Source organism: Protopterus annectens, chromosome 6.part0 (genome assembly GCF_019279795.1).
Source record: "Protopterus annectens isolate FY-2018-M chromosome 6.part0, PAN1.0, whole genome shotgun sequence".
In the NCBI taxonomy this organism is placed as follows: domain Eukaryota; kingdom Metazoa; phylum Chordata; order Ceratodontiformes; family Protopteridae; genus Protopterus; species Protopterus annectens.
In genome coordinates this window covers 1,171,037,319-1,171,109,407 of record NC_056737.1, presented here as the reverse complement: position 1 = coordinate 1,171,109,407, position 72,089 = coordinate 1,171,037,319, and positions in this window count along the sequence as shown.

The following is a 72,089-nucleotide window of genomic DNA, read 5'->3' as shown; positions in this document are numbered from 1 at the left end:
ATGAATGAGGAGTAATGCTTCAGTTACTATAAATGCATGTAATACTATAAATGAGGAGTAATGCTTCAGTTACTATAAATGCATGTAATACTATAAATGCTTCAGTTACTATAAAAGCATGTAATACTATGAATGAGTAGTAATGCTTCAGTTACTATGAAAGCATGTAATACTATGAATGAGGAGTAATGCTTCAGTTACTATAAGTGCATGTAATACATTGAATGAGGAGTAATGCTTCAGTTACTATAAACACATGTAATACTATAAATGAGGAGTAATGCTTCAGTTACTATAAACACATGTAATACCATAAATGAAGAGTAATGCTTCAGTTACTATAAAAGCATGTAATAGTATGAATGAGGAGTAATGCTTCAGTTACTATAAACGCATGTAATATTATGAATGAGGAGTAATGCTTCAGTTGCTATAAAAGCATGTAATACTATGAATGAGGAGTAATGCTTCAGTTAGTATAAACGCATGTAATACTATGAATGAGAATTAATGCTTCAGTTACTATAAACACATGTAATACTATGAATGAGGAGTAATGTTTCAGTTACTATAAATGCATGTAATACTATGAATTCGGAGTAATGCTTCAGTTACTATAAATGCATGTAATACTATAAATGAGGAGCAATGCTTCAGTTACTATAAACACATGTAATACTATGAATGAGGAGTAATGCTTCAGTTACTTTACAAACATGTAATACTATGAATGAGGAGCAATGCTTCAGTTACTATAAAAGCATGTAATACTATGAATGAGGAGTAATGCTTCATTTACTTTAAAAGCATGTAATACTATGAATGAGGAATAATGCTTCAGTTACTGTAAATGCATGTAATACTATAAATGAGGAGTAATGCTTCAGTTACTATAAACGCATGTAGTACTATGAATGAGGAGTAATGCTTCAGTTACTATAAATGCATGTAATACTTTGAATGAGGAGTAATGCTTCAGTCACTATAAACGCATGCAATACTATGAATGAGGAGTAATGCTTCAGTTACTATAAATGCATGTAATACTATAAATGAGGTGTAATGCTTCAGTTACTATAAATGCATGTAATACTATAAATGAAGAGTAATGCTTCAGTTACTGTAAAAGCATGAAAGCATGGAATACTATGAATGAGGAGTAATGCTTCAGTTACTATAAAAGTATGTCATACTATGAATGAGGAGTAATGCTTCAGTTGCTATAAAAGCATGTAATACTATGAATGTGGAGTAATGCTTCAGTTAGTATAAACACATAAAATACTATAAATGAGAAGTAATGCTTCAGTTACTATAAACGCATGCAATGCCATAAATGAGGAGTAATGCTTCAGTTACTATAAACGCATGTAATATTATGAATGAGGAGTAATGCTTCAGTTACTATAAACGCATGTAATGTTATAAATGAGGAGTAATACTTCAGTTACTATAAAAGCATGTAATACTATGAATAAGGGGTAATGCTTCAATGGTGTTCATGTCTCAGCAAGTGTCATTATTATAAATTAATATAAATGAAAACTGCTTCAGAGATAAAATAACAAGATGTTTTTTACTGGGAGCAAAGCCGCTTGCACTACTCATGTGGGGAAGACCCCTACACCCCCAAATTGTTTACTAATTTCATGCTTAGACAATAATGATGAAGAGGGAAATCTCAATGATCACTGAAAGTGGTTTTCCTTTATATGACTGATAGCAATCGTACTCACTGAGCTTGTCATCGGTGAATCGACTGTCTCCTTTTGAGTCATAGTAAATGGTACTTTCTGAGTCTGCTATCAGTTAATCGACTGTCTCCTGGTGATTCATAGTAATGGTACTCACTGAGCTTGCCATCGCTGAATCTACTGTCTCCTGGTGATTCATAGTAATGGTACTTACTGAGCTTGCCATCAGTGAATCGACTGTCTCCTGGTGATTCATAGTAAATGGTACTTTCTGAGCCTGCTATCAGTTAATCGACTGTCTCCTGGTGATTCATATTATGGTACTCACTGAGTTTGCCATCAGTAAATCAATGGTCTCCTGGTGATTCATAGTAATGGTACTCACTGAGCTTGTCATCTGTGAATCGACTGTCTCCTGGTGATTCATAGTAATGGTACTCACTGAGTTTGCCATCAGTGAATCGGCGGTCTCCTGGTGATTCATAGTAATGGTACTCACTGAGACTGCCATGTGGTAATGGACTGGCTTTCATTAAATGCTCCTGCTGAGTCCTGCTCTGCTATAGACATAAACTATAGTCAGCATTTTTGGTTTTATTTAATTACTCCAACTTTTCTGCATATGCAAAGTCAACTTCTAAAGCCATATGTAGCGAAAACATACAAATGGAAGCAGAAATGTAGAATGCGTGATTCTATCAGACCCCTCATGTAACTAACTTATCAAATAACACTGAAAGCAATAAAAGTACATCATCTCATTTGTTAGAAGAAGAAAATGTATTCCTTTACTGTGAAGTCTGAATGTTTAGCTAGTCATCTTTGGCTTGCCAGGGCTGCAAAAAGCAATGATGGTCTACACATTGTACCATTTATTTCTAATAAATTTACATCATGGAGAAAAAATGCATTATGCTTTAAGACTGTAATGTACCTTCGGTCGCCCTTATTGTTTTTTAGTTTGCAGACTCCATAACCATAAGTAATGTAATTACATTCATAGACTGAAACCAAAGAAAACTAGAACAGTAAATAAATCTGATAGAAACTAAATATCGCTTTCAGACTTCATGCAATGTTCCATTGCTGTGGAAAAAAATTTCAGTAACATATTCATGAAAATGACTGCAGTATAGATCTCATTTAGAATGTCACACTGTTTCATTCATATATGGGGCAATGGCTTAAATCTTAGAACATAACAGTGCCCAGCAATCACTTACTCAGTGAAGGTTTCAGCTCTATTTCGGAAAAATTTTTTTCTTCAGTTTTCTTGTGTGAAACACGTTAATTTAGTGGTGAATAAAATATTGTGTTATTTGGAGGTTGTAATATGAGTTGCTTTTCTTCTGCCATTATGACAGAACATAAGAAAATTCCATTTTTCTTTGCAGATTGATGCACAATGTCTCATAATCTGATGTATTGCTGAGCAAGGGAAGCACAACCACCAAATTCCATTTTTGCGTAACACCTGTTAACAAAGAGAGACTAACAATTCCGGACGTGGTTCATCAAGCACCATAACCAACCATTAGCACCAAAAGAGGCGAATGACATTGACTTTGTGATTTAACAACCAATAACCCACTGCACTCCTCTCTGTTTGTTTTGTAACCACTTGCTCAGATTTTTCCAGTCTCTACTTGCTCTATCATCTGTCATGCAAAAATAATAAGAAGCAACACACTTTATTTATTTAAGTTTGTTTATTAGAATAGAGCAATGATCGACAAATGATCAATTTCAGGACCAGTCTAGATTTTGGTATACAGTCCATAAAACAGTAGGATACACCAAGTAAAGCATCAGTTATTCTACAGCAATTAAAATATTGATTATAAAACTGATCTGATCATTCTTTTTTGCAACATAGTAATAGTAAAAGAAAGTTAACAAGGACAGATAAAAGAACACTCTGGCATTTAAGAGAAACATATTTGTCATCTTTATTAACAGAAAGTACATTTCATAAAATCACTGTGTGTGTGTGTGTGTGTGTCTTTCGGCTTTTCCCGGTTAGGGGTCGCCACAGCGGAACTCCGGTCCGCTAATGATTGGCAGTAGAGTTTTACATGCTGGCTTGCCGGGCCTAACGCACAACCTTCAACTCACTGTAAAGGGTTCTAATTACAACTTGAGAGGGCACAACTGATCCAAAACATCCTATCATTTCTATAACAAATTTGGGAAGGCTGTATTTGGAAATATTTTTAATCTACCAATGGTTACATTTCATAAATTGCTTTACTTTCCCAAGTGGATACAGATTACAATTTTCTAAGAAAGTTTACAATATTCATGAGTTTTCAAATATTTTTCTTTATACTTAGTGCAGTTGTGTTTGTTTTTTAATACCTTTATTGAATTATTATTATTATATTATATATTATTATTTCCTTAGTTGCACTCATTTGTTTGCCCAGTATTCCTGACATACTACTCTGTAGGGAATTTTTTTATGTTTACTATCTCATTACACTCTGAGAACACATGCTCCCAGGTACCTCTTTCTTCCCCATTCTAATTCCAACATTTGCCATCTTCTGACAGAAAATTCTTTGTGTCTGCTTGGGGTATAAAAGTATCCATCCAAGCAATTCCTGACAAAAATCCTAAATATTCTAGATTTTATCGCATATTTGGGCACCATACATATACCCTCCAATTGTTTCCTTGTGAATTGCTTATGTAATCTCTCTTCCCAATCTTTTGTGACCCCCCCCCCTCTAATTGATTCCTATAGCTACTGTGCAATATTTATATGCCCTACTAATTATCTGTTTTTTAACAGCAGCTTCTGTTCTAGATTCTACTAAAAACTCAACCAGTGCAGGGTTTTCATTTAGGATTCCTTATATCCCATTTCTTTGCCTGTACTCTGATATCATTACCTGATATGGAAGGCAATCCGTAGCCAGTAGTCCAACTGTTTTTCTGGCCTCTTCCTATTCTATTACTTTTCCCTCTCTAATTATTTGGTCCCAACATCTTAGTTCCTTTGCCAGCTTCCTCCAGTAAATCCCAGGCCCCTCTTTCCTATTCTGTGTAACCCTAATTGCAGTCATCCCTATCAGCAGAATCTCCTTTCTCCATTCCTGTGCTGGCTTAGTTCTTAGTAGACTTTCTGCTACCTTATGAATGTGATATTCTCTATGATTGTTGTTATCCTAATTAAGAATCTGCACCCAAAATCCCAGTCTTTGCTTATTACCCCCCCTGCTTAATCATCATCATCCCTTTCCATGTTCATCTGTAGCTTTCTGCTTGTGTTATGTATAAGAGCCTTAACTGTGTAGCTCTAAAATATCCATTCAAATCAGGTAATCCTAAACCTCTTTGTTCCATTGAAAGGCTCAGTTTATTCCACTTGACTCTTGCCCTCTTCAACTCCTAGATACAATCCTTCAACTCTTTATTAATTATTAAATTATTATCCATAACATTTCCTATGGTTGATAAAAACATGCCTGACCAGTGTATAAAACTAAAGGGACTAAAACATTTTTATTGATTGTATCCTACTATCCACATCCATAGGCAAGAGCTTCCAGTTTCTCAATTTTTATATTATCTTTTGTTTAGTATCTTCCCACATAACTTTAGCTGACATAACAGAATCCTTTTTAAGTCATACTCCTAAATACTTCATTTTATCATGTCCCCATAAGTATTGGTATTGCTGAACCAATTGTGTATGGGTACATAGTTTACAACTATAGCCTTTGTTTTATCTTCATTAATTTTATGCCCTGAAAAAAAAATCTGGACCTGTCTCAGAATGTTCCACAACAATGAGATGTCCTTTTCTAGTTCTGTGGTTCTGTCAGGGACTAAGTAATATCATATATAAGTAAATCCAACTTTTCTTAAATAGCATAGCAATTATATCCTTGAATCCTCTGTTCAGACACGATTTATCAGAGAGGAACCCTCCCATTTGATTTTTGCATCTGATCCCATATCTTTGTAATTAACATTATTACTGTATCAAGAAATGGTGGTGGTGGTGCTGCGGGAGCGTTGTCGCCTCACAGTAAGACGCTGTCCGGTTCGATTCTTAGCTAGAGCGTCTTCTGCGTGGAGACATGCGTGAATGGGTGTACCTTCATTGAAGGTTGTGTGTCAGGGCTGGTAACTCAGTACGTAAAAATCAACTACCAATCATTAGTGGTCCGGAGTTCCCCTGTGGTGACCCCTAACCGGGAAAAGCCGAAAGACACAAACTGTATCAAGAAATGCAAATGTTTCCATTGCCCCACTGACAAAATTCTGGCTTGCTCTGCCCAGTGGTGTTTGATTTGAGATAAGGTATAAAAGGTCCATAATGGTCTGAACATTCCATATCAAGATTAATCACATGTTAAAAGCATTAAATCACATGCTAATCTCAATAATACATTTCAATCTTATGTTTCAAAATGTCCGAATTAAATCTCTTGATTTAATAAAAGTAATGGAGTTCACGATATTAAACAAACTTGTAACATTTTAAATAACATTTTTGTAACTAAACAAATCACAGTTATAATAGGAAAATAGTTTGCAGTGTTTACATAGTTTAAATATGAATTCTGTTTATGGGATACCTGTCATTTATTTTTATTTTAAAATTTCCATTATGTGCACTGTGCTCCATAAGCTTTATTTCTGCAAGGCAAACACAAATCATGAAATACATTTTATGGTATATAATTTGTTTAAAGGAATAGAGAATTTGAATAAATATTCTACAGAAAGTACATATAAATTGCTCACTTATCAAAGTGAGTGCATATAAATAAATTGAACAATAGGGGTAGGGTAGATATTTTCTCAAGCAAATACAAATTGTTTCTCATTTATATTTATATTAATATTTATATTATGTATTTGTTTTTCTGAAAATATTGGAATGTTGCAATCAAGGCTACTGACTTGGCAACATAAGACAACAGAGCTTGCAAAATTCCATCTAACTACATTATCTTATGGATTCTCGAAAAATATCTAACCTTCAAGTATATGGGTCTAAAGGTCCATAGTGGTCTGAACATGTCATATCAAGATTAATCCAGACTAGTAGCCCAGCATAAGGCATCTGAGATGCTCCAGACACAACTAACATTGAGTAAGATGGCGAATAAGGTCGTAGCCTGCTATAGGTCCCCACTGTCCCAAGACTCTCACTCCACATTCCTAAGCACCCTGGAAACTATTAAGATTCAACCCAACACTCTCATACTAGGTGACTTCAACTACCCCTCCATCAACTAGGAAAACTACTCATGCACCACTGCACTGGCCCAACGCTTCCTGGAATTCATCACTTCCAGTGCCCTGGACCAGCTCATCCTTACCCCACTAGAGGAAGCAAAATCCCTGACCTGGTTATTACTACCATGGTCAATCATTGTTCTACACCAATAGTCATTTCCTCCCTGTTAAGATCCGACCACAAACTAATCACCATGGAAATCCACATCTCACCCACACACCCCCGCAAAGGTATCCACCATGAAAAGCTTCTCCAAATCTGACTTTGGACTCCTAAAAACAGAGGTGGGTAACTTCACAACACCCATGCCAATGGAAAATAGATGCATGACTGCCAAATCATACACTAATGCACTGTACAAACACAAACATAAATGCATGGAACTAGCCATACCCAACAGAACCAAGACACTCGCCTCCAAAAAAAAGGAAGCCAATCTGGTGGTCCCCTGCCATTAATAAACTCTACAACAGAAGGAAGAAACTGTTGTAGAAAAAGGTGAAGTCCCAAGACTGGAAAAATTCCCTTATTAACCTCAACAAAAAGTTGAAATCCCTCATCAAAACCTATAAAGCCAGCTATGAATGCAGAATTGTGGCAGACACTAAAAACAACCATAAAGCCTTCTATAGTTATATGAAGAATCTCCATGGCAATACCCAGATTTGTTCTGAGTTACTGCACAGTAGTACCTCCTATACTGAGCCAACAGATATTGCCAACATACTGGCCAACAGATTCAGTGCCAACTTTACCCCCCCCCCCCAAAGAACCAATCTCAGTACTGGAAGAATGCCAGGCACCCAGCATTACTGCAGCACAGGTTAAAACTGCATTGTCCAAGGCCAAGAATACAGCTTCCATGGGATTCGACAATATCCCTGACTGTGTTCTACATGAATGATAAAGTGAACTTACACCACATCTGAGTGCCCTGTTCACTCACAGCCTCACCTCAGGCTTTGTCCCTACCAAATGGCGCACTGCTACAGTCATTCCTCTCCATAAAGGAGGAGTGTCTACAGACCCTGGAAATTATTGCCCCATTAGCCCAATGAGTCTGATATGTAAGGCTATAGAGCACATCATCATGGACCTAATTAAGAAGGATATAGGGAATCTCCAAACTCTAGATCCCACGCAATTTGGTTTTGTGAAAAGTAGATCATGCCTGCTCAACCTGGTTGACTTCTTTGAGTCAGTCACCAGAGCTGTGGATGAAGGTAAGGCAGTTCATACAGCCTACCTCAATCTGGCGAAGGCCTTTGATACCATTCCTCACTCAGGAATTATTGTTAAACTCACCAAATTAGGCAGCAACCCCTATATCGTTAGGTGGGTTGCAAATTGACTCACAGATAGAACCCACAGTGTGAAAGTAATGGACTCCAAGTCAGACTGCTGACCAGTCATGAGTGGAGTCCCACAAGGATTGGTCCTGGTTCCTCTCCTGTTTGGCATCTAGTTCTCAGAAATTCAGGTCAACACGGAGGGACTCTGGCTGACAAAGTTCGCAGATGACTGCTAGCTGAGAGCCATTAACTCTCCAATTGGTGCAGACATCCTACAGAAAAGCCTCACTGAGACCAATGACTGGTGTCAAAACCATGGCCTTAAGCTTAATGCCAAAAAATGTGTTGTTATCCCCCTTTGGGGAAAAACTCAGTTCCCATTAATTACCACATCAATGGGAGTCCACTGAACACTGAAGGCGCTATAAGAGATCCGGGGACACAGGTTGACAGCAACCTCTTATTCAACTGCCACATTGCCACTGTGGTCAGAAAGTCCTTCTATGTGGCACATCTCATTACCAGGGGATTTGTATCCAGGAAGAAAGAGGTCATCATTTATCTCTACTCTTCCCACATTAGACCAATCATAGAGTATAATGCCCCATTTGGCATGTAACTCACTGGCCATCTGCAACAGCTGGAAAGGCCACAAAAGTACCTCACAAAGATGATCCTAGGCCTTAAACACACGTTCTACATGGACAGACTCAAAAAACTCCAACTATTCTCTGTCTCATATCGCCTACTTAAAGGTGATCTCTGCTTGACTTACAAAGCCATGTCTGACTCAGCTCTGATAGAAATGCTACATCTAAAGAAATGCCAATCTCTCCGCACCACACTCTCCAGAGACCTCAACTTCATTACCACAATCAACAGAACATGTTGGAGGGACAGGTTCATAACCCAGAGACTGCCCATGCCCTGTAATAGACTTCCCATACATGTCAAGCAGAGCACCTCACTGGCCCTATTCTTGATGAGGGCCAGTGGATCACTCCATTGGCTCTACTTGATAGAGGCACTGGCAACTAACGTCGGTCGGCACAATGCCAGGGCACTTCTATGGGCTAGACTTGTAAAGGCACCAGGGCCATTAGCCTAGTACACACCTATGGAGACTAACAGCTGTAAAATATGGAACTGCAAAGGTGTCAGAAATATTGTTTCTGAAATATAATATGTTTGATATGAATAAGTGAGCTCATGTATAAATGATAGGTATTCAGTACATTCTGTTTCATTAGATACAATGTATACATATGCAGTACATTCTGTTTCATTAGATACAATGTATACATATGCAATATATTCTGTTTCATTAGATGCAATGTATACATATGCAGTACATTCTGTTTCATTAGATACAGTGAATACATATGCATTACATAATGTTTCATTTGGTACAATGTATACATATGCAGTACATTCTGTTTCAGTAGATACAGTGTATACATATGCATTATATAATATTTCATTTGGTACAATGTATACATATGCAGTACATTCTGTTTCATTAGATACAGTGTATACATATGCAGTACATTCTGTTTCAGTAGATACAGCATATACATATGCATTACATAATGTTTCATTTGGTACAATATATACATATGCAGTACATTCTGTTTCATTAGACAGAGTGTATACATATGCAGTACATTCTGTTTCATTAGACAGAGTGTATACATATGCAGTACATTCTGTTTCATTAGATAGAGTGTATACATATGCAATACATTCTGTTTCATTAGATGCAATGTATACATATGCAGTACATTCTGTTTCAGTAGATACAGCGTATACATATGCATTACATAATGTTTCATTTGGTACGATATATACAAATGCAGTACATTCTGTTTCATTAGACAGAGTGTATACATATGCAGTACATTCTGTTTCATTAGACAGAGTGTATACATATGCAGTACATTCTGTTTCATTAGATAGAGTGTATACATATGCAATACATTCTGTTTCATTAGATGCAATGTATACATATGCAGTACATTCTGTTTCAGTAGATACAGCATATACATATGCATTACATAATGTTTCATTTGGTACAATATATACATATGCAGTACATTCTGTTTCATTAGATACAGTGTATACATATGCAGTACATAATGTTTCATTAGGTACAATGTATACATATGCAATACATTCTGTTTCATTAGATACAGTGTGTATATATATATATATATATATATATATATATATATATATATATATATATATGCAGTACATAATGTTTCATTAGGTACAATGTATACATATGCAGTACATTCTGTTTCATTAGATGCAATGTATACATATGCAGTACATTCTGTTTCATTAGATAGAGTGTATACATATGCAGTACATGTTTCATTAGATACAATGTATACATATGCAATACATTCTGTTTCATTAGATAGAGTGTATACATATGCAGTACATAATATTTCATTAGGTACAATGTATACATATGCAGTACATTCTGTTTCATTAGACAGAGTGTATACATATGCAGTACATTCTGTTTCATTAGACAGAGTGTATACATATGCAGTACATTCTGTTTCATTAGAGTGTATACATATGCAGTACATAATGTTTAATTAGTTACAATGTATAGATATGCAGTACATAATGTTTTATTAGATGCAATGTATACATATGCAGTACATTCTGTTTTATTAGATAGAGTGTATACATATGCAGTACATAATGTTTCATTAGATACAATGTATACATATGCAGTACATAATGTTTCATTAGATACAATGTATACATATGCAGAACATTCTATTTCCTTAGATACAATGCATTCAAGCTTCATTATAATAAGTCCATTTTCAACCACTTCTACCTTTTAGGCTTTGTTTTGTTTTAACTCAACAGGGCATACACACAGCACTTTGTTCATATACCAGGATCTTCCTAGAGTCATTTTTCCCATGTAGGTACTCTGTCTTGTTACTTTTGTGCAAACTCAGTGATGAAGAATTCATTTAGCATTTTGTATTTCTATCTGATCAGTAGCATTTTCAGTCTTCTCTCCATCTTCTTCTTTTAATAAAGTCATTTCCAATCGACTCCACGTGTTTTGCGGTGTTTCTCAGTGACAGACTTCCTCTCATCCTTCTCTCGTCTTCTTTGGGCCTACATTGAACTGTTAAATATATTTTATTCTGTCATTAACCTCAGAGACCTTTTTTTCTCATCTTGACCTCACTCTTTTGATTTATAGAGGTGCTCCTATTTTCAAGGATGGTCTCTTTCATAAGTACGTGTAAGCATGTTTTAGCTAAGGTGATCATCTTGTCCTTCAACACTTCCTTCTTCTGTTAACAAAGAAGTTCATTTCCTTACTTACTCCTTAATTCGTGCAGTGCAGTTCCAAAGTTATCCCACTGTTGTCACTTCTTCCTACCCTTCCTGATTATTTATCACTTTGATTCTCAAGAGACTGTAACATTTCCTCCTGTCCTCCCCGATTTCTGTTTTTGTGGTATATTATAGGATTATTCCAATGATGATAAAATACATACTCATATGATCACCACTGATCTGTGTCACTATCACATCAGCACTGTTAGAATTAACATGGTCATGCATGACTTGGAACCTCATTGCCTAGCTTAAGTCCAGCTTCTGTTAAACTGTGCACTATTACCCCCTTCCTCTTCCACTAGTTATGGACCACCACAAGCATAGTACTTCTGTTTGTCCATCCAGCAGTCCTCATTCTGAGCATTCCATCACAATGCTTTCCTACATCTGGTGGTCTGCATATTGTAGCTACCCATCTTAGATCCCTTGTTTCCCCTTCACCCTCAAGGTCAACATTTTGGAGCCTACCTTAATTTTTACAGTGTCTTTTATATTATCTTTATATACATTTTTAGCAGACAATGCCATCCTTCACCAACATTTGTGTTTTTATCTGTTCTATATATTCCAAATACAGGTATCTTCCTAGTTTTATTCATGTTATTCTTTTATTAACAGGGTAAGCAAACTGCTCATTAAAATTCCTTTTCAGATATAAGCCAGACCACTACAGAAAGGTAAATGTAGTATAATATAATATCATATAATATCATATATCATATCATATCATATGTCATTTCCAACATGTAAAAAAAAAAAAAACTTACCTACACGCTGCTAGCAGGGGAGCAAACCCCCAGTGCCTGCCACCCTGGTAATTTAAATATACCAACTGCAAGAATCTTCCCATTCCACACTATACAGAGATGCCCATTCTGCATGATCGAAATTTCAGAAGTCGATCATATGGTCTCGGCCATATGGGAATCGGCTTTCTGAAATTTCGATCATGTGTTGGGGACCCATATATATATATATATATATATATATATATATATATATATATATGTATGTATATATATATATATATATATATATATATATATATATATACACATATATACATATAATATATATATATATATATATATATATATATATATATATATATATATATATATATATGGGTCTATGTTTATTTATCAAATTTACACTATGTCGAATGCCATTTAACCGAGTATACTTTGTCGAACGCACACAGCATCGAAAAGACAAAGCAACGAATCTCAAAATATCGAAAGTGAACTTAGCGTATGTAGACACACATCCCAGTGTAACCATAACACAACAAACTCAATTCCAAACAACATAAACATGAAAACTCCATCCTCTGTGCTCAGGTAAATATAGACACCAGCCATTTCCGAAATTAATGCACTACTCTAATTTGCATCTTCAACAAGTGTGCGATTACTGTAATATGTGGCAGATTAGAGTATTCTTCCCTGTGACTAGAAATCATGTGAAATTGCTGTTCATGGTGAATTAAACTCCTCTTCTTTGGAGAAGGAGGACAAGCTGTAGACATTCTCAACCGTAACTCTTCAACACGATTCTGTTCCCTTACTATAACAGTAATGACAGTGTCAATATCTGACTCATGTCTACCAGTTAAGCATTTGAAACGACAATGCCAAGCCTCAGTAGCATTTTGGGTCCTTGGCAAACATAAATCATTAAGTACTGAAATATTCCAGAACTGCACAGGAAGCAACGGAGGAAATCGTATCTTATGAGTAGATCTAGATGAAAATGACCGTGGTTTACGCAGTAAGTACCACTCACTGAAGTATTTCAGTACTTCCATACCTTCAGCTGGAAATGTACTCTTCAGTTCCTGAAATGTTGTCAAGACGTCATTCTCTGGTAAAAATGCCAGAGCAGCCAATTGTTTAATACAAAGTTGGAACGACAGATCAGTATTATACAACGAAGCAAGGCCTAAACTTTGTACTTGCCTCCAAATGTTTTTACCAAAATGAAAGAAACATCCTTTACATGTGACATTACTAACATTCATCCTTATGCTCTTTATAGCAGTAACTTCGAAATCACAAAGCAAATAACGTACTTCATATGTTAACGCATGTTCCTGTATCAAAGAAAATACACAATGCCACATGTAGTTATAACCTTTGAAACTCTTTTTTGTCCTCAAACAGAAGACTAAAGGCATAGTCTTTCTATATACACCATACTTTATTAAGGCATGAATTGTGTATAATTGAAAGCACACTGTTCCCCTAACAAAGTATGCGCCGTCCATTAACCACATATCAGATTGTGTTAAATCCTTCAAATTACTTTTTGTAGTAAACACAACCACAGCATTTTCATTGCTTTTATCTTTCATCCTTTTGTAAATAAATGCACCATCTTTCAATGCATAAGCACTCACATCTACGTTTAATAACGTTAAACCAGCTTTCGTAAATTTCCCTTTACATTTCAAGCGAGCCCTCCTAACTTGTTGTAGAAGCACAGGTCTGATAGGCAGACTAGACGCGTATTCCAAAGAGGTTGACACAATTGCATCATCAACTATGATGCAAGGAGAGTCCTGAGATAACGTAGCTCTCTGTTTCAATTTCAGACATACTGAATACTTCTCAACCTGTACAGGATCCCCTGCATGAACATGTTCAACAGACTTTAGAAGCTCCTCTCCTGAAGTTACGCAAGCAGTTATAGCTCGACCCTTGCACTTATCAGTTACTTTTCGAGTGCAACACTGATAGTTCTTCACTTTAGTTGATCTTTCTAAATGATAGCTATACCCATATAGTATGAGTATCTTTTTACCTCTCTGAGATACTGTAGTCACATAGACTTGTCCAAATACTCCTAGGGGCAGTGATTCTACATCAGCCATTTTTAGTGTGGGTACAATGTACAACGTTTTTCAGTTACTCTACTCTGTATAGTCTTGTCAGCTCAATGATAGGACAAGTGCTTTGTCGATCATTTAAGATTCACTGGTTTGTCTTTTCGATGCTGTGTGCATTCGACAAAGCGTACTCATGTAAACGGCATTCGACATAGTGTAAATTCGATAAATAAACATAGACCCATATATATATATGTATATATATATATATATATATATATATATATATATATATATATATATATATATATATACTTTTTTCAATATTAAATCAGATATATAGATAGATATATTTATGTTAAGAGTGAGTTGTGAATTATGTTCCTCAAAAGAATCACAGGGGATTTGGAAGTGTGGAAAATTAAGACTGTGAACAAAACTGAAAAAAAAATAAATAATATAGTGACAGGTGACAGTATGGCAAATAAGATCGTGCCTGGTAGCAAATAAGGAGGTAGAAACTACACCCTGTTAAATCTGTTAGAATAGATGTAAAATGACACAATGTATACTAAAAATGAAATGTACAGATTGTGTGGAGGAATCAACCACTTTGTCATTTGTGTTTTAAATGGGAAAATACACAACAGTAGAATAATATTGTCATGAAGTTAAACATCAGTGAAATTCTGAAACGGTTAGTACCAACTTAAGTGCAGTCAGTGAATACTGTACAGGATAAATTAAGGCATTTAGAACTCAGCAGACTGTATAAATAGCACTACAGCTGACAGTTAAGTCAAATGGAGTTTTGGTTAGAAGAGCAATAGATAAATGGCAAAGCAGTTTCATTTAACTGGACCAAAGTACAAAATGCAATATAATGGCTGACTCTGCATACTAAACAGGACATGTTAACTTCGAACTGAATAACTGCATGCACACTACTGTCCAGTTCTGATTGTGGAGAATGGAATAGGCCATGGTACCAAATGTGGAGGTGAGCTGTAACCACTGCCTCCAAGGGATAAAGTGATAGCAAGATGTGCACACATACCTGTTTCAATAAGTAGCTTACAAAGCAGAACCTAACAGAGCATAAAGGGAATATGCATTGCTATCCTTTGTATGGGCTTCCAACCTCCGCACCCTGATTGGACTCCCTCTGCTGACTTACTGAGCTGAGTCTTTGGTCCAGCACTCTCATTTCCCTGTCTCAGCACTCTGTCTGTGAATAAATCCCATCCATGGTAATGTTGGCAGAATTCTCCAGTTCCCCACAGCTTTCCTCATGGCCTGGTGGTGCTGCCGCCACTCTGGAACAAGCAAGTGAATCCCAGTTAGCAGCTGTTCTGAAACCAAGACAAACATGAAATGCACTGATTAAAATCCTCTTCACTGGAAGGAGGCTCAAGAGTCTCGTTAACAGATGTGGGCTATGCAGCGTGCCACCCAACAGGATTAATAAATATTACCCTCTTGTCAGATAAACACCAGTGCACAGATATACTTATAATAAGTAAATATTAAACACAACAGCTTAAAGGTGAATAAATGTACTTTAAATAATAAAGAAAACAGTTCACATACAGATGAAAAGATATGAAGACTAGTACACCCAAGCAAGATAAATAAAAGGCAATTAAAATAGGATGTATACAGAAATAAATAAGCTCCAGTTATCTAAGCTAACTAGGCTAACTTATTACAAAAATACTGACCCAAAATAACCAGTACTTACAGGTGGTTCCACACAAACAAGCCAAGCATCAACAGCAGCTGCTCTTCTTTTAACATATTCAGTTATATAAAATATTCTTTCCCTGGCCCCAAATGTCAATGACATCCTCGTTCCTGGCCCCCAGTGTCAATGACAACCTTGTTCCTGGCCCCCAGTGTCAATGACATCCTCGTTCTTAGCCCCCAGTGTCAATGACATCCTCGTTCCTGGCCCCCAGTGTCAATGTCATCCTTGTTCCTGGCCCCAAATGTCAATGACATCCTCGTTCCTGGCCCCAAATGTCAATGACATCCTCATTCCAGGCCCCCAATGTCAATGAAATCCTCATTAATAGTCCCCAATGTCAATGACATCCTGGTTCTTAGCCCCCAGTGTCAATGATATCCTCATTCCTGGCCCCCAGTGTCAATGAAATTCTCATTCATGGCCCCCAATGTCAATGACAGTCTTGTTCCTGGCTCCCAGTGTCAAATGACATCCTCGTTCCTGGCCCCCAATGTCAGTAATATCCTTGTTCCTGACCCCCAATTTCAGTGACATCCTTGTTCCTGGCCCCCAATGTCAGTGACATTCTCGTTCTTGCCCCCCAATGTAAATGACAGTCTCATTCCTGGCCCCCAATGTCAATGACATCCTTGTTGCTGGCCCCATATGTCAGTGACATCCTTGTTCCTGGCCCCCAATGTCAATGACATCCTCGTTCCTAGCCCCCAATGTTAATGACATCCTTGTTCCTGGCCCCCAATGTCAATGACATCCTTGTTCCTGGCTCCCAGTGTCAATGACATCCTTGTTCTTGGCCCCCAATGTCAATGACATCCTTGTTCCTGGCCCCCAATGTCAATGACATCCTCATTCTTGGCCCCCAATGTCAGTGACATCCTAGTTCCTAGCCCCCAATGTTAATGCCATCCTCGTCCTGTTGCTGGGAGACCACAGCAAAAAACAAGTTATTTTATTCATCATAAACAACTACCATGTTTTGTGAAAACATATCAGTGTTTTCTTTAAATCCTGAATGCTCTCTGTGTCAGGTATAAGTCCTTTTAGCAATTACGCCCCACTAGTCTTTTGTCTTTATTTGTTTGTTGCATTAGCAAGAGGTTCCAGCACACCTGAAGATTCAGCATATTTCACAGACATCTTCACCTTTGATATACAGAAAAATAAAGTTCCAGTTTCCTAGCATAAGAAATATACTACAGATAAATATGAGCAGAGGAAAAAAAAAACAAACAAGAATGCATTCTGTTTCATTTAACCTGAAATGATCACACTTCTTTTTCTTTTGGTCTGACAGTACCTTGGCTGAATTCACAATCCCCCTTTAGAACCTCAGCTGAGTCTTCTTGAGACATTCCTCAGGAAATGAAGCTTGAGACAAGGGTGCAATCTGTTGTTCTGTTGGTACATTATCTCAGACCTTTTCTAGATAGCCAGTCTGCCCTACTATTGGCACTATCACATTGATGTTGGATTGTCATGTTATAGGACTGCAAGGCTAAAGTCCATCTAAGAAACATCCCATTCTGCCCATTTACTCTCTGTAGCCACTTCAAACGGTTATGGACTGCAACCACAGTGAGCTTTCAGACATACAGGTAGGGTTGTAGTTTATGCAGGCCCAAACATATTTTATGTTCTTGTGGTATACCACTCTTCCCTGGGCTGAAGTCTGAGGTTCTGGTACATAACATGGTGCAGATCTCCCTCAGATGAAACCTGGCAAAATGCAGCCCCCTCCCCATAGTTAGAAGTATTTACCTCTACAGTGAATTCTTGACTATAATCATGGTTAATCATGGGTCAGCATTGTCAAGTGAAGTGGACTTAGTATGCAGCCTTGTGGGACCCCTGTATTCAAGGTGATGCATTGTGAGTGGTTCTTGCCATCTCCAAAGGTTTGGGGCCTGTTGGTCACAAAGTCTAGGATCCAGTTGCAGAGTGTAGTTTCTATGCCTTGTTGACTTAGTTTAGATAACAGCTGCTGTGGTATTACAGTGTTGAAGGCTGAGCTGAAGTCTATGAACAGTATACATATGTAGCGATTTTTCTCTTCAAGATGGTTCAAGGTGTGATGTAGTGCCAGAGATATAGCAACCGCAGTGGAGTGATTTGGTCTGTTAAGGAAATTGTAAAGGATAAAAAAATGCAGGCAAACAAGATAATATATGCTGAAAAAGCCAGTAAATGTCTGAAGTTGAAAAAAGTCAGGAGCCAAATTGAATTAACGCGTTTTGTTCACTTTTAATCCACCATGAACTTCATCTGATGAAGTTCATGATGGATTAAAAGTGAACGAAACGCGTTAATTCAATTTGGCTCCTGACTTTTTTCAACTTCAGACATTTACTGGCTTTTTCAGTTACTTGGTTTCTTCTTGTGAGTCATTTAAGATAATATATGCTCTTTGACCATCCATTCAAGGCTTTTCATCACCACCAGTGTGAGTGCGATGGGTCAGCAGTCACTTAATGACCATCCTTTCAAATCATTTCATCACCACTGGTGTGAGTGCGATGGGTCAGTAGTCATTTAATTACCATCCTTTCAACACATTTCGTCACCACCGGTGTGAGTGTGATGGGTCAGTAGTCATTTAATGACCATCCTTTCAACGCATTTCATCACCACTGGTGTGAGTGCGATGGGTCAGTAGTCATTTAATTACCATCCTTTCAATGCATTTCATCACCACCGGTGTGAGTGTGATGGGTTGGTAGTCACTTAATGTGACTGGGGATGACTTCTTTGGCAGAGGCATGATGATGGCAGACTTGAAGCATCCTGGCACACTAGCCTGCCTGAGAGATGTGTTGAAGATGTCAGTGAAGACAGTTGCCAGTTGATCTGCACAGTCCTTGAGTAGATGGCCTGGAATCATGTCAGGACCTGCTGCCTTACCTGGGTGGACTTTTCTTAGGTTGTTTTGGACAGCCTCTAGACTGAGACATGGCAGAGTGGCATCCCTGTCTATGGGTAGTTTCTTTGGTGTGGTGTTTGACTCCTCAAATTTGCTGAAGAAGGTGTTAAGTTTGTTTAGAAAGTCCGTATTTTCTACACATTGTGTTGACGAGGTGTGTAATCAGTAATGCACTGGACGCCCTTCCACAGCTGAATATTGTCTCTTTGATCTGCAAAGTATTTTTGTATGACAGCTCGGATTGTGACATTTCTGGAATGGTCTCCGTTTTTAAACATCCATCTCATGCTCGCAGTTCAATAAATTTCCTTAAGTTTCACAATTCTACAGTCATAAAGAACTTGCATTAAGTCAAGGTCATAACATAATAGATGTCTGCTATCTGTCCCTACAATGTTTCTAACCACGCTTCTTTAACGATGTCTTTTGTTCATGGTGTATTTAACCCTTATCTCATATTGTAACATGAGGTGTGAAATCATTTCACAGAGTATAATTATATTACCTGTATTAGCTTGTATAGAAGAAATGTGTATAATAATTCTACTTGTAGAAATCCAATCTGACCACTCTGCTTTAGCACCCCACATTGCACTTATGAGCTTTGTAACAGGGTTTCGACAACCCTTCCAAGGATTGAGATAAGTGATCTTACTTGTGTAGTTTATAAGCTGTTTTGCCCAGTAGATATATGCAGCGTAACGGTACTACACGAATACCAGGCAACGTACCTACTGAGCCGAATCACCTCATAAGCACTGCATCCAAAACCATGATTTTTTAAATCATTTATTAAATACATAAATAAAGTCATCCATTACATACCTTTTTTTCAATCATTATGCAGACCATAAGCACAAAGATAAATGTAATATATTTAACCCTAAACCTGGGAGGCAAAAGTCAACCATTGATTCACTGGGCCACTTTGTTCTTTAATCACTTCTGTTGGTAATCTCCCAGTTCACTGTGCCCTACCTGTTCCTTGCTTAAGTTACTCCAAATTAATTTCCCCACCCTAAGTTACTCTATTTATCCATCGTGTCCTTTGATATGCACTGTATCATTGCCTTTCTTTTAAAGCATCTATCCTTCCCTGAAAAAAAAAAGTTTAAAAAAATCTGGAGTTTAGCTGGACCAAAAGAATCATGTGACATATTTATATTAAACCTGTTTTTTATGAATATGTTTCAATGAATTTTTATGTTTACACGTCCTGCTCTGTTTCTAAACCTTTCTAACTACCTAATGCAATCCTTCTGTAGAGTTCTCATTCTCCAGACTGGACACTCATCTTTATCCAGCTTAATATAGCCATAACTATAGCCATATACTATGTCCCTTATCACTGAAATACCTCACTAAAAGAATCACAGGCCTAAAGCAGATGCCCTACGCTGACCTCCTTAAAAAACTCCAGCTATACTCTGTTGCATATCATCTACTCAGAGGCGATCTCTGCTTAACATACAAGGCCATGTCAAACCCAGAGCTGATGGACATGCTACATTTAAAGAAATCCCAATCCCTCAGAGCCACACGCTTCAGGGATCTAAACCTTGTCATCACAATAAACAAAACATGCTGGAGGGATAGGTTCCTGACCCAGAGACTCCCCAGACTCTGGAATAGATTGGCCATACATGTCAAGCAGAGTGTATCTTTGGCCCTCTTCAAAAGGAACCTTGACAATTGGATGGGAGAATGGAAATTCACCCTGGGGATCACGTCAGTCTCCCTGCTAGACAGGGGTCCATGGAAGTAAGTAATGTGGGAAGAAACAGGCAGGGAATTGTTATGGCTATGCTTGTATAGGCCCTAGGGCTGATAGCCTAGTACCAACCTATGAACCTATGAACTGGGTTGAAATATGCAAGCTGCTTCCTTTTGTTTTATGCATTGCTATTTATAAGTCCATTCCCTGAATTTATAAGTAAATGTTCACCCCCCCTTATATGAGTCCCTTTAGTGAGTCCTTATAACTGCCACATTGAAGTTCATCCTGCCTTTCATTAGCACAGCTTCGTACACTAATAACTCAAATTACCCACCTAATTTAAGAGACCAGTTATCCAGGGTTCTCTTTAAGAAAATAATCCCAAGTAGATTCATTGTTTACTATCATTCGTATTGCTCACCCTCCAATACCATTCAGCTGACCCTGATTTTGTCTTGCCTCTTATAATTTTTTTTTCTTTTCTGATATGTCACAATGGAATGTAGTCAGTAAGTAATGCCAGACAAGAGTTTATTTCTTAATATTTAGAAAGTTCATGTTGATGCAATATCTGTGTTCTCTTAATGTCTGAATCTGAGTAATATTTAAAAACGTGTCCTTAATGTGGCCTTTATGTCCCCCCTCCATTATTTTTGGCATTGTTCCTGCTTTTTGAATAAAGAGGTTTAGAGTCATATCTTTACCCATTGTGGAAATGCATACCTATTTTAAGGCTTTGATTTATATCTTAAAAATAATGTACTTTTTTGCATATATATTCCATTTTTAATCTTTAGTTACCCTTCCAGGATTTTCTGAATTGGCCATCAGGGTCTATATCACATTATCGGACAATGAAACGAGCGAACGCTCTTTCATCGATCTGATAATGTCGAAAGGAGAAAAAAGCGACGTTATGGAACATCAATTTTTTTTCCCAGGGAAAAAAAATCAGTGGGCCGTCTTCAGGACTTTGCCATTTCCTCCACTATGGTGCAATCTCGGAGTTGGTATATTTAAGTAGGGGAGGTGTGGGGGCTGTGTTTAAACTTTTTTTTTTTTTTTTGCAGAGCAGTTCGCTTTTTTGTTATTTCTATATTATCGGTTCGATGAAAGAGCATTCGCTCTTTTCACCCCGCGATAATATGATATAGACACGGCCATCACACATGATTTTTAAATTATTTAGTACACAGAAATATAGACTACATGAATCCAAACCTGACAAGTATCGAAATTTTCACAAAATGTCCAGATTTTGGCCTCATACTTTTGGTCTGTACCTCATAAAAACTTGTGGTTTTCTGGCAAATCACTGAGTATTGAAGTCACTAAATAATGACACATTTTAGTTTCAGACTCCATATTCTTCAGAAAATTCATGCTAACACAAATCCTCTTATTCTAGCAACTTTCTAAGTTTATAAGAAGAATATTTAAAATCTGTCCCTCTTTTTGGGACTATGTCCCCAAATTATTTTAGCCTTTGTCCAGATTTCTTACACTAAGAGGTTGAAAGGTATGTACATAACCAGTGTACTGATGGCATCAGTAATAAAACCACATGTTTCAGCCCCAGTCAAGCAAAAATAAATTATTTGGGAGACAGATTTTTGCAACATGCTTTGATAAAATCTACAGATTTTTACTCTGTTTTTTCAAAGTTTTACATTATTTATGTCACAATCTTTTTTTAACTTTTGTTTTTGAGTGATATCCCTTTGTGGAAGCAGGAAAAGTTAAATGGAATATGGTGTTGCCATTTTTGCTAATTATCTGTTTGGATGTTTTTTTTTCGGGGGGGGTTTACAGCCCCTATATTAGTAATTATAGTATGGTACAAGCCATGCCTGTCTGCATTGTGACCTAAGGCTGGTTCACTTTCCTGCTTGGCTGACATCACAATGGGCTCCAGGTTAGAACACCAACGTCAGAGAATTTTACAAGTAGAAACTTTTAGTTATGTACTCACCATAACTTCAGATGTTTGGGATCCATCTCGCCTACATTCTGAATGATGGGTTCGGAGCCGATACCTCGGCTCCGACTCGGCACGCTTATGCTATAGAGCGAGGCCTCTTATTGGCTGAGCTTTCTTTATCCCAGGATGCACCACCACTAATCCCCCAGATCTTGTTTGTCCGCATTCATGCACACATGCACAGCTTGTTTATATAACATTGTTAGATGTTTCAAGATGAAACAACAGGATTCGACCTTCTGATATCCTCTGATCTCCAAGGAAGGGGAAGGAGGGTGGGTTATTAGAATGGCGAGATGGATCCCAAACATCTGAAGTTATGGTGAGTACATAACTAAAAGATGTTATGTGATCCGATCTCGCCTACATTCTGAATGATGGGACAGCGTCCCTAGCACCTAAATCCCAGATGGCTCATTGGAAAACACTCCTGAGCACTGTGGAACCAAATGAAGCTCGTCCTCTAGATGCCACATCTAATTTGTAGTGAGAAATGAAAGTATGCGGGGAAGACCATGTAGCCGCAGCACAAATGTCACCAATAGCAAGCTTAGAATGAAATGCTACCGAAGTAGCCATAGCCCTTGTAGAATGAGCCTTGACAGAGGTGGAAAGCTCCTCGTTAGAAAAAATATAAGCTTGAGTAATACAGTCCCTGATCCATTTGGCAATAGTGACCTTTGTGACTGCGTTGCCCAATTTGTTTTCTGCAAAGGACACAAACAACTGATCTGTATTCCTTGACTGTTTGGTCCTATCCAAATAAAAACGTAACTGCCTATGGACATCTAGTGTGTGGAAAATAAATTCCGCTTCATTGGAGTATTTTGGGAAAAACACTGGGAGCTCTAATGACTGTTGTAAGCATAAAGTAGAGCAGACTTTAGGAGCAAAAGAAGGATTCGGTCTGAGGGAAACTCTGTCTGGATGAGAAACCAAGTACGGAGGTTTTACTGACAAAGCTTGAAGTTCTGAAACCCTTCTGGCTGAAGTAATTGCCACTAGGAAAGCTGTCTTCCATGATAGAAACTTTAAATCACAGGTAGCTGCCGGTTCAAAGGGGGAAGAAGTTAAGGCACGTAATACTATATCCAGATCCCATGGAGGTGCAGGATGAGAAACTGGAGGTCTTAATAGAGCAGCACCTTTCAAGAAGGTCTTACACAACCTGTTGCTCATTAAAGGTGGGTATATGGATTCATGAAAGTTAGAAATTGCTGCCAATTGTACTTTGATGGTAGAAACAGAAGAGCCTTGGTTGAAAAGAGAGGTTAGGAACTTGAGTACTTCTGCTACGGGAGTTGAAATGGGGTCCAGGCACCAGAGTTGAGCCCATATAGCAAATCTTTTCCATTTGCTAGAATAAAGTTTCTTCATAGTCGACTTGTGGGCTGAAGACAATATGCGCACTACCTCTGGGTCTAGTGCATGTCTCCTGACTATGGTTGGAAGAGGAGGAGCCAGGCCGTCAATCTTAATGTGTGTAGGGACTGGTGTAGTAGTCCCGACTGATGAGTCAGTAGGTCTGGGATCTGGTCCAGGAACCATGGACCTTCCAGAGCATGTTTCCGAAGATAGGGAAACCAGACTTGATGAGGCCAGTAAGGAGCAATTAAGATCATCTTGCTCCCTAGGAGAGAAGCCTTCTGAATTACCTTGGGTAGTAGCGGAACTGGAGGGAAGGCATAAAGCAGGCCGGTGGGCCAAGGATGGACTAACGCGTCCATAGGGCTCTTCCCCGGAGCCGGGGATAGGGAGAAAAAATCCTTGCACTTCGCATTCAGAGGAGTCGCGAAGAGGTCACAACAAGGAACTTCCCATTCACTGAAAATCTGTCTTGTAATAGTTATGTTCAGAGACCACTCGTGAGGAGAGAGAATGGTCCTGCTCAACCTGTCGGCTACGACATTGGATTTGCCCGGTATGTGAGTTGCCACTAGGATGCGATTGGTTGAGATTGCCCATTCCCAGACCCTCATCGCTTCTCTGCAAAGAGGATAGGATCTGGTCCCTCCCTGCTTGTTCAGGTACCAGACAACTGACATGTTGTCCATGTGAACAGCAATTACGCCCTGAGGGAGGTAACAGTGAAGGGCTTGAAGGGACAGGAGTACTGCTCTCATCTCTAGGATGTTGATGTGGAGAGAGGTCTCTTCCGGATGCCATTTGCCCTGGACTGACCTGCCCAGGGAATGTCCCCCCCACCCCATCTGGGAGGCGTCCGTGGTCAACGTGGCTGCCAGAAGAGGAAGAGCAAAGGGTCGTCCCTGATCCAAATTGGAAGACACTAGCCACCAGCGAAGGTCTTATCTGCAAGATTCTGTGATCCATATTAGATGATTGAGAGGAGTTCCTGAAAGGACCATTGAGTTGAGAGAAGCCACTGGAGGATTCTCATGTGTAACCTTGCCAAGGGAACTAGCAGAACTGTGGCAGACATCGATCCCAATAGTTGCAAGACCATTCTGGCTGGGGCTTTGGACTTGGGGAGTAGGGCTCGAACCTGACTTTGTATGATCTGAATTCTGTCTGCAGGTAGATAGACCCACATCTGGTTTGAATCTATCTCTGCCCCTATGAATTTTATCCTTTGAGATGGCCGTAACACAGACTTTGGCCAATTGAAGGTGATTCCTAGGGAATTGCCCAGTGATGTTGTGGCCTAAGTAGATGCTTTGAGGTGGCAGTTAGAAGCCAGTCGTCTAGGTACGGAAACACCTGGAATCCTAGACTCCTCAAGTGAGCAGTCACTACTGCCAAGCATTTGGTGAACACCCTGGGGGCTGTGGTGAGACCAAAGGGCAGCACACGAAACTGAAAATGACTGCTTCCTAGGCTAAAGCGCAAGTGTCTCCTGGACGTTTGATGTATTTTGATATGGTAATACGTGTCCTTGAGGTCTATGGAGCACATCCAAACACCTTTCTCCAACAACGGGAGAATGGTTTGTAAAGTGACCATTCGGAACTTGGACTTCTTGACTGAACGGTTTAGGTTGCTTAGGTCCAAAATGGGCCTCAAGTCCCCGGTCTTTTTTGGCACTAAAAAGAATCTTGAGTAAGTCCCTAATCCGATCTGGTCTGCGGGGACCGGTTGGATGGCTCCTTTTGCAGCAGTTTTGAAATTTCTATGGCTGCGGTATCCCGCTGACTGGGTGGCGGGTCCAGGATTCTTTGGACTGAGGGGGGACAACAGAATGGGATGGAGTAACCTCCGCGATAATTCAAGCACCCATCGGTCCTGAGTGATCCTTTCACAGGCCTTTAGGTGCTTCGAACGACCCCGACTGGCTCGAGCAGCACAGCCGGGCAATCCCCCAGGGGCTCTGAAAAGTAGAGGAGCCACCAAAGGACTCGCCGTCTCCAGCATTGCGGCGGACTCTGCCGCCTCTGGGACGGCATCTTCCTGATGAATTTCCCTCCTCTGCCTCTGGAGGGGAACCTTCCTGCTGAGAGGAGTAAGACTTCTGCGATCTCGAACCACATCTTCCCTCCTCTTTAGCCTTGGAATAAGGCCGAAAGGGAGTGGAAAATCGTGCCCTACGGCAGTCAGAGTCTTACCCTCCTGTTCACAGCGGGTAAGTGTGTCTTTCACCTTGGGCCCAAACAGGAGGACCCATCAAATGGGGCATCGGCTAATGAAGACTTGAAGGCCTCCAAAATGACACAGGCGGCCAGGCTTGCCTCCGTAGTGCAATGCCTGTACCTGCCGCTCTACCGCCTCGGCCGCATACGAGATGAGCCTCATGGACGAAGTTCGAGATGGATGACATCGTAGCCAGCTGAGATCCAACCGTCTGGGCCAGCTCCTCAGGCAGGTTACCTAAGAGGGTATCGGATAGCTCCTTAATCAGATCCCTCTGGAATCTCAGAAGTGCATTAGGTAGTTCAGAGACCTCAAAGTAAAGGCCGCTGAACTAGGGTGCGCTGCCGCACGATCCATGCTCCTAGACTCCTTATTAGGAGGATGGACGGACGTAGAAGCCTCTGCTACATCCTACTGTGTAGCAGATGCCACCACCATAGCATACACAGCCACACCTTTCGTGAGGAACTCTCTATCTGGGGGTGCTGAAAGAAATTTGTTTGGACGAGCGGGCACCGGTTCCACAGAGTCCGGGTGTTCCCACGCCGACAGATCAAATCCAGGAGCCCGCGGAAGGGCGGAGACACCCAGGAAGCGGAGGGCTGAGCCCCGAAGGCCTTCAGGAACACTGACTCATCAGCAGAGGGAGGTTTGGACTGCCAGCCGCCTCGTTGTTTTAGGGCTTCAAGGATGTCTGCAAAGGAGACATCATCCGAGGACGACTTGGGGGACCCCTCTGCATCATCGAGATCGGTGTCAGATGTCAAAGACTCGTCAGGGGAGTCAACGTGCTTCCTCTTGCACGTTTTCTTCCTGGGAGGTTCATCCAAAGAGGCTTCAGAAGGACCTCCAGGAGGGGGAAAAACCCCATCGGGGGTAACCTGAGGCCCAGGGGCTCCGCTGTCTGCTGACAGGGGAACTGCCAACGACCCAGTCTCCAAGAGTAGGGAAGGAGCCAGGGAAACTGTGGAGGTGGCCAAAGAAGATTTGGCTAGAGCACTCCTTATAGCCCTGAAGGCGGGACCACCAGAATCCTGGGAAGGTCCCCCCTCCGTGGCCACGACAGTAGACGGTACTCCCGCCGCCAACGCACCAAGAGGAAGACTTGGGACTGAAGGCATCAATCCCGAAGCCTCTCCCCTAGGGCCGAAGGAAGAAGTCCGTGCACTGAACTCCGACCCAGGAGTCGGAGCAAGGGTCGGGTCTGACCCTAACACCTCCACTGGTTCCACCAACATCCACTCCAACGGTGCCGAAGCTGTAGGAGGAGGAGGAACTGTAAGGGAGTGGGCCATCGGCTCCGAAGCCAAATGGGCTGGAGCCGAAACCATCTTTTGGAACACCGGAGACTGGAAGAGTCGAAGGAGTACCCTGTCGATGTCCGAATCAGACATCCTGGAAGATCTCGAGGATACCAATCGGGCCCGAACCGATTTCTCCATCGGCTCCGAAGGGCCTGGGGACCGGCTCTGAAAGGATTCCACTATTATTGGCTCCGAGGAAGCCTTCACCAAAATTTCTCTCGGCTCCGATAAAGACTTCGCCCGAGGGGAAGTGTCTGAGCCGATGACCCTTATCGGCTCCAATATCAGTGGAGCCGATGAGGATGACCGCCTCTCGATGCTCCAGACCTCGGCTCAAACCAGAGGGGTCGAGGTGGAGGCATCGAGGCAGACCGTTCGACCTCGGCTGCGAAGTCCGTGGAGCCGATGGAGAAGTCTGCTTGCCTTTCTTCGCCGGCTCCGACTGACTGGTCGGAGCCGATGCTTTCCTCTTCTTAGAAGAAGGGGAGGAAGATAAAGCCTCCTCGAAAGAAGGCTTGATTAATCCTCTAAGGATTAATTTGTTTTTCCTCTCCTGGAGGACTCGAGAGGAAAATGCATGGCACACACTGCAGGATTCTTGGAGATGTTTGGCGCCAAGACAATAGACGCACGAGGAGTGGTCGTCCGTAATTGACATTTTAAACCCACACCTCATGCACTTCTTAAAACTGGATGGTTTATGTTCCTTAGACATAGTTGTAAAATCAGAAGCAACAGTAAAGTTTAAACAGCTTAGGACACAGATACAATAAGTATGTCAACAAATATATATATATATACTGATCCAAAAACAAATAAGACTGGACACTGCTCGAATATCAACTCCTTCTGTTTATTAAAAATAGACATACAAGTGATGAGCGCTTTCGGGCCTTTGCCCTTCATCAGATGAAGCATCTCCCAAAACCAAACATTTTAAAACAAATACAAACCAATAGAAAATCAGTAAAAATCAGTAAAAAACCCACCTGTTCTTAAGGGCGGGTCTCATAGGAATGACTTCATTAAGCCCAGGACTCCTGTGTGCCATTAACTCAATTATCCATTTAGATTCAGCTAGCTCTGTTAACTGTTTAATGTCTCCCTCTTTGTTCAACTTCACATTCACTATCACTTTAAACTTGAAGCTATGTGTAGGATGAGCTACCAAGTGTCTATATAATGCATTGCATGTGTCTCCATTTCTAATCGAAGAGAGGTGCTGCAAGACCCTAACTTTAAACATACAGTTGGTCTTGCCCACATAAAAACTTGTGCAGGATTGACACTCAGCCAAATAAACCACATCAGTGGTTCTACAAGTTGCTCTCCCTTTCAAATCAAACAATCTTCCAGTCACTGGATGTACAAAAACACCCCTACTATCTACATAAGCACACGCCTTGCATAGCCCACATGGAAAAGTGCCCTGTTTAGTGATGGCCAGATTATCCATACTGGTCTTTGTCTTATCCATACAAAGTAAATCTTATCTATATATATACTGAAAAGAAAAACTTTTCCCTTTTTTTTTTTTTTTTTTTTTTTTTTTTACAGTAAGAAAAAAAGGAAGAAAGCAAGGAGGGTCAAGACCCTCTAACTCAAACGGGTACTTGACCCACACACAACCACTAAAGTAGTTAGAACAGGGGAAGGCCTCTCTGACTGAAAGGAACTTTCTCTGACATGAATTTTAAAGTAAAAATCAATAAAATACTAAGAGACACACTCATACACAAAAAACAGCCGTTAAAACAGCTTTTGGGTTGAAAAAGAGAAATTTTCTGACAGGAAAGATACTATAAATATAGTACTTAGCCCAGCCAATGTTGAGACCACGTCCAAGCTCTGTAAGCGGCAAACGAGATCTGGGGGATTAGTGGTGGTGCATCCTGGGATAAAGAAAGCTCAGCCAATAAGAGGCCTCGCTCCGAACCCATCATTCAGAATGTAGGCGAGATCGGATCACATAACATCTTAGTTTCACAGCTGGAAGTTGGTTATTATCACAGCGCTTAATGCACAAAAACCACGGATTCAGAGATGGGAGACTCTCTTAAATTACAACATTTACTCACCTGCATATTGGTTGGTATCAGGTCTTCAAGGACAAGAGACATTCTGCATTTAAAACTCATTCATATCAGTGATTTGTTAAATACTTCAGCAGCATACAGGTAGGTTTGTTTAATGTAGTGCTGCAGGAGATGCCCAAAGTGGATGGACTCTTAGATGGAGTTATGAAAACTTCATTTATGGAGTAATCTGGTCCAGTGAGAAGAGAGGGAGCTGTGAGAAATGTTCAGCTAGAAAGTTATGTCTAAAGGTTTATTAAATTAGGATATGCATTGCTGGACAAGGATAGCTCTGGCAGGGTACAATTTCAAAAATGCTTCAGCCTGTTGGTTAAGTGTATTAGGACATCAAGCAAATAACTATGTAATATTAATTTTGTATTATATTCGATACTATGAGGCTCCATAGTTAAAAAGAAATGCTACACCCACATGACACACATATAGCCCCCCCCCCATCTAAGGCATAATAACATGTGTTAATATGTATTATTACTGGGTACTTGTCAGCATCAGATATTTTTTCTATCTTCCTCTCATGAGATTCTGGCCATTTCTGGTGTCTCAGAATGACTGCACTATTCATAATTCTCAACTGTCTAGATATGTGTCTATGTTTTTCCAGTAAATTGTTTAAGATAAATAATTAATCATCTGAGTTTCAGAGTTCGTATCCCTAAGGACTCAGTACATGCTAATACAAACTGTGTTATTCTAAAACCTTTTTACACTTTATTTTTTATTTTTATTTATTTATTGTAGTTGGTTTACCAGGATAGTCCATTGGGCCATAATGAACCCGTTTTCAATGGAGTCCTGGGGAGAAAAGCTGCAAAAAATACATTTTTTGTACTTATGAACATACATTCTTGGATACAAACAAAGTTTAACAATAGGTACAACAGTTAAAAATAAAGCAATATCAAGCAGTACAGCAAGCGTACATTTAAAATACATTGCAGGAAAATGAATTAACTATTTAACATGAGCTTATCCATTTATGCAGAGTAGTTAAGAGAACAGGTTACTAGAAGGAAGAGGAGGTACAATGACCAGATGAAGTGGGGGAAGAGGAGGGATATGGAGTCAATAATTTATATGGACTTATCTGGTTGATTTAAAGATGTGAGCAGAGCATGAAGGTATGAGAGTAGGTGAAGAGTAGGTTATGTAGGGTGGGAGCAGGAGCATTCCCAATGTGATGTCAGGTGTGTATGAAGGATTTTTGAAAGCAGTGTGATTAGAGGTGGTGCGGATGAGTGGGGGAAGGGAGTTCCAGAGGCGAGCTAGGTTGAAGGATAGAAGGTTTTTGTCTGGGGATGAGTAGGTTTATGTACTTTGATTAGGTTTTGATTGTTTGATCTTAGTACTCTATTGGGTAGGTGCATATTAAAAGCAGAAGATAGGGAAGGACAGAGGGAGGGATTAAGGATAAGTTTGTGGGCTAGAGTTAGTTGTATGTAAGTTAGTTGATTAGGAAGCTCTAGCCATTTTAGTTTCTGGAGGGAAACACAGTGGTGGGTAGAAGACTTGTGGCTAGTGGCGAATTTTGCAATTTTATTGTAGCAGGAGGAAAGTTGTTTTTTGAGAGAGGATTGAATGTTAGTTAGGAGTGGGGCGCCATAGAGAAGGGAGAGGATAAGGAAGGATGTAGCGAGAGTTGTTCTAGTGGCAGAGGTAAGGTATGCATTTTGTCTATAAAGCATACCAAGTTTTTGATGGGTCTTTTTGATGTTTTGTAGGTGAGAGGTAAATTTAAGTTGGTTGTCAATTTGTACCCCAAGTAGTTTGGTGTCTGACACCAATTCTAGGGGTGAGTTATTTTGGCTAATGATTGAAAATGTATTCATATTGAGAAAAGTAGCTTTAGAAGGAGTAAAAATCATAAGTTTGGTCTTGGAGGCATTAAGAGCAAGGTGTTTTTTTAACATCCATTGCTCTGTTGTAGAGAAAGCATCCTGAGTTAGTTTTTGAAGTGTTGTGATAGAGGTGGCTGAGCAAATGATTGTTGAATCATCTGCATATTGGATGATGTTTGAGAAAGGGAGTGATTTGTGAAAGTCATTTATAAATATGTTGAAGAGAACAGGACCGAGAATGGAGCCTTGTGGAACACCTGTGGGGGTACTAAGAAATGAGGAGGTAGTTTTTTCCATTTTACTGCTTGATTTTGGCTGGATAGGTAACTGGAGAACCAATTCAAAGAGAAAGAAGAGAGGTTAAGTTCAGAGAGCTTAGTAATGAGTAGGCTATGTGAGATGGTATCGAAGGCTTTGGAGAGGTCTAGTAGCAATGTAGAAACAATTAAGCCAGAATCACAAGCTCTATTTACTGTTTCTAGGAAGGAAAGGAGGGCAGTCATTGTGCTGTGGTTGGGTCTGAAGCCATGTTGTGTGGAAGTTATAAGGTGATTGTCTAGGAGATGAGGAAGAAGTTGGAGTTGAACACATTTTTCTAGGATTTTCGAAATGGGGGACAGGATGGCTATGGGACAAAAGTTAGTGACATTGTTGTTGTTGCCCCCTTTGTGGAGAGGAATAATATATGCCTGTTTCCAAATTTGGGGAACTGCGCATTCTTTCAGGGAACAGTTGATTAGGATGCTAATGGGATATGCAAGTGTTTCAGCAGCTATACTAAGAAAGTAGGAAGGTATGTTATCAGGGGCGTTTGTACCAGGTTTCAGTTTTAGGAGGAGTTTCTTTATAGTAGATGTTAGCACGGGAGAAAAAGAGAGGGGAGTGGAGTTGGGAGAGGGAGAGTTGGAGGGTGGAGGTATTTGGGGTAAAGGTTGGGTAGCAGAAGAGGTAGAGGGGTTAGAGGATGGGAAGCAGGGAGTGGAATTTTGGAAGGATAGAGTGTAAGTGGGGGGAGTGGAATTTGGGAAGGATAGTGTGTGAGTGGGGGGGGTGAGGGGATGCTTGAGGGTGTGGTGGAGTTGGAGAAAGAAGAGGTCAGTTTGGCAATAGAGTCAATAAAAAATGAGTTAAATTGGGTGGCCAGGTCTAGTTCAGAGGCTTTTGGGTCTGGGGTGGGAGTATCTGGAGTACTAGGGTGAAGGAGACTAGAGATCCCTTTCCAGAATTTTTGAGGGTTGTTTTTATTTTGGTTTTGGAGTGTAGAAAAATAGTTTCGTCTATCAGATGTGATGAGTTTCTTTACTTTATTTCAAAGCATTTTATATTCGTTAAGGAGCAGATTTGTCTTCATTTTTTGGTAGCGTGCCCAGACTTTATCTCTATGTCTCATAATGGCAAGAGTATGTTTGGATAGCCAGGGGGCTGACTTTGTTTTATTCTCTTAGTCCTTAGGGAGCTTGAGAGTCGAGTAATTTCAAGAATGTTGTATTAAAGTGTGACACTGCCATGTCTAGGGGTAATGTTTTTAGACAATTCCAATTAATTGTTTGTAAGGAATTTATGAAGATAGTTGGGTTGAATTTTTTGTGGTCTCGGATAGTTATATAGTTGTGGGTTTGTTGAAGGACAGTGGGTAGTCGGTTAGTGAAAATGGGTAGGTGATCACTAAGAGAGTCTGGAAGGGTGCCACTGTTGGAGAAGTAGTGAGGATGGGAGACAAGGATCCAATCCAGTATACTTCCACTGGAGAGGTATTTTGTGGGGCGAGTTACTGAATTGATTAGTTGAGAGAAGTTGTATAGGTTAATATTTATGGAGTTTATTGGAGATTGTATACAAGCCCAATTGATGTTTACATCTCCTAGAATTATGGTTTCATTACTAATGTTACTAGAGATCCAGGAGAGGATAAGTTCAAGAGTGGAGATATTATCCCCTGGGGGTATATAAAGGGATGCTATACAAATGTGTTTGTGATCATTGATTTGTAGTAGAATAAGGAGAAGTTCAGCATTGTTAAAGTGTGGAGTCGGTTTATTGTAGGGAGTGACTGCTAGGGAGGATGAATATATGAGGGCTACCCCACCTCCCTTTTTGAGAGGTCTGTCTTTCCTGATGATGGAGTAGTTTGGGGGAATAATCTCAGAGTCATTTATATGTGGTTTTAACCAGGTTTCAGAAATAGACAGGATATCAGGTTTATTGTGTATGAGCCATGCGTGGAGGTTTGGGACTTTATTTACTATACTTTGGGAGTTTAAGGAAGTAAATAATAGGGATTTATTTGTGGCTGTTATAGGGGATGGGCCAGGGTTTGGGTGGATATCGCCAGAAATGAGAGTATTAATACACTGTTGTAAGAAGCTGTTTGTGTGAGCAGATAGTAAAGTAAAGAGTTTGTCTTCTGTTGTGTATTGGAGGGATTTGCAAGTAGTTATAGAGATGGGGAGTGTATTGTAGGAGAGAGGTTTGTATTGGAAAAGAAAGAGAATATTAGAAGGGTACAGATAGGGGGAAATGATTGAGTATGATTGTGAGAGAGGTGTGTCCTGATAATTGGTTATATGAAAGTGTTGGGAGTGTAGGAAGAAAGTGGGTTGGGAGAGGTGGTTGCAGTAGAATGAGGATAAAAGGAAGAAGAGAGAAAGGGAGATGAGGCAGAGTTTTAGAAACATGATAGAAAGGAGATGATAAGATAATAGTTGTGAGTAGAGTCAGTGGGTGTATAGAGGATACATAAGTATTGAGGAGTAGGTAGATTTCCTTTGTAGTAGGAAGTATGTGGAGGAGTATAGTCAGTATGGGGGGTGTGGTGTGGTTGTGGGAGGAAGGAGTGGTATGGTCATGAAGGATGATGATTAGGGTTTGTATGAGGTCTGTTTGAGGGCTGATTTTGGCGGGAAAAAAGGAGGGTGTGTCTAGCTACTGATTGGAGTAGAGTAGCAGAGGGTGTGGTTTAAGGAGGAATATAGGTAGAGGTGCTGGGGGCGGGTGGAATTTGGGGGCAGGGTAGGGGAGCGGAGTGAGCCCGAAGGGCGAACGGAGCGGGTTCAGCCCAGTAGAGCAGTAGAGGAGCGGAAAACTATCAGTAGAGCAGTGTTCAAGAAGGGTAAGTAATAGAAGGGTAAGTGGAGAGGGCCTAGATGTGGTTGGGAAGTGGTCTAAAAGTATCAGGGGAAAGAGTGAGGGACTAAGATGTGAGAAGTGAGAGTCAGGAAGAGAGAGAGTCAAGAACAGAAAATCCTAATGACAAGGAGTAGGGATATCCCCTAATGGATAGAGGCTATCTATGCACCAGTGAACAAGTAGGGCTAAGCAGATAAGGGGAGAAGGGACCAACAGAGCTGGGAAGAAGAGTGAGGAATAGAGGGCCGGGAGTAGAGGTGGGGGGGGGGGTCAGGCTGCTGGCACTCCAGACAGGGAGAAAGTGACTTCAGCTAGTAGGAGTACAAAGGCTTTCAGGCTTAGTAGTAACACATACTTTCTTGAGTTCCTTTAGAGAGCCTCTCGAGAGCGTTATCCTCAAAGGCAGTTGTAGCAGCCCAGGGTATGTATTGCTAAGGCAGTAGGGAGTACAGCTTTGGTTGGGTCCAGTATCCACCCAGGCAAAAACACAGGGGGAGATTCAGGGCAAGAGAGCTGGAGGACAGGAAGGAAGGAAGGAAGAAGTCTGTTAGTGACGGAAAAAAATACACTAATCACTTACTACTGTTTAAAATGACTAAAACAGACAAGTACTACTCATATATACAGGTCACAACCTGACCATTTAACATGCACTTCACAGTTTGACTTTGTGTAGTAGGCAGCACATATATATATATATTGTCACCAAAGGAAACAACCAGAACATCTAAACACGCACCTTAAATACAAGCATTGTTCAGTAGGCAGTAACTATAACAGTAGAATGATAAACAAAACAAAAAGCAGGAGGAGTCAGGTAGGTTGGAAGTATAGGTTGATAATTTATGAACTATGTGCCTCCCAACTGCTTTTAAACGCACGTGTGATACTACTATTAGGATAGCGACAGTATTTAAATAAACACATGCGAGTGCTAATGTGCTAGGTGGACTAGCGACGCTGTAACAAACATACGCAAGGTAGACTGGTCTAGCGTTGCTACTAAAAGAAGAGCGACAGAATTAACTAAATCATAGCTTTCATGTAGAATTAGCTAAAACATAGCTTTTCATTTAGGTAGGATAGCGATAGAATGTAAGTAAACCACTTGCGAGATGCTAGTATGCTAGCTAGACTAGCGACGCTGTTCATGTAGAATTAACTAAAACATAGCTTCCATTTAGGTAGGATAGCGATAGAATGTAACTAAACCACTTGCGAGATGCTAGTATGCTAGCTAGACTAGCGACGCTATTACAAACACACGCAAACTAAAACATACTAAAACATAGCTTCCATTTAGGTAGGATAGCGATAGAATGTAACTAAACCACTTGCGAGATGCTAGTATGCTATGCTAGCTAGACTAGCGACGCTGTTACAAACATACGCAAAGGTAGACTCCACTCTATACTAGTTGCGAGGGCTGGAGTATCAGCAGGGCAAGCGCCGCAATTACAACCTCACAGTAGTGAACTTCCCAGCTATCCAGTACAGTGAGCGTTACAACAATGAGTCTACAAGTGGCTAGAGTTTCTCTTGGTTTAGCATATAGTACTAACAGTACAGATTAGCGACAACCATTCACAGATGTAGCAAACGAGTTAAACAACAGAAACGCAAATGATAAATACTAGCTTCACAGTAATAACAGAAACGCAAATGATAAATACTAGCTTCACAGTGAATAACAGAGAAAGGTACAACAGTGGTGATGAAAACCTTATACAACAGAATTACAATGGTACCAGATATGCATATTCCAACTTACCGAAGAACACACTCGCAGCCAGGGATGCACAGCAGCCAGGAATGGGCAATTTAAAAATGGCGCCCAGGAATAGGGAGGGAATTTATAATATCAGATAGGGGAGGGGCGTGAAGAGAAACTGGCGGGAGCAGGAAGGACGGGAGATGCGACATCGATAGTGGGGGGGTGATGTAGTAGGGGGGGGAAGAGAGATAGACAGAGCAGATCAAATGGAGAGGATATAGAAGAACAACATGCGACAACAGTTAGGGGGGAGGTGAGAAGTGAGGGATAGACAAGGCAGGATGAATGGAGAGGATATAAAAGAAGAGCAGAGATAAGTGGGCAGAAAGTGAAAGATGGATAGGAGAGAGAGAAAAGGGAAGAGAAGGAAAACAGAGTGAAACTAGACAAGTTAAGGATGTTATGGATGTAGGGAGCAGGGGAAGTATCAGGTAGTTGAGCCCAGTAGAGCAGTAGAGGAGCGACAAAGTATCAGTAGAGCAGTGTTCAAGAAGGGTAAGTAATAGAAGGGTAAGTGGAGAGGGCCTGGATGTGGTTGGGAAGTGGTCTAAAAGTATCAGGGGAAAGAGTGAGGGACTAAGATGTGAGAAGTGAGAGTCAGAAAGAGAGAGAGTCAAGAACAGAAAATCCTAATGACAAGGAGTAGGGATATCCCCTAATGGATAGAGGCTATCTATGCACCAGTGAACAAGTAGGGCTAAGCAGATAAGGGGAGAAGGGACCAACAGAGCTGGGAAGAAGAGTGAGGAATAGGGGGGGGGAGTAGGGGTGGGGGGGTCAGGCTGCTGGCACTCCAGACAGGGAGAAAGTGACTTCAGCTAGTAGGAGTACAAAGGCTTTCAGGCTTAGTAGTAACACATACTTTCTTGAGTTCCTTTAGAGAGCCTCTCGAGCGTTATCCTCAAAGGCAGTTGTAGCAGCCCAGGGTATGTATTGCTAAGGCAGTAGGGAGTACAGCTTTGGTTGGGTCCAGTATCCACCCAGGCAAAACACAGGGGAGATTCAGGGCAAGAGAGTTTCTTGAGTTCCTTTAGAGAGCCTCTCGAGCGTTATCCTCAAAGGCAGTTGTAGCAGCCCAGGGTATGTATTGCTAAGGCAGTAGGGAGTACAGCTTTGGTTGGGTCCAGTATCCACCCAGGCAAAAACACAGGGGAGATTCAGGCAAGAGAGTTTCTTGAGTTCCTTTAGAGAGCCTCTCGAGCTTATCCTCAAAGGCAGTTGTAGCAGCCCAGGGTATGTATTGCTAAGGCAGTAGGGAGTACAGCTTTGGTTGGGTCCAGTATCCACCCAGGCAAAAACACAGGGGGAGATTCAGGGCAAGAGAGTTTCTTGAGTTCCTTTAGAGAGCCTTTCGGGAGCGTTATCCTCAAAGGCAGTTGTAGCAGCCCAGGGTATGTATTGCTAAGGCAGTAGGGAGTACAGCTTTGGTTGGGTCCAGTATCCACCCAGGCAAAAACACAGGGGGAGATTCAGGGCAAGAGAGCGAAGAACACACTCGCAGCCAGGGATGCACAGCAGCCAGGAATGGGCAATTTAAAAATGTAGATTGATTAACACTTGTAATATTTTGCACCTTTGTCCCTCCAAGGCCCACTGTTTGGGTTTGCCTAGATTGTTGCAAGTTTTATAAATTACGTGTGTATTAATATTATTCATAAACATGCACACTGATTGGATGGATTGATGTTCTGTAATGTTCCTGTTTACATTTTTTTATTAATATTATTCAAAAATGTGCATGCTGATTGGATAGATGGATGCTTCTGTTGTTAATCAATCTACACTGCTTTTTTCAATTTTGCACACGGGAGTCAGGATGTCACATGAATGGTTACAATTGTCTAAAGTCAAGCTTTACACCATCATTGCCGCAGTAGTTCTTTTACTGCTATGGCCAATTTAAAGTGTCTAATAAACCTACTAAATATGGGAAGAAACAGGAACACCAGGAGCTCTCCTTGCAAACACAGGGAGGACATGCAGGCTCCACAGCTGAGAATCAATCCTGGGAGCCTCTTGCTACAAGTTGACCACACTAGGTGCTATGCTGCTGTGCCACTGTGACCTCCTTATTAATCCCTGCACCAAAATCAGAGAAGTTTAACGGGCTGCACGTTTGAAACATTTACAGCAGATCTTACATAAAACCGACAGTATCTAATGAAAACCACTAAAGAGTACAAATAAAACTCTCACCTTTATTTACAGTGTTTCCATGAACATCTCCACTTCTTAGTGCAAGAAATCTGGACAAAGCCTAAAATAATGGTAGGGAAAGCCCCAAAAGGGACAGCTTTCAAATATTGCTGTTAATAAAGTCAGAACATTGTTAGAATAACTAGATTTGTGTGGCATGCATTTTATGAAGTCTGAAATTCAAATGTATGTCTTTATTTACTGACTTCATTGCTCAGTGATTTTCCAGAAAACCATAAATTTTTTATGAGGAGCAGACCAAAAATCTGAGGCAAAAATCTGGACAGTTGAGGGGTATGTGTGTTTCCCTCCATAATGGGAAACATTGTAAACATGAACCACAGCCCACCATTGTACCCCTTGGGGATTCCTGATATTGTACAGCTCCTCCCCTATATCATACTCCTCAGGTCTTCCTGATATTGTATATCCCCCCATACATCATACCCCTCAGGTATTCCTGAGATTGTATAGCCCCTCCCATACATCATACCTCTCAGGTATTCCTGCGATTGTATAGCCTCTCCCCTACATCATACCCCTTAGGTATTCCTGATATTGTATAGCCTCTCCCACACATTGTTACCCCTCATGTATTCCTGATATTATATAGTCCCTCCCATGCAGTGTTACCCTCTCGATTATTCCTGATATTGCAGAGCCCCCTCTCACACGTCATTATCTCTTGTGTATTCCTGATATTATATAGCCCCTCCCCTACATTGTACCCATCCTACCTATCAGCTTGTGATCATATCTCTCAATTGTCTTTGATTTTGTCCTGCCCCTCAAATTTTTTCTCCTTAGTTTTCTAGATTTATCGAGAAGGATTAGAGTCATTTGGTGATGCAGACATTGCAAATTTATAAGTGTTGTGGTTCATAAAATGCACAGCGTTGCATCTCTTGTTTTTCTGTTTAAGTTAAAACATCAGAGGGACAATGGTGAATAAATGGTTCACATTGAGGTTGTCTTGTTTTTCTGTTTAACTTAAAACATCAATGGGACAAGGCAGCCTCAATGTGAACCATGTATTCCCCACCCACGGCACATACTTTACGCAGGACATAAAATCAATGACATAACACATGTAAGCCATACGTCATAATGTTCATGTAGTCAGTGAGGGGGTGGGAAACACTATTAAAATAAAACTTTTTTAAAGTGTTCCTCCCCAAAGGAATGCTGAATTTGTTGCCAGCAGTTATTTGGACAAAGAGCTGAAACATTTAGGTATTTGTCCAAACTGCACTTGGCAGATGACACCCCTCCAAGGCCAGCCTTTCAACTGTCCCTATTTTGAAGGGATGTTTCTATTTTTAGGCCTGATTTACCCCTGCACATTATGTTCATATTTCCAGGCTTCATTTACCCCTTTAAGCAATTTTCTGACTCCCTCGTCACATGACATTTGAAGCTCACTAGTACACATAAATCCAAACGCACTGCATGACCAACATACTAGTGACAATAATTTAAAGAATGAGAACACATATCTTACCTCTCTATTTTACTGTAGCAAAAAATAAATATTATGTGGTAAAATTTTGAAGTACAGTTATTAACGTCTACAGATTTTACACTTTCTGTTTGATGTTGTGCTTATATTTTTCCATCATTTTTGTCATTCTGAATTTTAAATGTGTGTCTTTTTTTCAAAATTTTCTTTATTTTCAAATATAATTGAATAAATTCCATAATATTTATAAATATCATCTAAATTAACTATTTACACTATTTACATTAGCCTGACACTATAACAAATCTAATATGTACAATGACTGTATAAGTATGTCCAATCCGTTATCAGAGTGTCTAATCAGTCATTGTATGGTGTCAATCAGAGATAACACTTTTCCCCAAGGGTTGTTGATAAATGGCTTTGGATACAATCTTAGATTTTTAATTTTTGTTTCCAGTAATGCTGTGGCCTTCAGTAGGCTGTAAAAGTCTTCCAAGGTTGGTATTGTATTTGTATTCCATCTTCTTGTTATACACTTCTTTGAGATTTCAAGCATATTCCATACAAAATACATGTTTGACCTACTTAACCGTGAACCTGTGTTTACATTTAATAATACAAGAGTTTTATTTAAATAAAATGATTCATTAAATAAGGCTTGTAAAAAGTTAATAATACCATTCCAAAATGGCTTAATTTTAACACAATCAAAGAAAATGTGGTTCCAATCTGCATTGAGTACTTGCTCACAACTCCAACATCTTCCTTTAATGGAAGAATTAATTTTGCTGATTCTGTCTGGGATTAAGAATGCTCTGTGCAAGCATTTCCAGTTAAAAACTTTCCAGTATTGTGTGAAAGATGTATATTTTATCAATAATAATATATTTGTTTTAATATCTTCAGTTAACTGTACCGAGTATCCTTTTGTTATATGTTTCCAAGGGTTTATATTATAAGATTGACGGTTGAAAACATCGAACAACATATGGCCGACACCATATGGTTGATGCCTTCAAACGTCAACCTTATAAAAAGACAAAAAAAAAAAAAAAAAGAAAAAAGTACCCTAATGGGTTTAAGCAGGGGGGCAAGCCCCCCTACACCCCTCACATGGGGGCTGTGGCCCCCACCCCTCACTACTTAAATATACCAACTCTGAGACCGCACTACATTGCAGTAAATGGAAATCTCCCCTTACGGAGATTTCTGTTTACACACTCGAGATTCTAAGCGTTCGGTATTCTCATGTCGACAATGTCAGATTCGATATTGTCGGCTTTCGAGAATATAATATAGACCTGTTTCCAATATGAGGTTTTGGGTGTTGTTTTATAGTTTATCAATATTTTGTACAACTTTGAAATACTGTTTCCCATGTCAAAGTCATTATATATGATTTCATATATGTATTTCATAAATTTAGGTACGTCTTTAAATGAAGAATTATTAATTATTCTACTTAAGTCTTGCGTGTATGATAGAATACTGTCTAAAGTTAGCCAGTCCTGTTGTGGAATTTTGTATGCTGTTAGTATTACTTGCATATCTAAAACTTTTAGTTTTTTGATACATTGGAGCCAACAAACAAATCCTTTCTGTTCCCAGGAATTAATAATTTCTCTAAATATTTTATGTGGAAAGTTCTTGGTGACTATAAATCGTGTTAAAAGATCAAACCAAATTTTTAAGTCTACATTTGCATTAACAATTTTCCTAAATGAGTCAATCTAATAATTAACCATACCATACAATCCCTATCCAACCAGCTATCCCCTAGCACCCCAGGCTCTGCCACAACCTTTACCAATAATTCTCATCAATTTCATTTTCAGCCAGTGCCCACTTCACTTATCTGTAACCTCATACAGAAACTTAAACCCACTACTCTCTCTGCTGATAAATTACCTGCAGAATACCTGCAAAAAGCAGCTAAAGTCATAGCCTACCCCATATCCATCCTCATTAACAGAACTATTTCTGAAGGATCTATTCCCCTAATCTGGAAAGTCTCTCACATTATTCCCCTGCATAAGGGCGGTAACTCCAAAGAGTTGTCCAATTATAGGCCCATAGCTATTCTATCTCCTTTGGCAAAAATAATGGAGAAATGTATACACATACAACTGTTAACCTACCTACTCGATCACAGTTTATTAGCACCCTGTCAACATGGCTTTAGACCATTTCATAGCACCACCTCTGCTCTCTTATCCTTCACTAACCATATTAACAGTAATCGTAATATTGATACTCTATCCTCAGCTGTATTTATTGACCTGTCCAAAGCATTTGACATGATGAATCACCACCTCCTTATAGACACACTCAAAAACCTGTCATTGGACAACCATACTATACAGTGGTTCCAATCATACCTACATAACAGGCAACAGGTTGTACTATGGGAAAATACTTTATCTTCCCACGTCCCAGTCACTCTAGGAGTCCCGCAAAGATCTATATTAGGCCCATTACTCTTCTCCATCTTTACAATTGACCTTCATGCTGTAATTCCTCAAGCTGACTGTATCCAATACACTGACTCCACACTCATATGCGCTGCTGCTTCTCAATCAGAACTTCAGTCACTAACCCAAATGACCTTTAGTACAGTTGAAAACTGGCTCCTACAAAGACGTCTTATCCTTAACCCCAAAAAAACAAAAATGCTACTATTTACCCCCACCCGCAGAACCTCCCCACTTAACTTTACTATTACTTCAAATGATGGAACTATAATATCTCCTGAACCAACCACCAAACTACTCGGGGTACTAATAGATAACAACTTGTACTTTGAACCTCACATTAATAACACCATAAAAACAGTAAACAAGAAACTAGGTTCCTCTATAGAATAAAACCCTTTCTTACACCTCCAGCCAGGGTTACTATTGCTCGTACCCACCTCATCTCTACCTTGCTCTATGCCTCCCCTATCTATACCAAAATATGTAGAAGTAATCTGAGTAAACTTACATCCTCCTACAACAATATTGCCAGATTTGCAGCTGGGTCCTCCTATAGAACTCATCACTGTATCAATCTGAATCAGTTAGGATGGTTAGAGCTGCCAAATTTAATACTTTTCAATCAGTTAATAGTAGCCCATAAGATCCTGTATATACCTCAAAATACACCCATATTTACATCCCTAGTCATCCCCTATAATAACCTCAAGACCTTATGCTCAGCTAATAACCTACTTGTACAAATATCAAAATCTAACAACTTAGCTGGTGACACCTTGTTCTCCAAATACAGTAGGTAAAGCCTGGAACATCCTCCCAAGCCAGCTAACCTCAATATCCTCTGTCGGCTTATTTAAAAGCAAGCTTAAACCCTACCTCAAATCACACTGGCTATGCCCCTGTGTTAACCCAGACTAAGTACCTAACTATTAACTAGACTCCCACAATTCCTAGCCTCCCATGATCATGATCTTGTGTTGTCTCACTAATTTTTAGTGAGCTTAACCTTCCTTAGGATTTTTTTCTCATGTATATAAGTATATAATGTGGAATGATCAAACACCTTCATATAGTATCACAACCTATGTGTTAAATAACACTAGAAATCCATCCTTGTTTGCTGATCTTCTATACTCGATCTATTGATCTCTAGTGTTTTTCTTTCTTAGGTTTTTGTGAGACCTTAGTATCTCTTATCATAAATTACTAGGTGTATCTAATTTTGTAATATGTTATAAAGATTTGTACTACACCATTTCTAATACAAATGTATTAGTCTTATTCATCTATTCTTAGATAAATTTTCCCTTTTTCCTACTGAAATATAAAATATATGATCTTAGGCTTGTACTATAATTGTTAAAACTTCTTATGTACCAAATTATACTGTTATTGTCTTTGTCTTGACCTTTTATGTTGTTGTAATTTATGGAGTTTTCTCCCCGGGCCTCCACTGAAAATGGACATATATCCAGCTGGACTAGCCCGGTCAACAAATGTAAAATAAATACAAGTTTTAGTGGGTTTAGTTATGTGATACTGCAGACTAATACATAATATGTGCCATGGCAGATTGTTTATATCTGTTATTTGAATTTTTTTTGTAAATAAAATTCATTAATTAATATTACAATTACTAATTCTTTCCAATTTGCAGAGTAATTTGGACTTATCCAGTCTGAGATTGTTTTAGATATTGATGCTTTTATATATGTTTCTATGTCAGGAAAGTTTAACCCTCCCTGTTTCCATGGTCTGATATGATGTAGTAATGCTATTCTGTTTCTTTTGGGAAACAATAAAAATGTTATTAGGCATGAATGTATTTCTTTAAGTATATTCTTTTCGTGTGACAGTTGTATTGCTAAGGCTTTGTGTAGGATTTTGGGCAGTAAAACCATTTTTATTAACTGTTGTCTATCTTCAAATGTTAATATTATTTTGTTCCATTTTCCCACAGATACTTTAATTGTATTAATGATATTATTGTAGTTTTTTGAGACTAGTTCATTATTATCCTTGCATAACTCAATTCCTAGATATTTTAAGGTAGATTCTTGTTTCCTTATGATGTGATTTCCCCTTAGTTTGCAGTTCTTTTTATTTAGAAAGAAACATTTTGATTTATTGAAATGGAGTCCTGAAGTAATGTAGAATTTGTCAGTTAATATATCTAATTCTTCTAATGTCTCTTTTGCATTAGATAATGTCAGTAATATGACATCAGCAAATAGCATTATTTTAGAATTGTACTGTTCATAAACATCTATTCCTTTGATTTTTATACTGGTACAAATTAAATCTGCCAGTATTTCAATAGCCAGAACAAATAGTATTGGTGACATAGGACATCCTTGTTTAGTGCCTTTTGTTATATGTATAGATTTAGAGGTAAAAGGACCTAATGACATATGCTAAATTATTTTAAAGGATGCCGGAAATTTAAATAGCTTTAGGATTTTGAATAAATAGTCCCAATTTAGGGAATCAAATGTTTTCTCTATATCTAAGCCAATTATGAGTGTTTTTTGTTTTCTTTGTTAACATAATCTATAAGAGAAATTATCCTTTTAATATTGTCATGTGTGTGTCTATGATATATAAATCCAGTTTGGTCATTATTTTTTGTTTTGGATAATGGTATTTTCATTCTGTTAGTTAATATTGTCATAAATATCTTATAGTCATTATTTAATAATGATATAGGTCTATATGAGGTACAGAGGTTTGGGGATTTGTTTTCCTGTAGGATTGATGTGATTAAGGAATATCTCCAAGAGGGTGGAATTAAAAGCTTGTGACTGAATTTCTAATAGAGTTTTATGGAAGAGGGATAGTATCTTTGAAGGAAAACGTTTATATATTTCCATAATTATGCCATCTACACCTGGAGCTTTATTATTTTTACCCACTTTTATTGTAGCTTTAATCTCTTTGTAGGATATGGGTGCTTGGAGATCTAGTTTAAATTTTTCTGGTATTCTTTTTTTATATTGGAACATTTTTCATCTACATTTAATTGTGCATTATGTATATTTTCTTTTTGAAAATGTTCCATATTGTGATTTCTATAGGCATCAAGAATGTCACCTATATCTGAGACATTTTCCCCTTTCTTTTCTTGAAAGATACTTTTAATGTTATTAGCTTTTGATTGTATTTTGATTCTTGTAGATACATTATGTAGATATTTGGGGGTGGCCAAAGTATTAATTTTTAGTTTTTCTAGAGCTAAACTAGCTTTTACTGAAACAAGTTTGGATTGTAGATCTAATAATTCAGAATCACATTCTCTGATTTTTTTATACCAAGTTTGGGTTTTGCTATATATATATATATATATATATATATATATATATATATATATATATGTTTTTAATGAGTCCCATATTATCATTTTATTTATTTCTGTGGTGTAGTTAATATCTAAGAAAAACTCTAATTCAGATAATAGCCAGGGTTTGAACTCTTTAATTTTAATTATATATGCAGGAATTCTGGAGTTAAAGATTAATCGTTTGTACCCATTTTGAAGTTTTAGTATCAGTGAATTGAGGTCTGAAAAGGGGCAGGGAGTGATTGAGAAATTAATGATTTTAGTCTTTAAGTCATGGGCAGCAAATATTTTATCTATTCTAGTTTGGGTACCAAATCTGTGATCTTGATGGGAAAACAACAAAGATTTATCTTCTTTAAATTTGAAAGTTTCTTCAAGATGAAATGATTCTACCCACTTGTTTAAAGTTTTTTGATACAGGCGATGTACATCAGTGGTCTTTTATTTGTAGTTTCAGAAGTATCAGATATACATTTAAAATCGCCTCCTAATAATAAGTTGCCTTTATAGTTATTGGAAATGAAATCCAAGTGTTTTTTAACAGTTCCTGATCCAATGCCTGGGAACCAATATAGATTGGCTAGGGTCCATAATCTGTTATTATATTTAACTATTACAAATGCTATAAGGCCTTCTTTATCTTCATACTTATAAATGATTTCTGGGTTAATCACATTTGTTTTCCATAAACTTGTTACCTCTTTTGACTTTGTTTTACAACTGGACTGCGCCAGTATTATATATTCCTTGGGATTCCATTTGTAGTTGTCATTTGTTTTGAAATGAGTTTCTTGAAATAAGACAATTTGTGCCTTGTTCAGTTTTAAATTTTTCAGTAGATTTGATCTCTTGCTAGGATTGTTTAAGCCATTGGTATTTACAGATAATAAAGTTAAATCCATCTAAGGTTATTTGAACTATGTATTTTTTGTTTTAATGTGACTAGTAAACATTTTCCTCTTTTAACTATAAAGTACATGTTTGAGCTTTTAAAGGAAATTATCAGTGTTATACTTTGAAGGTTTACCAATAAAGTAATGCTTTGGTCAGTCATACTAAAAATGTTTTTGTAAAATAACAAATTTAAATTAATAAATGTTAACAAAACTAAGATCCGCACTAACCATGGAATTAAAATCATTCCTAATCTGATGGATAAACCTAAGTCCATCAGATTATCACTCATACCTTGACAAATCAGAACATCTGAGTTCCATCAGTTGAATTATCATATGGAGAATATTTACATTAAGAATAAGCAACATTTATGTTATTTTGAAAGATATAGTACTATTGTAGATTAGACAGAATTCTAATACAATATAATGTCTACTTGTTATATAAGCAATTAATATTTACATGAAAGATAGATAACAAGGAATTCAAACATAGCAAAGAAGGATGTATAATATATAAAACCTTAGTAAAAGATTATAGCACACAGTTATTTGACATATTAACCCTTATTGATGAAGTCTTTCAAAACTTATTACTTAATCTAAATAGATGATAATATTTAGAAATTAAGAATGGTAGGAATGTTTCTTTTAATACTACTGCTTCTAATGTTAATGTCTTTACTAATGGTGATAATACTGCTGAAGTTAACAACACAGGAAGTATTACTGTAATAGATAATGTTTCTTTAGAACCCAACACTAGTGCAAGGTCTGATAATGTTGATTCCAATAGTGGAACAAATATTGTCGATCCCGTAGTAAATAGGAGGGACAATTTGGGTTCAGTAAATACTGATGTTTTGTCAGGAAATGACTTGGTTGTTCATAGAAAAACACCTATAACATCCAGTAGTCACAATTCTGTGGAACTTCCCAGTCCTTTCCCCATCTCCAACACATACAACAGAGGGAGAAGTCGCTCTATGAGCAGGGGAAGGCAGAAAAGGAAGGCCCCGGTAGGGGAAATGAAGGAACCTACCTTAAAGAAAATGTGGGAAAGAATGACCTAGTGTGGAATCTTTCACACAGACCATTAAATAAATATGAATTAGAGGTTTTAAACAAGGATTGCCATTTATACCCTCCATGAAAAGTAATATAGTGGATACTATTTTAGATGTTAAGTTGTTTGCACGAAATTTACAATTAAAAATGTTATTCAATAATGCTGCTACTGAAACACAGATAGCACGGTTTCGAAAACCAAGTTTTTTTGTTTTTGTACCCAATTTACATCCACTTGTGGATGCGTTCTGTAAAATTGTTGAAAAATACATTTATTCTCTAGCAGATGAATATACTTCCACACATAGAAAAGGTAATTTGACAATTAGACAAAAAAGAGCTTTGAATAATCTGAAAAATTATAAAAACATTTTGATCAGACCTGCAGATAAAGGTGGCCCAGTTGTAGTGTTAGATAAAGTTGTTTATGATCGATGTATGAAAGAAATGTTAGGAGATACTAAGTTTTACAGCCCTATTATTCTTTCAGATGTTCAAGCACATATTATAAGTGTTTACAATACTTTAGATGATCTGCTTAAAATTGGTACAGTTACGATTGAAATGTATGAATTCTTATGGGTGGAGAACCCAACCATTCTGACTATACAGGGTTTACCTAAGGTCCATAAGGACCCAATAAATCCCCCGATGAGACCAATAGTAGCAGGCCGAGGATGGGTTATGGAACCCTTATCTATATTAATTGAAAAAACTCTGAGACTAGTAGTAGACTCTAATTTATATGTCCTTAGAGATTCTAAACACTTTTTATTAGATTTATATCAAGGGACAAGTATGCTACCAGATAATTATCCCTTTCTATTAGTAACTATGGATGTAAAGTCTCTTTTTACTAATATTCCTAATGGACTAGGCTTGGAGAGTATACAACAGTATTTGACTAAGCATACAGATATGTTACCTAATAGAATAGATTTTATTTGTTTGCTATTGGAAGTAGTATTAGAAAACAATTTTTTTCTTTTAATCAGAATTTATTTTTACAGAAGGATGGCATGGCTATGGGCACATCTTGTGCCAATAGCTACGCCAACCTTGTGATGGCATTATGGGAACGATAAAAACTTTTTCAACTTGATTTTTATAAAAAAATACGTCAGCTTTTATAGAGGTTTTGTTGATGATTTATTTTTTCTTTGGACAGGGAGTGAAGCAGAGTTAGAACATTTTTTGCAGCAGGTTAATTCATTATCATACTTTCTAAAATTTACAATGACAGTTTCAACACATTATATTGCTTTTTTAAATATATCTATTCAACATTTAAGTAATGGTAAACTCAATATGGGTGACCATAGGAAATTGTGTCACAAAAATACTTTATTACACAGGCATAGCATGCATCCTAGCTATGTCTTTAGTAGCATCATAAAAGGACAAGCAATTTGTGCATCCAGGCTGAATCCTACTCAAACAAATTTTGAAATAGAATTAGGGAATTTACATGAAAGACTGGTAAATAGGAAGTATAGAACAAGAGAAACTGATGCTGGTTTCCAGTATATTGAGAGTCTTAGATGAGGTAGGGCATGTCCCATCTTCTCAAAACAAAGTAATGAATTTTATATGGCTGCTAGGACTGATATACCTTTAAATAAAGTGAAACAACAGAAAATATCATTATTTTATACACAAGATATTCAGCAAACTAAGGAGATTTTTTATAAACATTGGAATATTTTAACAGTGGATCCGGTTATTAAGGGGATAGTTGGTGAACAACCACAGTTTCTTTTTAGAAACAAGAAGAATTTACATAGACTTTTATGCTTTCCTGGTCAGGAACCTCCTTCTGGAAGTGTTACATTTACAGGTACTAAACCATGTAATAGGTGTAATTTTTGTTCGTGTATTTCTGTTATTAACATGTTTATACATCCTATTACATCTAAAATGTTTACATTTAATATTAATGCAAATTGTGATACAGAACATGTAGTTTATCTTGCTACTTGTATATCCTGTTCTGTCTTCTACGTCGGTGAAACCGACAGGAGGCTAAAGGACAAAATAAGGGAGCATTTTTATCAAATTTGCATTAAATCTAATATTAACGCACTTTCAAAACATGTTTTAGAGAATAATGACACACGTACATTTAGATTTCAGTGTACCCAGTATTAGAGGTGCTGAACTTAGGAATCATACTGAACAAGTAGAAACGAACGGGATTATTAGGTTACAAAGACATTCTTATCCTGCTCTCAATGATAAGATTCCATTAAAACCAGCACTTAAGAATACAAGAATTAGTTATAGATAGAATTTTTTTAAAGTTCATTTTATATTAAGTTTTTTGTATAAAGTATTTATAGATATACAGCTTTTATGTATTTTGATGGTTTTTTAGCGCTTTGATTGATTTGTTTTATTAATGCGTTTACTCATATCATATAGTATATTCCTTTATGTAGTTAATTGATTGTTGAACATGCCTATTAACTAATTATGTTTGAATTATATATAAGGTGTTCTCTGTAATGTTGTACTTTTAATGGTTTGAAAAAGCCACTTGGCGAAAGCGCTTACCGAACATATGTTAATAAAGGGATTTGCTATTTTTAGTATACAAGATGGTATTGAGTTCTTGATTTAAAGGTTATATTGTACATGATCTGAAGAGACTTCTAGCAACCTGATAATAGTTCAAAGGAAGCTTTTTGGAACACAAGTTTGGAGTATCTACTTCATTTTTGAAGACTTATTTGTACTCTCTTATGTGCTGTATTGCCACCATTGTTGTGACAACTACCTTGAACGGATTGATCTGAATAGACTTGAACTTTTACCATTATTTGAACTTGAACAGTGCTTTTTACATGAACAAAGTGCCTGTTTTTTGACCTTGAGCAAGTGTTTTATCTTATGTTTATTCTTTCGTTCTTTTTGCTCAAGACCATTTATTTGCTTGTGGTATTGGTTTTTATTTGGTTTGTAATAATATTTATACTTAATGTTTATAATACAATGTATTTTACTAGATATGTTAGAAGTTAAATTTCATTGTTTGTCAGCATTTAAGTAATCACTTGTTTGTATAATCAACAAAAGATAAACTGAGTGATTATTGACAATTTAATACTATTTGTTCAGAATGTGTTTGTTACATGCTGTGACATTTCTAGTTCAGGCTTCTATTGTTTACCTTGAACAACTTTGTTAGTTTGATGTCATGTATAAAACATTAGTTACTTTGGTAACAGTAATTATCATGTATGGTCAAGATGGGTTACAAAAACTACAATTCAAGTTAAAGCAATTACATGACTTGTTATACATATTTACTTATATAAGAAAATCATCATGCTTCCCCTTGATGTTCAACACAGTTTATGCCAATTATGACAAGTTAAAACAGCAATGTTATTATACTCAAGCCTGTGTTAGTAAACTGAGTGGTTATTGTCAATTTAATACTATTCAGAATATGATTGTTACATTATGTGACATTTCAAGTTTAGGCTTCCACTATCTGTCTTGAATAACCCCGTCAGTTTAATGTCATGTACAAAACACTAGTTGTCTTGGTAACTGCTTAAGTATTACACATGGGCAAGATGGGCTACAAAAACTACAATTCAAGTTAAAACAATTACATGACTTGTTATACATATTTAATTATATAAGAAATCATCATGCTTCCCTTTGATGTTCAGTGTAGTGTATGTCACCTATGACAAGTCAAGACAGGAGTTTTACTATACAAAAACCAAAGTTATTGAATCCAGATTTTAATATCTAAATTCAGCGGACTGGTTCATCTATATGACGATTATATATTTTGTGTCCAGATTACTAAAATCAAACACTACATCGTCTATCGTACATGTTTTTTTTTTTCTTCCCTGCTGTAGCTTAGTTGTTTGACACAAGCTGTTAAGCATTATCATTGCTGTGTTCCCATTACTGTAGCAACCTGGGAGTGTCTGAGCACCACCAGTGTGTCTGTGAACCATTCACCAGAGGCGCGCAATGCACCCAAAGCAAAGCCTCATCTCACCAGAAACACCAAGCCCAAACTCTCTCCTCCAAGTCCGGCAACAGCCAGGAAAAGAACAGAAAGCAAACAATTCAGCAAAAACAGCTAATAAGCAATTACATGCCCACCACACACATTCACCTATACAGGAAAACAACCATGCTTCCTCCCGACATTCAATACAATGTATGCCATTTATGACAATCAAATTGCCAATGTTATTAAACTCAAGCCCGTGTCATTAAACTAAATGTCTATTGTGAATTTAATACTAGTTGTTCAGAATGTGATTATTACATTCTTTGACATTTCAAGTTCAGGCTTCCACTGTCCCTCTAACCCGGTCAATTTGATGTCATGTACAAAAACACTGGTTATCTTGGTAACCGTACCACCCAAGGCCAAGATGGGCTACAAAAGCTCACTGCAAGCAATTAATTGGAACTGTCTAAAAACACTATCCCTTGACGATGCAGTCTCTTACTTTAACTCAACTTTCTTAAAAGTACTCGACTCCCAAGCCCCTTTACGGACTAAAAGAATAAAAACTAAATCAGCCCCATGGCTCTCCAAAACTACTCTTGCTATCATGAGACATAGAGACAAAGTCTGGGGACGCTACCAAAAACACAAGACAACATCACTCCTTAACGAATATAAAATCCTCCAAAACAAAGTAAAGAAACTCATTACTTCTGATCGTCAAAACTACTTCTCTACACTCCAAAACCAAAATAAAAACAACCCACAGAAATTCTGGAAAGGGATCTCTACTCTCCTCCACCCCAGCAAACCGGATACTCCCACCCCAGACCCAAATGCTCCAGATCATGACTTAGCCACCCAATTCAATTCCTTCTTTATTGATTCAATTTCTAAATTAACCTCCTCTTTCTCTAACACCTCTTTACTATCTAATATCCCCTTACCCACCCCCACTATTCCTATTTCTGTACCATACTCCTCACCCACTAACTCCTCTACCCCCTCTTCTACACCTACCCTATCCCCATCTCCACCTCCCCAAACCCCCCCCTCCTGACTGCCCCTCTTCTCATTAAATCCAATACCAACATCTACTATTAAAAAACTTCTTCAGAAATTGAAACCATGTACCAATGCTCCTGATAATATCCCTTCTTACTTTCTCAGTATAGCCGCTGAAACCCTTGCCTACCCCATTAGCATCTTAATTAACCGCTCTCTACAAGAATACACAGTTCCCCAAATCTGGAAACAAGCCTTTATTATACCTCTACATAAAGGTGGTAACAATAATAACATTACTAATTTCCGTCCCATAGCCATCCTGTCCCCCATTTCTAAACTCTTAGAAAAATGTGTCCAACTTCAGCTCCTTCCTCACCTCCTAGACAACCATCTTATAACTCCCACACAGCATGGTTTCAGACATAATCATAGCACCATGACAGCCCTCCTCTCCTTCCTTGAGGTTGTAAATAAAGCCCGTGACTCTGGAAAAATTGTTTCCACCTTACTTCTTGACCTCTCCAAAGCCTTCGATACTATCTCACATAGCCTGCTCTTAAACAAACTCTCCAAACTTCACCTGTCTTCCTCCTCTTTGAACTGGTTCTCTAGCTACCTATCTAACAGAAGCCAAGCTGTAAAATGGAAAAAGCTACCTCCTCTTTCCTTGGTACCCCTACAGGAGTTCCCCAAGGCTCCATACTGGGTCCTCTTCTCTTCAACATCTTTATAAATGACTTCCACAAATCTATCCCTTTCTCTAGCATCATCCAATATGGATGACTCAACTATCATCTGTTCTGCCTCTTCTATTACTACCCTACAAAACTTACTCAAGATGCCTTCTCTTCCACAGAACAATGGATGCTATGTAATCATCTAGCTCTCAATGCTTCCAAAACCAAATTAATGTTATTTACTCCTTCCAAAGTCATCCCTCCCGACATGGGTACCTTCTCAATTACTACTCTACACAACTCACCTCTTGAAATAGTATCAGAAACCAAGCTTCTTGGGGTCCAAATCGATAACCAACTGAAATTTAACTCCCACCTGCAAATTAACATCAAAAACACACCAGAAACTTGGCATGCTTTATAGACAGAACACCTACCTCACATCTGCCACTAAAATAACTCTTTCTACCTCCTTCCTAATACCATCCCTTCTATATGGTGCCCCACTACTAACTAATCTTCAGTCCTGTTTAAAACAACAACTTACCTCCTGTTACAACAAAATTGCAAAATTCGCCACCAGCCAAAAATCCTCCACCCACCACTGCATCTCCCTCCATAAGCTAAAATGGCTAGAACTTCCCAATCAACTAACTTATACTCAACTAACTCTAGCCCATAAGCTTACTCTCAACCCTACCCTCTGTCCCTCTCTTTCTTCTGCCTTTAAAATGCACCTACCTAACAGAGTTCTAAGGTCAAATAATCAAAATCTACTCAAAGTACACAGACCGACTCATCCCCAGGCAAAACCTTCTTTCCTTCAGCCTCGCCTCTGGAACTCGCTACCTCCACTCATCCGCACCACCTCTAACCACTCTGCCTTCAAAAGGTGACTTCACTTTCATCTAGCTTCTCAGTGGGAATGCTCTTGTTCCCACCCCACTTAACTAACTCTACTTATTTCACCCTCAATACCATATTCTACTTCTATACCTATGACATTTATTCTCTAATCAGTATTATGTTAATTCTAGTACATTTCTATACCTATGACATTTATTCTCTAATCAGCATTATGTTAATTCTAGTACATTTCTTCCTATTGTTCTAACTTTTATGACTGCTATTCTAATTGATGAGTTCTACATTGGTTTGTTTACACAATATTAATAACTCTCTGTACTAATATTGTAACTGTTAAATGTTGAAAATACCTTCTGTTATGGAGCTTTTCTCCCCAGGACTCCATTGAAAACGGGATCTTTATGGCCCAATGGATTATCCTGGTAAACCAACGGCAATAAATAAATAAATAAATAAAAACTACAATTCAAGTTAATACAAATAAATAACTTCTTATGCAGTGACCACAAGCTGTTAAGCTTTATCGTTGCTCTGTTACTGTTACCATAGCAACATGGGAGCATCTGATACTGTTAATGAGTCTATGTACTATTTACCAAAGGCGTGCGATGCACCCAAGCCTGAATTCCCTCCCTCCCAGCCCAGCAACAGCTGGGAAAGAGCTAAAAGCAAATAAGTCAAGTCAGCAAAAACAATGAACAAAAACAAAAACAAACAAAAAAAAGATAATTATAATGACATCTGCACCAGCTACCAGACACAGCTGCATCCATGCTCACCACATCAGGATTGACCAAAGAGCACACAAAGCCACGATACCTGCCACCAAATGCCATCAACCATATCTATACAGAATAATAATGACATTTGTACTGGCCGCCAAACACAGCTGCATCCACGACACCATATCAGGATTGATCAAACAGCACTCGTAGCTATGATACCTGCCATAAATGATATTAACTATGTTTAGACAGAATAATGATGACATTTGTACTAAGAGCTTGCTACTATTATTTAACCAGGATATACATGACATTTCTAAATCATACTTTAACTGAAGAAGGCATTAGTCTCCATGACAGCATTTTTTTAAAACACTCTACTGTTACTGCTATTATATGTTGCTTTGCTTGGCTTATAATATAAATAGTAACCCATCTTGACCTACCTTTGTTTGTGAAGAATTACTGGACTCTTAGAACATTCTGAATAAAGTATAACCGTTTCTTAGTTTTTTTTAAGAAACCCTCTTTTTTTTTAATAAAAACAGATGACAAGTGATGTACCATAACAGTTGACACTTTGAGAGATGTAGTTGTAAGAGTTATTTTTTTGGGACAGCTATCTTGGAATCAGTTTTTTGTTTCTTCTTTCTAGCATCAGTTTTACATTACATTAGAAGGAATAAGAACTTGAAGGCCATGCTATGGCATGAACCTAAGGTTAATGTCAGGAGTGGTCCTACGATAAATAAGACGGGCACTTTTCACTGCTATCATTGCAAAGCTTGTCGACACATTTGGGGTATCACTAACTCAAGCAGGTGGGACTTCAGGTTAGTGTCTCATCAGAGGGATGGCAGAATCACGAGTGCAGCCCCCCCAATGCAACACCTCCCAAATGCAGCCCCTCCTTTAACTGCACCTTCCTAATGTAGCACCTCCCTAATGTAACCCCTTCCTAATACTGCACCTCCATAATGCTGCACTTACTGAAGTGCAGCATTAGGTAATCCAGTCACCTGGAGTGGGAACAGAACCCCTAACATTTTGGGCTAGTGGGCTACCTGTTGCACTGAGACCTTTAAATTAACATAAATGCAAATGTAGCTGCCTCATCAGTCATCAGAATAGTTCAAAATTAAAGAGATTTGTAACTAATGAAAAGGTTGCTATAGCAAACAATTTTACGTTTCAGTGTTTCATCTACAAATTCAGTGCCTGCTGTTCCTGAAGAATTAATTGCCGATGACTTTATAAACAAGGCTGGTAAGACTAAAGGATCCATATATACCAGCTGGTAATATTGCAATAAGGAATGACTGACAAACCAACAAGTTCATAGTTACTAGGCATCTTATACAAAGGAGGACACACTCAGGAGTGTAGAACCCCTATCCCCCTTTCAAAATAATCGGGAAATCAACAGGACACTGCAATATCAGCTCTCCATATACCCGATGTAGGAACAGAATCCACATCCTTCGGCACCAAAGGCAATTATGCTACTAACACTGTATTCAGATTCTACAGCAAAAACAGTGACTGCCATTTGCTAAACAAAACTGTTAGTTGCACATTGAAAACAGACTTAGCATGAGCAACAGTAAACCTCTCTTCCCTTGAAACTCAAAATTCCATGAAAATGTACTGAAACTCATAATCCATAGAAAATATAGAAACACTCAAACTTATCAGCAGTCTGGTACTTGTTGAAGAGGATTTGGGCTCGTCTCCTCTAACCAAGTTACAGGGTCAAGCCTGATCAAGTTAACTGACTAACCTGCCCCCCCCCCCCCCCCAACTAGGGCATTACATACCATACCTCCATACCTCCCAACCTCTTATCCCAAGAAATCTAGTCAAAGCCTAAAACAGTGGGGATAAAATGGCACTAGAAATGGAAACATTTTAAATATTACTCTTTTTAACTTAGGAAGTTGCTACAATAACAGGTTTGTGTTAGCATTTTCTGAAGAAAATGAAGCCTGAAACTCACATGTATGACATTATTTTATTTCAATTGTCAGTGATTCAAAAGAAAACCTCAACTTTTATGATGAATAGACCAAAAATATGGGGCAAAAATATGGATGTTCTGCAAAAATCTGGACAGTTGAGTGGCATGCATACCTCTCAGCCTCTTACTGCAAGAAATCTGGACAAAGCCAAATAATGGGGATACAGTGACCCAAAAACTGGAATAGAGTTTAAATATTGCTCTTTTTAACTTAGAAAGTTGCTAAAATAACAAGATTTGTGTTAGCATTTTCTGAAGCTCAAATGCATGGCATTATTTTATTTCAGTCCTCAGTGATTTGCCAGAAAGCCACACATTTTATAAGGTATAGGCCAAAAATATGGGGCAAAAATCTGGATGTTCTGCAAAACTTTGGACAGCTGAAACATACGCATACCCCTCAATCTCTTAGTGCAAGAAATCTGGACACATTCTAAAATAATGGAGATACAATGACCCAAAAATAAGGATAGAGTTTAAATATTGCTCTTTTTAACTTAGAAAGTTGCTATAATAACAGGATTTGTGTTAGCATGCATTTTCTGAAGAAAATAGTCTGAAAGTAGTGTATATGTTTTTATTTAGAGATTTCAATCCACTGCAATATGACAGAAAACCACAAATCTTATGAGAAAGTGACCAAAAGTATGAGGCTAAATCAGGACAGTTCAGAGGTATGTTAAATGCAGACACACACACACACACACACACACACACACACACACACACACACACACACACGCACGCAAGGTGTCTATCTTCTCTCTGCTCTCACTCTGAAACACACACATACACAAACCTACTCTCTCATACAGCAATACACATACAAAGACACATCTTGTCTTTCATACAGTAATACACACACACTTTATCTCTCATATGAACAGAACAGCTAAGTTAAATTATATACACACTTACACATATGTACACATGCACACATTTTCTCTGTTATACAGAAACAAACAGAACTGCTAGTTTAAAGCATACACACACACACACACACACACACACACACACACACACACACACACACACACACACACACATTATTAACTTTTCTATAAATGGAAGACCTAGTTTAAAGTTTGAGTGTAAAATATGTTTACTTTGGCATTGTCATGCATGTTTGAGATGCACACATGGTCCTCCCTGAGGAAGAAGATGCTGCCACTATAGTGTGAAGTATTTTTTTTATTATTTATATTTTTAATAAAGTTGAAGCCTCCTGGCCAGAGTGGGCTTCCCAGCCATGGGATTCACCAGCTTTGAGCCCCAGCCTACTTTAAATGGCCTACTAACACTCAGTGTAGTACCTGCCTCATGTTTACTGACAACCTACTTCTTCTAACATGCAGTGGTTCTACAAGTGAGAGATGTACCTACTTATCTTAACTGAAGGCTAACCTCTTCTTCCCCCCTCTGTCAGTAAACAGCAGTACATTACCAAATCAATAAAACAATGCTCCTACATATGCTGAGGTATAAAATAAAGCATTTCCTAAGGCTCCTAGGCATCTTACTAGCTTACCTCAGTCAACAACACCATGCCCACATCTGCACCTTACCTGCTGTTTCTGGGATAGACTTGTATTGCAAGCCTATACCCTTAAGGTTCCATAAGCATGTAGCACATCCCAGAAATGTCCTAGTCAGTGGTGACTCCCCTTGTAAGACATGCAGACACAGCACCCACCAAGCTGCCCAAGGATGGGGTGACAGCTGCCTCAATGGTGCAAAGATTAGGGATACCACAAGGGCCTTTGGGTCCCTGCATTACCACAGATACTATTATAACCTTGACATTGCTTTTGTGGTGAAGGATCATAGACATTCCGCTCCGGGGAAAGATGCAGACAGACACTTATGAGCTCTCCTCCCCACCTTTATCTTTGAAGAAGACAAGGCCCTGGCATTGATCACCATTCTGTAATCACCAAGACTGATGCCTAAATTCAAGGACAAAATAACTGATTTCAATAGCTGGCTAGTACACTGGTGTCATTCTAAGGGGGCTCCAATGTGTGTGTGTTTGCATGCAATGAAATAGGTTCATAGGTTCATAGGTTCATAGGTTCATACTAGGCTATCTGCCCAAGGGCATTTATAAGCCTAGCCCATAGTTATGTGGCTTTCGCCACCCCTTTAGTTTGAATAAAAACTATGCCTATCATTTTGCTGTGCCTCTGTCAAGCAGTGACGCTGAAGTAATCCCTGGGGTATATCTGCAATCTCCCATCCATTGGTCAAGATTCCTCTTGAACAAGACCAGAGAGGTGCTCTGCCTCACATGTACCGGGATTTTGTTCCACAGCATAGGGAGTCTCTGGGTGATGAATCTGTCCCTCCAGCACGTTCTATTTATAACCGTGTCAAGGTTTAAGTCTCCGCCCTTGTGGTTCTGGGGGATCTAGTTTTTTGAGGTGAAGCATATTCATCAAATCTGGGTTTGACATGGCCTTATATGTCAGGCACAGGTCACCTCTGAGCAAGCGGTATGAGACTGAATAGAGCTGGAGTTCTTTCAGTCGGGCAGCATAAGACATATTTTTGAGACCCTTTATTCTTTTGGTGAGGAACTTTTGGGGCCTTTCAAGCTGCAGCAGGTGTCTGGTCAGATACATTCCGAACGGGGCATTGTACTCAATCATAGGTCTAATAAGTGATGAGTACAGGGGGACGATGACCTCCCTTGATCTAGATGTGAATCCCTTCAAGATCAGGTGGGTGATATAGAAGGTTTTCCTAACTACTTTAGCAACATGAGTGTCAAACGAAAGGCTACTGTCAACCTGGGTCCCCAGATCTCTGATGACTTTTTCTGGTCAATAAACCCACTTGCTTTGTCAGGGATGGCTTGTATCCTTCACCTCTTGTTTTTTTGGCAGAATTCACCTGAAGGACATCCCAACATAACAATCTCTAATCTAGATAATATCAAAGTAGCACTGCTGAATGCCAGAAGCCTAAATAACAACATTTCTGAACCTGAGGCCTTCCTAAAGTTCAAAGGCATCATCACTGGTGTAATTAAAGAAACCCAGCTCCATTGCAGTAATAGCACTCCCAGCATTCCACGGTACAATGTCTGTCATGAATTCAGATCCACTAGCAACCATTGGAGATCTGTATGTATTCATAATCCCATTGTATCTAACCAGATTTCACATTATAAAAATCTGGAACTGGCTGAAGACCTACATATACTCAATAAAATTAATTATTACATTATAGTCAATTAGAGGTCCCATTTGATGACCCCTTCAGAGTGTTGAGAATATGTTAACTAGGTAGAAAAAAATAACAATTAAATCAATTCACTTTTGTATGGATAATTTCAACTTTCCACACAAAATATGGCAAACATTTAATACCAACAACAAACGTGCCTGGAGATTTCTAACATTTTGAAATGCTAATACACTTGACCAAAGTATCTTCCTGCCCACCAGAACAAACATTTCTCCCAGTTGCACCACCCCACTCATTAGCCTGTTCCTAGTAAACCTGGACCATCTTGCTGTGATCTTCATAAAAGCCTGTTTTTTTGTCCCCTAATAACTCCTTTACAGTCAAGGAGTTTATTTACAATCACAAATGGTATAACCCCCTAGTAAAGCTTGCAATTGAAGTTGCTCTGACTTTTACTCTCTATTGGATAGATGCATCAAGGCATTCACGCCTACCTGGAGTATGTATAAAAGGAAAGTTTAGACGTAAACCCATATGATGGAACTACCACATTTACCAAACTCCAAAAGCTCCTAGACATCACTAAAAGGCATCCATTTCATCATTGCAAAAGGGATTTAAAACTGATAAGCAAGTGTCTGAAGCTTGCCATTAGAAAATGAAAGGCCAACTATGATCTTAGGATTGAAACTAATTCATGACAACCATAAGGCCTTCTACAGCTATATAAGGAAGCTTAGAAGTAACCTACAATTCTGTACTGAACTGATCTTCAATGGTATCTCCTTTCTCTGACCGCCAATCACACTGATAATATTCTTGCAGACAAATTCTCCTCCAGTTTCACTCTACCCACCCTTCCATCTACCCCTCCATTCTCCTCTCGCACACCTTCCTTCTACAATCAGGCTGGACCCAGCCCTTCTGACACTTTCCAAAATTAATAACACTACTTCCATGGGTCATAACAATACTCCTGGATGCCTGCTCTGAAGTACAAAGTTCCATTTAGCAAAACCTCTCCATCAACTCTTCAAGCTGTGCCTTGGTGTTGGTTACGTCCCCAAAGTATGGAGAAAGGTAATTGTAATGCCCTTACATACAAGTGGTTCCTCAACTGACCCTGTGAATTACAGGCCTATTGGTCTCACTAGTATTGTTTGTAAGGTTATAGAATGGGTTATAGCTGAACTAATAAACATGGATATAGGTTCATAGCTTCGTAGCTAAGTACTAGTCAAACTGCCCTCCTGTGTCATTTTAAGCCTAGCCAGTTCCCCTTTCTGTGCTTGAATTAACTTATCCCATGTGGTTATAGATTGGCCTTACCCATCCTGTGGTGAATAATTATATACACACCCTAATTAGAATAACTCTTTCTACTCAACTGCTAGAAAACTAAGTTAATGTTTTTTACAACAAAAAGTTGCCAAATCAAAATTGATCTTTCCCCATAAAGTCAACAAATAACACTGTCATTGAAGCTGTTACTCTCAGTTAACTTCTAGGCCTTATAACAGATGACAGTCTCAGATATGACCAGCATATACTGCACACCATTAAATCTACACACCAAAAATTAGATTCCCTTTTTAGAATCAATGGATTCCTTACAGATACTTCAAGAAAAATTCTAGCCACCACCTTCCTCCTGACAACTCTTTTGCACACTGCTCCTATCCTAAAAAGCAAACAGTACTCACAGAAAGAAATTAATCTCCTGCTGCAATAAAATAGCTACATTTACCACTGATCTCCCTCATAAGACCCACCATTGTCATAGCTTAAAGCAACTAAAGTGGCTTGAACTGCACAACTACCTAACATATTCACAACTAATTACATCACACAAACTCATTCATTGTCCAGAAAAATGCCCTGCACTAAAGAACTTATTACTGCCCTACTGTCCAGCAAGGGACTTTCCGTTCTAGTAACAAATTCTTACTACTCACAGATATCTCAAATAATGTTGCAGGAGACTTTCTCTACTCCCAATATGTTGCTAAACTCTGGAATAGTATCCCCACACAAATAAAACTCTCCAACAAATTCAGTAGTTTTATATCACTGCTTAAACAACATCTTAACCAATCCTGGTCCTGCACATGTTCATCACAAGGTTAAGACTTTGTTCGCATCATAAATACTCTCCAAATACCGTTCTTAAAGAGAATACTCTCAACCTTTCACTGAAATGACAAAACAATTTTTATACATAGCTGCTCCCTGTACAATATGCTAAAGTTGCACGTGGGCTTTCTCTTTAGTAACTTTCACCTCTGTAAAATCTTACAATATAGAAATGTAACTACTTTATATGTATAAATGTAAATATAAAATATAACTCTTTATATGTATAAATGTAAATAGAAATGTAACTACTTTATATGTATAAATGTAAATAGAAATGTAATTTCTCTGTGTTTAACTGGAACTTTGTATAATGCAATTAATTCAAATGGAGCTTAAATAGAAATGTAATTTATCTCTGTTTATCAATAACTTTGTATAATGCAATATAAAAAAATGGAGCTTTCTTCCCGGGCCTCTGCTGAAAATGGGTATTATCCCGTGGGACTTTCACAGTAAACAAAGACAAATAAATAATTCTTCTTCTTCTTCCGGTTTTTCCCAGTTAGGGGTCACCTGTCCACTCATGATTGGCAGTGGAGTTTTTACGGTGTTGAGTTGCCAGCCTGGCACCCAACCTTCCACAGAAGGCATATACATGCATGCACTCATGCCTACGGCCAATTTAGAGTGTCCAATCTACCTACAGCATGTTTTTGGGATGTGGGAGGAAACTAGAGCACCTGGAGGAAACCCACATGACCACAGGGAGGACATGAAGACTCCACACAGAAGACACCCCAGCTGAGGATCGAACCAGAGAACCTCTTGCTGTGAGGCAACAACGCTAACTGCTGCACCATTGTGGTCACCCAAAGACAAATAAATAATAAATAAATAAATAAAATAGGATCATACCATAAATAATTTGAGAGAGACCTGTGCATGTGAATTATCAGAATTGAGGGGAGTCCTGGGGTAAATTTTCTGTTACCTATCCATACCTCCAAGTTGCACTTGAATATGGACAGGGGGATCTGTGTCAGATTAGTCTGAAACTGCTGTGTTACTTAGAAAAGCTTGTTTTTGCATTTTTTGCTACCTGCACTTGAAAATCATTTGTTGTTGTTTAATTTAATTGTAGAGGCTGCTCACTCAAGTGCGCTAGCCTGTCTTAAGCATTTTACTGTGTTTCCTGCTATCTGTCCCTAAAAAAGAAAAAAAACCCCAAAAAATATCCCTCTTTCCCACCTTTTCTAACTAGAATAGTCCTGATTTCAGGTTTGCTGGAATCTGGACTTTAGTACAAGGTTCCTGTGCTGCCCATTTCCTTACTTGGATAGGAGGAAGTTTCTCTGTTCACCAGTGGGAGTGGGGAGCTTTGAATAGCCTATCTGTCCCTGAAGGAGTGGTCTCAGCCCAGAAACAAGTTGTTTATTGGCCGTTTTGGGCTAATTCCTAGCTCTTTCAAGTCCCCTGCTTAAAAACCCGCTTTAGCGCAGGTTTGCGTGATCTTGCGCTCAGCGCAGCATCGGGCAGCGCCACCTAAACAGGTTTAAACTATTACTGGCTCCATAAAGTCTACTTTTCACTTTTTCCCTTAGAACTGATCTAAATCTCAAAGGAAGCACTCTGTCTTCATTTCAAGCCTTGCACTTGCTCTGATAAGTAACATTTTAAGTAAATCACCAATAAACTTAAGCACTACACCCTCTTATACTCTTTTTAAGTACTTGACTCCCTATAGGTCCTTTCTGATCAGTCAAAAAGTAGTTCTTTATACTATTCTGACATGTCCAAAGGTCAGTTTCGGGTATACTCTCCAGTCCAGTTGGTGAATCTGGGAATCTTGAGGCAATGTTACAACTGCCTTATGTACACAGACCACCCTCTCCTCCTCCCGACAAGCTCAAATATATGTGAGAGATGCAACTATATAGCGAAACTGGAGGCTGAGCTCTCACAACCCAGGACTGGCACAGTCAGTCAGGAGGAGAAGGTAACCACACACACCACAAAGCCAGTCTCACATAGACCTATCACAACAGCAAACCAAACACATAAACACACAAAAACATACTCTGAGGCTCTAAATAAAAATCTTCCCAAGCAGCAGAGACCTCCAAAGCAGACATCCAAGCAGCCACTACCCCAAAACAATACCCACGTATCACATAGTTCACAAAGTCAGTGTGCCACACAGTCACAGCCCTTAAGGCTAAACAACACACCTAATACACTTGTAATAGGTGACTCTATTGTCAGACACACTGACGTCCCACTCACCAGGCTGAACAAGGAGAAGGTCACTGTAAGCTGCCTGTCAGGTGCCAGGATCCGCCACATAACACAAGCACTCAGGTCACATCAAAACAAGTATAAATATGACTCCGTCATTGTCCATGCTGGTGTGAATGACCTGCGATGTACCTCCCTGGACTACATGAAAAGAGACATAGAGGAGCTCTCTGATCATGTAGCTCAGGCCGGTATGACCCTGACCTTGAGTAGCATCTTACCTTCACCAAGAATGATGCCACAGTACAAAGACAAAATGATCAATTTTAACAATTGGTTAAAGTATTGGTGTCATTCAAAGGGGATCCAGTATCTGTCAGCCTGGGATGACATGCTCGACAAGCCACGTTGCTTCGCTAGGGACAGCTTGCACCTGTCACCCCTGGGCTTTTGAATGCTGGCTAAGGCTCTTGCGACCCCCATAGTGCCTTTTTTAGACAAGGCTCAAAAGACAACCCCACCTCCATAAACAACACAAGGAAAAAGAAACTAAGGGTAATGCTGCTCAATGCCAGAAGTCTAAACCTCAAGATGCACGCACTCGAGGCTCTCCTCAGTATGGAGAATATTGATATCTGTGCAGTAACAGAAACCTGGTTCAAGGCTCCCGGGAGCACCCCAGGACTACCAGGTTATACCTCATACCATGCTTTTCGGCCCCAAAACTAGGACCGAACCACAAAAGGAGGGGGAGTATCCATATTCATCAAAGATACCCACACCTCCAGGTTAGTGGCACTGCACGAAGCATCGGAGACCATCCATGTGCAATTAACAGTGGGTAAAACTGCTTTCAGTTTGTAGCCTGCTACAGACCACCCTACCAAACTCAGAAACCCCACTTGGCTTTCCTGAGATCACTGGAGAATATGAAGGTCTCTCCAAACACCGTTATATTGGTTGACTTCAACTACCCAAACATAGACTGGGAACACTACTCAAGCCCCAACACCCTCACCCAATGGTTCCTAAAATTTATAAATTCAAATGCTATGGAACAACTGGTCACCACTCCCACAAGAGGGGAAAACATATTGGACCTGATCATCACTAACATGGGGAATCTATGTTCCATACCAAAGGTATACCCCTCTTTGTTAAGATCTGACCGTAAACTAATCTCACTGGACATCGATATCCCATCCCCACCCCCAGCAAATGAAATCACGGTGAAGAACTTCTCAAAAGCAGACTTCACACTTCTCAAAACCGAGGTGGAATCCTTCAAAGCCACCGGACCAGTCGAAAATACGGCCCAAACCACAGAATCCTTTACAAATGCATTCTATGTACACCTACATGAATGCATGGATCGTGCTATCCCAAATAAAACCAAGACTCACTCCTCCAAAGGCAGGAGATCTGTCTGGTGGACCCCAGCCATAAATAACCTATACAACAGAAGGAGGAAGTTATTACATGATAGAGTAAAATCCCAAAAAGGGAAGGCATCTCTGATCAGTACTAGCAAAAAACTATGATCCCTCATAAAATCATCTAAGGCCAGCTTCGAAAGAAAACTTGCACAAGACGCTAAAGATAATCACAAGGCCTTCTTTAGTTATGTCAGAAACCTGGGTGGCAACTCCCAGATATGCTCGGAGTTAGTGCAAAATGACAAAAAATACACTGAACCCACATACATTGCCAACATCCTAGCAGACAGGTTCATCCCCCCCCCCCCAAAAGGGCAATTGTCTATCCCAACAGAGTGTAGCCTCCCTGACATAACAGATGCACAGATGAGAGCTGCCCTCTCCAAAGTAAAAAACACAGCATCAGTGGGACCGGACGGTGTCCCGGGCTGCTTCTTACATGAGCTCCAAGAAGAACTGAACCCTGACATAAAATCACTGTTCAATCTCAGCCTTACTACAGGATATGTACCCAAGGAATGGCGTACAGCAACAGTGGTCCCACTCCACAAAGGTGGTGCCACAATGGACCCCGGGAGCTATCGCCCTATAAGCCTGACTAGCCTGGTCTGCAAAGCTATGGAGCGTATCATCACAGAACTCATAAACAAAGACAGTGGGAACCTCCAAACACTGGATCCTACCCAGTTTGGCTTTGTTAAGGGCAGATCTTGCCTCTTGAACCTGGTCAATTTCTTTGAAACAGTCACCAAGGCCATAGATGAAGGGAAGGTAGTCCACACAGCCTACCTGGACCTCGCAAAAGCCTTTGACACAATACCCCACTCGGGCATCATAAATAAGCTCAGGAGATTAAATATCAACTCCTATGTCACAAGATCGCTTGTAAACTGGCTCAGGGATAGAACCCACATGGTCAGAATTGCAGGTGCCATGTCTGACTCTAAACCAGTTACAAGTGGCGTCCCACAAGGCTCAGTCCTGGGACCTCTCTTGTTCGGTATATATTTCTCTGAGGTACAGGCTAACATAGGAGGACTATGGTTGACCAAGTTCGCAGATGACTGCAAACTGGGTGCTATAATTCACTCGCCGACTGACACAAGCATCCTCCAAAGGGGTCTCACGGAGACAGATAACTGGTGCCAGAGCTATGGCCTAAAACTAAATGCCAAAAAGTGCATAGTCATTTCCCCTTTGGAAAAAACACAGTGCCCACAAATTACCACATAGGTAGTAATCCACTAAGTACAGAAGAAGTAATTAGGGATTTGAGGAGCCAAGTAGATAGAAATCTCTCTTTCAACAATCATGTTGCCAAAGTGGTTAGAAAGGCCTTCTATATAGCCCACCTTATCACAAAAGGGTTCACATCTAGATCAAGAGAGGTCATTGTACCCCTCTACTCATCACTTATCAGGCCCATAATTGAATACAGTGCCCCATTTGGGATGTACCTTACCCGACACCTGCAGCAACTGGAAAGACCCCAAAAGTACCTCACCAAGAGGATCAAGGGACTCAAACAGATGCCCTACTCAGTTAGGCTAAAGAAACTCTAGCTCTACTCAGTTGCTTACTGCCTACTCAGAGGCGATCTGTGCCTGACGTATAAAGCCATGTCCAACCCTGAATTAATGGACATGCTTCACCTCAGGAAATCCAAATCCCTTAGGGCTACACGCTCCAGGGACCTAAACCTCAGCACAGAAATAAATAGGACATGCTGGAGGGACAGATTCATATCCCTGAGGGTCCCCTCACTCTGGTACAAAATCTCAATCCATGTTAGGCAGAGCCCCTCAATGACCCTCTTCAAGAGAAATCTTGACGAATGGATGGGAGATCATAGGTTTACCCCTGAGATCTCTTCTGTGTCCCTACTAGACAGAGGCACAGTAAACTAAACTTAAAAGGGCTATTCTTCTGTGACCTACTATACAAAGGCACAGTCAACTAATCTAAAAGGGTGGCGAAAGCCAAACACACTCTGGCTAGGCTTATAAATGCCCTAGGGCAGATAGTCTAGTATTAACCCATGAACCTATTATCGAAGTTTTGAAACTTCGAAATTCATATAGCCAAGCCCATATGATCAACGTTTCAGAATTTTGAACATTAAAAAAAAATAATAAACAAAACAAATTCTATTTTTTTTACTTTTACCCCACACCATGTAGTAATACCAACGCTGAGACTACACTACATTGTGGAAAAGTGTAAATTTCCTGTTCTGCACTGTACCTCAATCTCAATTCAAAACGTTCAAAGTTTCAAAACTTTGGTCATATGGAACAGACCGTATGACTTGAAATTTTGAAACTTTGACAGTCTAATAGGGACTGGGGCAGAGATGAACTTTGTTTTATGTACATGGAGAGTCTGTTCCAGATCTGAGGTATTCTCTGTGAAATATACCCATCCCTCCAAGCTGTTCTGTTTATGTTGCAGAAGAGGTTTAGATCCATACAACAAGTATTTCTGATACCATTTGACTTGCTGTTGTGCAGTAAATTCATCGGTACTGGGTTGGAGGATGCTTTGTATGCCAGACAGGGGTCACTGCTTAGAAGTCTGTATGATACTGAGTATAGTTACAGGGCTTTAAATTGATCCATGTAAGATAGGTTGTTTAGGCCTTGCATTCTTTTATTAAGGTATGTCTGTGGGCATTCCAGTTGTTGCATGTGTATGTACAGATACATGCCAAAGGGGGCATTACACTCAATGACCGGCCCAATGAGGGCTAAGTAAAGACAGACAATGATATCACCAGATCTAGGCACAATCCCGTTGTTTATAAGCTGTGCAATATAGAAAGACTTTCTTATAACAATGGACACATGTTGGTCAAGTTATGTCACTGTCCACATAAGTTCCCAAATCCCGAGCAACTGGGTCCATTCTTAGGGTTGTATTGTTAATGTGGTAGTTCCCTGGGGTAGATGACTTCCCATAATGCATGTTTTTGCATTTAGTTTCAGTCCATGATTTTGTCATGTTATTTATTTGGGGCAAACCTTCCTGCATGCACATTTTTATAGTGACATGATATTTTGCAGGACAAACCATATGCACAGTCAGTGCAAAGGACTTCATGCTTTGCCAACATAAAAACTCATTACTGCAGAGTTTGAGTTATTTTTACTTTTTCACATAATATTGGGGCATTTTGAGTAAAAAATAACCTTTTATGCAACTGTTATGAAATTTAAGAAGCAATCTTTGTCCTAAAATCTTAGGACCTTATTTATTGTCATGTTTTTTGAAGTATGCAATGACCCAAACAAGGTCTATTCTACTTAAAGAGGAACAGGTAGTGACCCTTAAAGATGTACATTCATACTTTAAAACCAGGAGAGTGACCTTATATACCTGGATACACACCAGCTTAGCTTTGTAAAAGACAGAGCATGACATCTCAAACTGGCTGAGTTCATTGAAAGGCCTACTGAGACGATAGATAAAGGACATACAGTCCACACTGCATATCTAGACATTGTCATGGCCTCTGATGGTATCTACCTGGGATTATTGACAAACTCTTCCCAGCTCAGCATTAACCCACATATACTTCACTGTATCAGTAAATGACTGTCTTTTAGAATGCATATTGTTAAGGTTGAAGCTATTTGATGTTGACAGAAAAATGCCACCAGTGATGTTCAACAGGGTTTCCTCCTGTGTACTCTCCTCTTTGGTTTATATTTCTTTGATGTAAAAACCAATATGAGGGGACATGGGCTAACTAAGCTTACAGATGATTTCAAATTGAAGGTTGTTATCAAATCCCATTCTGATATTCAAATTCTCTAGCAAGGGTTAGACCAAACAAATGCTTGGTGTGTTAATCGTGGGCTGACTCACAATATGAAGAAACGCAGCAAAGATTTATTTGGTAAAATAAATCTTGCATCACTATAGTTTATCATATAGATAACACTCCTCTTAAAACTGACAGAGTAATCAAGGACTTGGATATGTATCTTAATAGCAGACTCTCATTTGACTATCATGTCTCTGTACTGGTTACAGCATTATTCTACCTTGCACAAATTGTCTTTCATGGTACCTCTTCAAGGTCCAAAGAAGTCACAGTCCCACTTTACTCACCTCTAATTAGGCCCATCATTGACTAAAATGCACTCTTCAGTAGGTACCGCGCTAAGCACCTGAGCCAACCTGAGAGACCTCTATGTTGCCTCCACTAAAACTATATACAATCTCAGTATGCTTAGCTACTGTGATAGAGTAAAAGATCTGTCCTTCTACTCAGTGATGCACAGACTCCGGAGGGGTGATCTCTGCTTAACCTTCTGTGTAATGAATGACCCACCACTCTTTGAACTCCTTCATCTAGTTGGAACCAGTGGTAATGTCCTAAACTTCTACTACCACATCAGCAATACCAGATGGCTTGGCAGATACATAACCCCATGTGTATTCCCCATTTTCTGAAATCGGCTGCCTTACTTACCAAGTGGACTAATTCTCCAGCACCCTTTAAATCGGCATAGATGATTGGAAGGGTGATGGCAAAGTTCACTGGGGAGATGCGAAGAAAGTCGATTTAATGGGGGCACTGTTACTCTCCTACAAATGCTGGTTGAAGTAGCCTTGGTCCTTAATGGTCTTCTTTGGCCGTAAACTTAACAAGAACCTGTGAACCTGTTTTAAGATCTTAATACAGTTCATCATGAGTAAAATCCTTGGAGACAGTCATGTGGTTGCAAATTTTTTTTATTCGATACCTAACAGGTTAGCAGTATCTTCAAAAACACAAAACTGAGTTTAACATGGCAGATTAAAGGCTGATAAAGTACAAAACAAGAATTCCTCAGCTTAGGTGGCTCTTTAGGAATATTCTTCAGCACAATTATCTGACTGTTACATTATCCAATAAATATTTCTTTATTTTAAGTCAAAATCAAGTCAAAGTAAACTTTAAGAAAAACAGAAAACTCTGTCATTTAGCCCTCCTTCCTTGTCTGCTTGTAACTTTAAAATCCAGGACAGTTCTCTGTCCTTAGTTTTATTCACAACATCCTCCATCCTACCTGCATCCCTAATACATTTAACTACTTGGAACTTAAAATTATGTTCCTCAGTGGTTTCCAGAACATGTTGTGCTAGGGAATTCCTGTCTTATATCTCGTACATGTTCTCTTATTCTTTCCATAAGAATCTGGTTAGTCTTCCCTGTATGAAACTTGTAACACTTGCAACACTGGGACAAATAAACCAAGTGCTTAGACTTACACATTGTTTTCACTGTAAAAGTATATTCCCTCCCTGTCCTAGGATGTCGAAAGACATTATTAGTATTAATGAACGTGCACAAATTACAATTCATACAGGGAAATGTGCCTAATCTGCCCATTGTTCTTGGATCTTTCTTATCATAACATAGCTGCTTCTTCAGCAAATTCCTTTTTCTGAATACAAAGGTGGGATCAGTTCTATAATACTATTGACCTCCTTATCTGATCTTAAAACGTGCCAATTCTTTCTTATAATGTCACAAATCTCAGCTGTATTATTAGAATATGAAAGGCAAATGCCTGGTGACCGCTTGATAAGTAATATGCCTTTCCACTCATACGTGACCATATGAAGTGGAGAAATAAAGTGCTCCTAAAGTAGTTCTCAATGTCAATCCACTCTACTTGCTTCTGTATTTCATGAGGCCTATAGCTTCTCTGCATCAAGTCACCTTTCAATACCTCCACCTCTCCAAGAACACGTTGTTACTATTTAGTCTGGATAGTCTCATTAACTGACCTCTTGCTATGTTCCTGTAAAGATGCAGAGGATGTAAACTGTCATGGTGTAATATGTTATTCCTATGACAGTCCTTCCTGTACACAGTGGTCACTATACCCATGAAGGCATCTTTGGACAA